The 72089-nt window shown below is 40.1% G+C and overlaps 3 protein-coding genes across 3 annotated transcripts; 1 reads left to right on the forward strand and 2 right to left on the reverse strand.

The window, feature by feature from the left end:
* Positions 1–2908: 2908 nt before the first annotated feature.
* Positions 2909–3853, reverse strand: LOC308491949 (olfactory receptor 2W3-like; the record flags this gene model as incomplete). The annotated part of the gene is made up of 1 exon (XM_081036183.1): positions 2909–3853. One exon carries the CDS (start codon positions 3851–3853, stop codon positions 2909–2911), a length of 945 nt encoding a protein of 314 aa, XP_080892309.1.
* Positions 3854–9195: 5342 nt separating this feature from the next.
* On the reverse strand, positions 9196–45143 carry TRIM58 (tripartite motif containing 58; the record flags this gene model as incomplete). The annotated part of the gene is made up of 6 exons (XM_081035845.1): positions 9196–14091; positions 30819–30919; positions 31010–31032; positions 33132–33362; positions 42360–42455; positions 44724–45143. 6 exons carry the CDS (start codon positions 45141–45143, stop codon positions 13502–13504), a joined length of 1461 nt encoding a protein of 486 aa, XP_080891971.1. The 3' UTR covers positions 9196–13501.
* Positions 45144–58001: 12858 nt separating this feature from the next.
* On the forward strand, positions 58002–58973 carry LOC308491801 (olfactory receptor 11L1-like; the record flags this gene model as incomplete). The annotated part of the gene is made up of 1 exon (XM_081035846.1): positions 58002–58973. The coding sequence occupies one exon, from the start codon at positions 58002–58004 to the stop codon at positions 58971–58973; it is 972 nt and encodes a 323-aa protein (XP_080891972.1).
* Positions 58974–72089: the final 13116 nt, after the last annotated feature.

The following is a 72089-nucleotide window of genomic DNA, read 5'->3' on the forward strand; positions in this document are numbered from 1 at the left end:
ATGGAATCTTAGACCAGCCTGTCAGGACGGCATGCCCAGCACTAGTGAGGTATCTGCAGGAGAAACCCCTACCATCCCCTGAAGGAAAGCAATCTTGCACTACCCACCCGCTTTGCCTAGTTTGACTTTGACTTCCTGTTTCTGCTCCGTCTGTCTAGAAAAGGCTTTTATTTTGTACAGCGTTAAACAAAAAGCTTAACTTTCTTTTTAGGAAGAAAGACTTTGTTGAGTCATATGCTGGCCAGAAATGGACTAAGTCCCAGGTCATGATGGCTAAAACCATTAGGAACAGGGTTAGATGGAGAAGACCACTTGTCTGCCATCCTGGATTTGATGGGCAGTTTTACAAGTTATATCTTGGGGAAGAAAGATGGAAGTTGTTTTGAAAGGATTGACATCAGCTACAGAGAAGGAGGTGGGATGAGGTGAGGTGGGGCATTTCTATAATAGGAGCAGGGTCTGTGAGGAGGAGACATTCACTACTTCTGATCACTTACAGGCAACAGTTCTGAAAGTTCACATGCAGGACATGGTGGCCTCTGCCGGTCATTACAGAAGGTCACTCAAAGCTCCAACACACACTCATGGATGCTAGTTGTCTTCTATCAGCTGACCCCCAGATGTTAACAGAATAACTTCTCTGTGCCCTTTCATTCTCTGCCCACTGTAATTTAATTTAGAGCATCTCAGAATTATTTTCCTGTCGTTTTGTTCTCTCCATGGCATTTTTCCAGAGGCAGGAACACAGGTAACTTCAGAGCTCCCAAGACTGCTACTTGGTTCCATTCAGGACATCCAATGCATTCTCTCCAAAGAGAATGGATCTCCCCACTTCATCAGCTGGGTACCAAGGCCTACTGAGGCCGCAGATATTGTGGAGTTTATAATTCAAGGGAGGAAACCCTAACTGCCACACCGGTGACTCTCATTCTCTATCTGCCATCAGCCCATCAACATCACTGCCTCTTTAACACAGCAGCTTTGAATATTCAGACCTGGGTCCCCGTGAAGCACAGAACTCCTCCTTCCCCCTTCCATGAGTCCTGGTTTGTCCACAGTTAAATGACGCCAGTGGGGCTGGTCCCCTTTGTGATGAAGTGAGGTGAGGGAGTGAGGAGGTGACACAGGGAGGGTGGAAATACAGGCCCATCTTGGGGGAGAGGCTGTGAAGCTGAGGGGACTGAGGCAGAAGTGATGGCAACCCCTCAGCCAGGATCTTCTCATCCCCTCAGCCTAGGAATCCTGTCTCAGCTTTCTCCAGGTGTGTGTGCCCTCCAGATGCCTCCGAGGGTGGTGACTGTCTTACCTGGCTCCTTACGGTGTGGTCTGAAGACCAGCTGGGGGAATGGGGTCCCCCAGGATGCATGCAGAAATGCAGACTCTAAGACCTACAGGATCAGAGTCTGCATTTTAACAGGATTCCAGGTAATGAATTTGCATGTTAGGTGGGAGAAGCTCTGGCCTGGGTTTAGGGCATACCACCTCAAAATATGGCACTTTGGTGGATAGAATAGTTCTGGGTAAAGGTATTTGTGAAGTGGAGGGGGCAGGCATAGACGCTCATGTGAGAGAGGCCCTCTCTGTTCCTGGAGGAAAAGAATATCCTTATTTCTAAGGCAGGGACACAGAGAGGAACCTGAACACACAGGCCTTGCAAAGCTTTCCTGTTTGTTACATTTAGTTCAGATCCCCTTTGTTCTATTATATTTCTCTACCACTATCCACTCTTCATTGGATCTGGCATGAAACCCATTTCTTCAGCACTTCATTTTCTCCATAAAACTCCATAAAGTCACGTGAAACTTTTATTAAATACATGTGTAGGCTTTTCTCCCAATCATCTTTCTCAGTTTACTTTTCAGACCCAGACAGGGACCCTACAAGGGTCCAGGAAAACTTTTTTCTCCCCTACGCTCTGGTCTGTATTTTGCAAAGAATGAAAGCAAATGATGCTTTTTAGTCCTAAAGGGTCTTTGACACTAGTTTTTAAATATTTAAGGATTTTTGCTCTTTGAAAATTCATGTAGCAATATAAACAACAGGATATGGGAGTGAGACATAACTTGGAGTAAAGCTCTGGGTAGATTTGGAGTAAAAATTTACCTCTGAAAATGATTTAACTTCAGAGTTTCAAGAATGACATGGATAGAAGAGAGATAATGAGAACCATGTTGACCTCCAACAAGTGTAGAAAATATTAGATGAGTTAAGAGCATTTAACACAGAGCAGGAACTTAATAAACATCAGGTCCTCATCACTAATAAAATGAAAACATACCTGAGGAAAACGACGTTCTAAGACTTCAATGACTGATGTATCATTGATGTAGGTTAACTTCTTGGTTAATCCAGAATCTTACAACAGACTTTGGGGAAAATGTCGAAGGCTGGGCACCAAAGGTAGAAAGGAAGCACATATTCCTATGAAGGGCTTTTGATAGGAATGTGGGAAACAAAAAACACCCCGCTTGCCCAATTCCCCTGTGTGATGGCTGTCAGCTAAGAAAAATGGTCAAATTGTGATCATTCTGACTAAAATTCACAGAAAGTTGTTAAAGAATTAAAAACAAAAAAGAACACAAACAAAACTCTGGTTTACAAAGGGAGTATCTTTTGTACTTGGCACTCTAGTATAAGCTACGAGACTCATGTTGGTAACTACTGATCTCACGCTGGTCTTGGGGCCTGCTTTCCCGACCCTCTAGTGGGGCTGTTTGGATGATATGTGTTGTGCAGTTCACTTACCAGAACATGTCGTGTTGGGACTGAAACGGTCTTACAGAGGTGCACGCAAAGACACAGTGGGAGGCACAGGCCAAGACCGGATCTGACAGAATAGTCCCGATGCCACCCACAGCCCCTGATGGAGACGACGCCAGGCTGCACATGCGCATTGCTGCCATGGCCCTCACTCCCGTCCTCCCTCCCCGTCACTGAGCAGCAGCCTTCTCAGTGCCCCCTTCACGTCCTTGTTTCTGAGTGTGTAGATCAGGGGGTTCAGGAGTGGGGTGACAATGTTGTAAAAGAGGGTGAGGAACTTGCCCTGGTCCTGGGCAGAGCTGTTCCCGGGCTGCATGTACATGTAGATGATGTTCCCATAGAACAGGGAGACCACGGTGAGGTGGGAGCTGCAGGTGCTGGCGGCCTTGTGCCGCCCTGCCGCTGACTGGATTTGTAACACCGCCCTCACGATGTAGCCATAGGAGACAAGGATAAAGCCCAGGGGGAACAGCACGATGCCCACGGCCAGGACAAAGACAGTGCCCTCAATGGCGGCTGTGTCCACACAAGCCATCCGAATCAGGGCGGGCATCTCACACAGGAAGTGGTCCACAGTGCGGCGCCCACAGCGGGGTAAGTGCAGGGTGACTGGGGACATGGCCATGGAGTTGACCACTCCGCAACCCCAGGCGACCGACAGCAAGCCCACGCAGAGGCGGGGATTCATGATCACCATGTAATGCAGGGGCTTGCAGACAGCGACAAACCGGTCATATGCCATGACGGCCAGGAGCAGACACTCTACGCCACCCAGAGCCAGGAACAGGAAGAGCTGGATGGCGCAGCCTGTGTAGCTGATGGTCTTGTCACGTCCACTAAGGTTATAGAGCAGCTGGGGGATGGAGCTGGTGGTGAAACAGAGGTCCAGGACAGAGAGGTGGGTGAGGAAGAAGTACATGGGGGAGTGGAGGTGGGTGTCTAGCCGGCACACCAGGATGATGGTGGTGTTGCCCACAAGGGTCAGGAGATATGCAATCAAGATGACCACAAAGAGGATCCTCTCCAGATGGGGGCGGTCAGAAAACCCCAAAAGGATGAAGTTTTCCTGGGTGCTCTCATTGGCTCCATCCATCTGGACTGCACCTGAGAAGGAATATTGATACTAATAATGGTAGTAGCCCACATAAGGCCGCACCTACTATGAGCCAGGCGTTCTTCTACGATTTTTACATTTATTTACTCATTTAACCCCACAGCAGTGACATGGAGTTGACAGTCTTATTGTCCTGGACTTACAGAAAGGGAAACTGAGGCAGGCATCTGTTAAGCAAATGATCATATTGTAGAAAAGGTAGAGCTGACTTTGAACTGAAGACTTAGGCTCAGAGTCCTCATCCCTCACTGCCTCTTATTCCAATGGCAAGAACATAAACCCTGCTATGGCCCAGTCACTGATTCTCCCCAGACATGAGTTCCTGAGCTCCTGCGAAAACCTCAAAGACCCCAAGTGCAATCTCAGAATAATCAATTAATAGTATTTAGGAACTATTCACTAGACACAGAAAACTTTATTTACCCTCTAACCCAAACACACATCTCATTCCTTTTTATCATTATTCTTGAGGTAATTTTAAAGTACCTGAATAAATAAAATAAATAATGTATGAGACAGTTGAATATTACTAAAGCAACATACACATAAAATCTCTCTCTCTCTCTCTCTGTCTCTCTCTCAATTGGGTCTGGTTTTGAAGAAAGAGTATTTTTTTCTTCCAAAGTACTATAGCTGCTTGGGAAAAAGAAAAATCACAAAATTTGAAACAGATTATTCAACTTTAATGCAATAATTTATATACACGTGCAGAAACCTCTGTCAAATTGCAGTCCCAATAGTTCATCAGATTCAAACAAAGCAGACTGAGGACACAGAACCACTCTTACAGACAGATAGAGGAGTCAGTTTCACACCCTCGGGCTGCCGCCCCAGTCTCCTTGCTGCCTTGTTACAATCCCTTAGCCAGCAAGATACCATTTCCAAGATCTTGGAAAGCTCTCTACCTTTTCATAGTTTACTCGTCTCAATGGTAATAATCAAACTATCTTACTTATTATAGCTATGTTTTGATATTTTAATATGAAAGAAAGTTGGTAAATATGAAAGGTGTATGTATGTTACATGAAGCTATGTGTCACACACAAAGGGAGTGGGAAATTAAGCCCATGCAACAAGGCAGAGAAATTCTGACCCCCAAAAAAAGTCTAATGAGGAGAAACCATCCTTAGCATATATCCAAACATACTTCGAAAGTAATAATTAAACCATAACAATTGGTGAGGCATTCGGGATTGGGGAGTGTGGCTCACTCATCCACTCCTTTCACCAAAATAAATTACAAGTCAAATATTGAAACATTCAATAAGTAAACTGTTATAAGAAAGCGTGGGAGTTGTTCTCTTTGTTTTTTTCCTGATCATGTTGGATTTACATAGCTCTCACTAGGCAAGTTGCAATTCTCAAACCTATAAAACAAAATACAAATAAGTTTGCATATTTTAATAAATCTCTGATATAAGAAACACTGCTAATAAAATATAAAGAATAATTAAAATACTAGAGAAATTCAACAGGACAATTGAAAGGCTACCTTGTCTAATAATTTTTTTCAAGAAATTGGCAAGAAAACCTGGAACAAAATAAAAATAGGTAGTGATTGAAGCAGTAGTTCACAAGAAAAGTAATGTAAAAAATGGCTTATAAACATTAGAATTCCTCTCACTGATAATTAAAGATATAAAATTAAAATATAGGTGTAAATATATGTGCTTTTTAGACAGGAAAATATTTTGAAATGTGGTATACATGAAGTGGGAAAAGTGCAAGGGAATAAGCCCATTCTCTTGAACTCGTGATAGGTATTGAAATTGGAATAGAATGTTTGGAGGGATCTTAGAAAAAGATCGTTGATTAAAGTGCCCAATACTCAGAAACGATGCATATGTTTAAAGTTGTAGAAATGATTTAATAAATAACAACAACTTTGTGAGCTAGAAACAAACAGCTACTAAATGGAAATAAGCATGTGTATGTGATTTCACCTGGATATTTTTTCCAAAACTCATGTTAATCTCACACAAATGGAAAGCAAAATCTGACACACAATGAGATTATACATAGCCTGATCCCACTTTCTGGTCACAAACTCTCTATATATTTACATTAAAATAGATAAAATATCTCAATGTATGCAGTGAATTATTAAAGTGATTTACTTCTAGAGTGTGAGATGCAGTTTAAGGGAAACTTTCATTTGTACATGACTACTTCATTAAATCATAATTTATAATCATGAATTATTATGAAATTAAAAATAATATGTATACATGTATGTTTATAGTACAAAAAAATTCAGAAAATTTTCCTATGAATTTTGTGTTTTTTCTAAATCTGTTAATATATTATTTTAACTTTATATTGCTCCTTTACAGACATCATTGCCCCATCCCCTTTAATAAATCATTTAAAACAAAAGAAACTGAAAAAGGAAATAAGTCAAAAGAAAGGCAGGATATTTAGGAAGGAAAAAAGACTGAACCAAATTTTGTCACCACAATAAAACCAGTGTTTTAAAACAAACTGCTGCACAATTTTGTTACCCAAAAATTGTGAATTCTGTGAAATAAGAGAAAAATAGACCAAGGAGGTGAAAATGAGTGGAACGCAGTGACAGGAGTGAACTTTCTTGTCAGGGCAGCATGTGAGTCCCCATCTCCTGAGTGTTTTCTGCACTTGGATGTGGGGTCCGAGGGACTCGCAAGGACATCTGAGGCAACTGAAAAGAACGTTCATCCTAATCCCTTGCTTCTGGCCAGCTCTGAACCAACAGCCACCTCCTCTCTCCTCTGGGAAACAGACAGGCTGGTGTTGGCCTGGGGTTCTGAGAGGGAGGGAGGGTCCCTAGCCCTGCTGGTAGCACACAGCCTGCTAGGGTAGACACAGGTCCCTCACACAGAGGACACCAGGCCTTCACTTCCTGAACGGTTCTGGGAAGGGGCAGGTATGGTCTTCCCTTACATTCTAACTTTGGAAGGCACATGATCATTGTTCTTTCTTGTGCTACAGGTCCTCTCAGCCACCCTCACCACCTCCCACCCGTAGCTTACACTTTACAGTTAACGCCTACAACCACTGTGAGCATCTTTACATTTAACCTGATTGTGCACCTGTGCTTGCTTTCACATAGCGAATTTTGTCCTGGTGAGAGGAGCGATGGAAAACATCCATCTTTTATACATGGACACAGAGCTGAAGCTCCGGGAATGAATAATCAATTGCTTCACGTGGCAGTTCAAGTCCTCCCTACGGTGGAAGCATTCACTGTTCATGGGTCAAAGCTAGAGAAACTTGAAGGCCGGATGGAGTGATAAACTGGAGATCAGTGAGCTCTCCCACCTATATGGGGTGACTCATGGAAATGTACAGGCAGCGAGTCCAGTGACTGAGGCCTGCTGCTTGTGTTGAACTTTGGTTGGGATTGCAGGCATGAGTGGCTCAGCTGCACGAAGGGACAATTGCTTTGCAAACGTTTGCTTACTTGGGATTGTAGGCGGCAGAGCACCAGAGGTAAAAGGCATTTTCCCTCTGGGTGCTGGCCAAGCAGTATGAATACTAGCCCCAAATGCAGTGTCCCACCTCAGAAATGCCCACACTCAAAATGCAAGGTCATAGAAATGTATTTTTCAGTTCCTGGAGAGCAAGCAGTCATATGATTAGAAATTTTAGTCTATTTCCAAAGCATTTTTAATCTTGAAAATTAAAGAATTTTAAATTCACCAAAATGTGGCTACAATGACAGATAGCAGAAAATGGGACCTGTGTTTTCAAAGCAGGGGCAGGGCTATACTTTCTCTGCCAAGAGTGACACTTGCGTCCCTCATTGGTCCCCATGAGGCTGATAATCCCTTTTTCCATACTATGTTTTTCAAAATGAAACTAACATATCAGATCTCATTTCTCATGTCCTCCTTACAAACCTCAGTCTTTCTTCACAAACTCCAGTCCCAACATAAGAAAACAGAACAAAACAACCAAAACTTATTTTGTGTTTCTTCATACTTTGTCTCTTCAGCAATTTTATATGTCATCCTTTAAAAATCATTTTGCACTGGTAAATTTATGATTTGTTATAATTAAATAACATGAGTTGTGATGTATGTATTTTTGTATAGATTTGTCTCAGTGTATCTGTCAATCCATAAAGTTTCCAAGAGCAAGGAGTTTGTTCTCTGTTTTCTATTCCTTTGAGGTATTCCATACAGGTCTTTAATTTAACAAACCAATAGAAAAGTGCAAACTTATGAATTGAGCTTCTAAATCCAGAAATCCACTCACCATTTTTAGTTGTGTGCTACCAGGTACCGTTAAAAGTTAGAAGTCAGGAGGCACAGACCTGGCTGGAGGACCTTCATGCACGCAGTGTCTTCTCCCCTCCTGGGCTCACGCAGGTGCTCCAGCCAGGAACAATTGCACGTGCAGAGAAAATGAAGGTGTCTCTCCCGACCGTGGCCCACTCCTCTATAAACGAGTGGGCCAGGGTTGCTGTTCAGAGGGCTGTGTGGCACCGACTCCCAGCGATGCTGCTCTCCCGAGGACAGGCCTGATGGTGGGCTGCATGCGTCCACAGCCCGGCACTCCCGAGAAACTGAACCCACAGGAGTCATCAGTGCACACACTGCGGTGTGTTGTGGCACGCATCACAGCAAGCTCTCCAATCCTCACAAGGTCCACACAGAAAGTGAGGACCGTGAGAATTTGTCCCTAGACATAGGAAGGACTTATCACCCACTTCAGGTAAGCAAAGTTGGAGACTCACTCCATTATTTTCCATAAACATAAATGTTACCAGGCCATTTGCTCCCTTCCCTTGTATCTAAAAAGCGATCGAGGCATAATTGGTCCCATCCTACCTGCTTTTGTTCTCCTTAGATCTACTGAAAATAGATGGAAAGGATTTTGACATTTTGTTTACTTAAGAATTTTATATACAAAAATGAAATAACCCATTATCCTAGATAGTGGAAAAAATTAATAGATGCATTGATTAATAGAAAGTGTATTATTAATTTAAGGAGCTAACAAGGTGAACTATTTTGTTTCATTTATTTACTCAGTTTTATTTTGGGATTTGAAAGGAAGATGTCAGCATATGTCAATTCATACTTTAGTTTCAAAATCTAACTACAGGGAGTTGAGCAAGTATCATGAACCCCTGATGTATTAGATTGTATAAACATGCCCGCGTTTTAATGCTCTTGTAGAGGCAACTATAATACAACAAGGCTGAAAATTTAAATAACAGTAAAGTAAATAAATGAATAGAAATTGAGTTCTTGCAGTCAGCCAGGCAATATCAGAGAATAATCAGACTTGTTTGAGTCAATGGACTTAGGAATTTGTCAAAATAATTATTTGGGTACTTTTGAGTAGATGTCACAGCATCAGGGAGGAAAGAGAATGTTCCATATGTGTGGATGTGTAGGGCCTGCATACCTGCAGAATGTGTATTCCTCCCACACGCAGGCCACCTCCCGCCTTCCCTCTCCCTTGGAGAATGGAAGAGCAGCTCCTCAGAAACTTGCATGGAGGGTCGGTGCTTGGAGAGCACATGGGCTTAATAAATCCCAGTGTTCCCAATTTCTCTGCCCTTGGGGACACAGAGTTGAAATCACCACTCAAAGTGTGCCTAGTTCCTTCTGCCAGCTAATGAAGCCATTTTACATCCTGCTCCCTCCCTTCCAGCTCTACATATCACCCTCCTTCCAGTTATCTCAACTCAGGGCTCTCCCAACATGCTAGAATAATGAACTTATTTAGTTAATTCACTTGACAAACCAGTCACCTGATTGTGGGCTGAAATGGTCAATTTAGTAACTTAAATAAGTCATTGAGTCTTCTGTTGTAGACATGAAACTAGCATCTAATGTTAGGGGTGACTTTTTAGCCATTCTACATGAATTTAGTTATTCTTTATAATAATGTGGATTACAAAAAAGTGCAATGTATAATTACAGGAAAGTGATGGAGAGGAAAGTAGACCCAAATCACCGTGTAAGGAGAGGAAGTGGCTCAACGACAGTTCATAGGAAGAGGAACACATAAAACATGAATCCAAATTTTTAAAAAAAGGTTTTAGCCTTTATAATTTTATAGAACATTCCCCATGTTTCTAGAGAGTCTAAGGGAGGTGGTGTATGTCGTGTGTATGAGGCAATGCATGATTCAAAGTGTCACTGTGTTGTCACAGGGAATCAAAGCAACAGAAGGTTCGGTGGGACCACACCTGGACATGGCAAGTCATCGTGTCACTAGAATCCATCACTTCTGCAAACTCAGCCTTCTATTCAAATTTTCTCTATACCTCAAAATCAATTTTATTCATTTAGCACTTGACATTACACTTTATTGGTCAGTGATTACCTAGTTATACATATACTATTATTATTTATGTTTGTATAATAATAATACCTCTGTAGCATATTCCATTTCACAAAATACTTTCAGACCCATCATTTAATTCTGCACTCCCAGAAAGATGATCACTTACGTATCCCACAAATATGCACCGAGTGATACTACAGACAAAGCAGTGTTGGAGGTGCTTGGGCGAAGGTGAATATATTATCAACAAAGACTGCTCCCTGCAGAGTGCTTACATTCTACCAAGTAAAGGCAAAAGCAACAAAATAAGATGAACTAATAAATAAGACAGCAATGTAACACATTAGGAGTGATGAATAATATATTTGAAAATAGAGCCTCCATTGGGTGGGTGAGGGCTGCACAGCCCTCACTGAGAAGCAGGTTTAAGCTTAAAGGACAAAAGGGAATGAGTAAAGGAGATATTTGGGGAAAGGGAAGCACAGGTAGAAGGCCTAGCTGGGAGAAAGGCCCAGTGTTGGGAGGTAGCCAGCCTGGAGCCAAGGATATGCCCGCAGGACTGGGCATTGGAAATAAAGGGAAGGAGACAGACTCAGAGGAGGGACTAGTTCAGGTCCCCCAGGGCCTGTAGCTTCACTGCAAAGATTCTGGCTTTACCTGTGAGTTCAATGCAAGGTCATTGCGATGGTACTATTATACTATGTTGGGCGCTGAAAGGCTTAGCCCAGCTGCATTGAGAATGGACGTGGGGATGTGAAGCACAGCCAGGGTTAAAGTTAGCAAAGTACTGTAGTAAGCCAGAGGGAAAGGATGGGAGCTCAGTTGTGAGGTTGGGCTGGTGGAACTCTGCTGATGTTGTGAGGGGACAGCCCACAGGCCGTGTTGATGGACTGAGTGTGGGCCAGTGAAATCAAGAACGGGGTCGACCAGAGCTTTGGCCTGAGCGATTGAGAGAACAGAACTGCCATCCACTGAGATGAAGTGACGTGTGTGTGTGTGTGTGCAAAGTTTTAGGCATGTTAAGTTTAAAATGTGTGTTTTGATGGCAAGTAGACAGTTGAATACAGAAGTCTGCTGTCCAGGAGAAAAGATGGAGAAGTAAAAGGAAGGTGAAGAAATCAATATGGATTTAGAGGATTTTACTGGTAATAAACCAGGGTTCCAGGCAGAACAGTAGAGACCTTCTAGGAACTGGGAAGGGAAGGAGAAGGGTCATAACAGGAGATACACGAAGCTTGGTGAATCTCTGAATACAAGGGATGGAGAAAGACTTAAGTTGGTTTACAACTAAAATGAATCATGAGAAAACACCAGGAGATGGCAAGATTCCAGAGAGACAGCAGAGACCAAGATGCTGGTTTCAGAGGTTGGGGTGGCATTTCTGGGACTCCATGTTGACCCCTTGAAGTGGGCAGAACGGCTCTGCTGGTGGTGCCCTCTCTGCCCATTAGGCCTCCCTGTTCCGATGAATGTGTGGAGCCCCTGGGAAATGGGATCTCAGACCAGTGACTCTGTGCCTCCCCCTCCCCATAAGGAATGGGCTCTGCTGCTCTGAGTGTGTGTTCTCCGTCACGACGCCCATCAATGAGCACTGGCCTTGCCATGACTCAGAATGCAGGTGTCAAGCCCTGGGGATGGAGCGGGTGGGCTAGACCCAGAGCACGTGCCTTTACCCCCAGATCAGGCCTGGGAGAGCCCTAGGACAAGCATGGTCTGAAAATATCAACAAGACAGATGGTATTATTACCTCTATTTGCAAATGAGAGATGGAGGGGGGAATGTTTGCTTAGGATCAAGTGTAAGTGTATCAAACATGAATGAAGAAATTTTAGCTTAATACAGGATTCATTAGTAAGGTATGTAGACCCATCTGGTAATAGAGTGTGATGAGACTGTTCCATTTCTAAAGTTATTATATTCCATATTGCTCCTGTAAGTGCAAAAGTCTAGAAAATAATGTTTAAAAACCTAGAAAGAAAAGTGTGTCAAAAATGTTACTGGAAAGTTAAGTGAAAGATTTTAGTTAAAAAAAAAAAAAATCTCCCTGGAAGAGAAAAACACCGTAAAATTCCAGGTGGAGTTAAAGAAGAGAATTAAAATTTTGGCAAATTATTATTAGCACGATGTTAACTAAATTTGCCATTAATAATAATTGTTTAGCATTTAAACATTTAGCATTTAAGCATTTTAGCACATGGTTAACAATTATTTGTTAGATAGAGATACACAGAAAAAGGGTGGCAAAGTTAGCTGTCAAAGACAAGAATTTTGTTGGGAAGGTATAGAATATACTTTAAAAATAAGTCAAACATTATTATTGTTTCCTCCTCATCATCATTTTTATATTGAATTTAAGTAGCAAAGTTGAGTTTGAATCAATCATTATCAATTATGACCTTAAATATTTACCATAACATTGTGTGGTCAATATCATTATTCTGCGTATAGAACTATGTTAAGTAGCTGAGACTGGGGGTGGGTAGGTGTTATGTTTGAGCTCTTATAACTAGTAAAGGATGAGGTGAAAGAACTAGCTGTGTTAGAATTCTGAGAAATTTCTACTCTAAAACATACATCCAAAGAGAAAGGAAAAAGTTGCAGTCCCAGAGGGGTTTGATGTGGGTTTCAGCATTATTAGATTCAGAGGAATGAATTTCATAATCCTCAAAAATAATTCCAAGAATAGAGAATTTAAATAGTAATTGAATACAGCCACAGCCATTGTGAATGTACATAGGAATGAGTCTGAATCTAGAAAGAAATGGAAGGTGAAACAACAAAAAGTGTAATGCAAACAAAAGGTAAGGAGCAAGAAAGAAAAAGAGAGGGAGGCAAATAGAAGAAATGAAGGAAAAGAGACGAGAGAGAAAGAGGAAAGGGAATGAGAGAGGAGAAGAAAAGTGAAGAGAAACATAATTATGGATCTGATGCTAGAATGATATTGGACAGTTCTCAATCAATTTATTAATTGCCATTTCTAATTGTTAATATGTGGATAACTTGGGATGAAAGGATATTAAAAGGAATGAGAAATTATAATGACTGTGTAGGTATCTTTTATATAAGATCCATTCATTTGAAGACACTCATCAAGAAAGTGTGTGGAGCCATCTGGATTAAGGAGTGATGACATGTTTCATTTCTAGTATCATTATACTGCACAATGCACCTCCAGGTGCAAATGCTTCATATTTTGTCTTTTGTCCCCATGGGAAATTTCCATAGCAACATTGACTAAAGTGCTGACCTCCACGGGGACATATGTGGAGGCTTCGCATTGGTATATCCTCCACTCCACTCCAGGAAATGCCGCCTACACTTGGAGCGTTTCTCGGGAACAGAATCTTAGGAATGGTCATCTCTAAGGTTACACACAGGGTCAGGATGATCTCTGGATGCCCAGTCTCCTGACTCTGCTTCTGTCAGAGGTGGCAAGACAAGAGGAGTCGTGTCACATATGAAAAAGTAAGGCCGGAGAAGACCAGTGAACAGTTGGGTGAATGTGTAGATGTAAGATCCATTTGTAATGTCGTAAAAGGAGATTTCACCTGCTTCGTAGTCCAAGAAAATCCCAACGCGACGAGGCCGTTCCAGGTGGAGCAGAGGCACTGAGGGAGAGGTGAGGACCATGTACTCACTCCCCTTCAGTAGCCACAAGGCCCAGACTCCGTTCTCGGGGGATGGTGTGGTCTCCCCCTTTCTGGGCACTGTGTCTTGACAAACTCCTAGTCCCCACTCTGCTCTTTCCCCGACTATGACCTCCCAGTAATGCCTCCCTGATGAGAAGTTCTGCAAACCCAGGATACAGGGCCATGTGTCAAATCGCTCGGGGTTGCTGGGGACATCCCTCCACAGTTCTCCGTCCTGCACACTGCGCAGGTCAGTGGTCAAGAGGAGGCTGGGATGCGCTGTTGCAGGGTCCAGCTTCACGTCAACTGGGGAAAGAATTTTGTGGGACATGTGAAAGGATGGAAGAGGCGGATGAGCACTTAGGAAGTGTGACAATGAGGACAGTCACACCACTCATCACTCTCTCTCTATTCCTAGAGAGAACAGAGTAAGTATTTGACTTTACAAGCCACTGAGAATAGTTTTCAGTACTTTAGGGCATTCCACTGCTACCTCTGCACAAGCCAGGGCTACTCACTGCCCCACTGAAAACACGCACACTGAGGCCATGACAAAGCAAGTGCATAATCAGTTAGTGTCCTCTGTCCACATCCAAAGTACCAAGTACCTTTTGCACTTAAGATAAAATTTAAAAACCCCACGGGATGTAGTTTTTTGTCTCAAAAACTATTTTAAAAAATTAATTAAAAGTAAATCCACCATTTTCAAAGCTACGTTACTGCGGTAGGCAGAATTCTGAGACAGACCCCATGACCTTCAGACCCTGGTGGTACTCTCAGGATTGTGCTATACTACATGACAAGAGGGAGCTTATTTGTGTGGGTCCAATATAATCACATCAACCTTTTTAAAAGCAGAGTAGTTTCTGTGGCTATTCCACTAGCAGCAGAAGAGAAAGTCAGAGAGATTTAGATTTGATTTGTTACTGCTGACTTTAAAAATGCAGCTAGCGCACCAAGAGGAGAAAGGCAAGTGACCTCTAACTGATAGTCAGCAAGGAAATAGGGACCTCAGTCCTACCGAGTGGAAATGCATTATGCTAACAGCCTAAATAAGCTTGGAAAGTGATTCTTCTCCAGACCTTTCATTGAAGCCTAGCCTGGCCAACTACTTGATGTTGATCTTGCGAACCCCTAAGTAGAGAGCCAGCTGATTCCACCTGGAAGTCTGATAGGCAGAACCTTCAGCTAATGGACGGGTGTGGTTTGAAACAGCTAATTCTGTGGCAATTTGTTACACAGCAACAGAAAACTAATGCTGATACTGTGAAGTCCCTGTTAGACTGACATAAAATTTTACTTGTCCGCAAAATTAATAAGTACCTCTACATAATAAGTACCTTTACTTCTCTTCAGAGAAGAAAGATGTAAGATATTCAGTGTCTTCTCTTTATAAACAATCAAAACTAGTAAATTTCATTAATATAGTTTCATTTTTAATATCATAGTAACAAGTGTCACCACTATGATTGTCATTCTTATTTGTCTCTAATTCACTTCTAGTGATGTTTTATACGTGAGTGGGTCACATATGTGGTCCAAGTCCATACTAACCCATATAGCCACCCTCAAGGTGGCCATTATCACCGCCACATTATAGATGAGGAGACTTAGAGTTAATGTGATTTCCCCAAACTCTAGAAATTGTAAGCAACAGGGATTGAAATGTGGGTCTCCGTGGGAGTGTTGGCCTATCTAAAATGTCATGGATTCACACATCAGTCCTGCTCCAGCATACTTCTTTGTTCCATTTATAAGAAATCTGTGAAGTGGCTTTTAATAGTCCATCTCCAACAATTGTCTTTACATCTGTTTTCTTAAACTCAGTCGCCATAATAGAACAATACCCTAATGAAACTACTCGTGCCCAACTTTCCAGGGACCTCCACAATGACGAGTGGACAGATATCTTAAGTGGCTTTCCTATAGCACTCAACACTGTTGTGAAACCCTTTGTCTTGGAAAACCTCCCTTCTCTTTTCCAAAGACATGAGTCATCGTGATTTCCACCCTCTGCATTCGCTACCCCACCCCTTGTTGGTCTCCTTTGCTGCTTTATTCTCTTCTCCTCAATCACCACCATTGGACAAGTCAATGGTCTCAGGACTGGGATCTCTTCTACGTTTCTCAGCTCACTCCTAATGTGTCCTTCGGCTGGCTGGCTCAGTGCTTTAATAAATTTCAATCAGATGCTTACTGATCCCGACTCCTACCTGTAGCCTAAACCTTTCTCCTGAAACTCTGTATCTATAAATCCATCTGAAGACCTGACATCAACATTCGGATATTTAATACTCTTCACATTGTCCAAATATCAGCTTCCGTCCTTCTGCCTATCCGCAGCCATCAATATAAACGGCATCCTCATTACATCAATTGCTCTATCTTCAAAATGCACAAAAATTCTGTCCATCCTCAGTACCTCTACTATGAGCACCATGGTCCAACTCATAACTGTCTCCGGTTGAATTATTGTTTTTTCCACTCCAAACCTTACCCTCTGTAACTGATTCCCGATACAGCACACAGAGAAATCCTGCATGATATTAATCCAATCATGCTATTTCTCCATTTATAACTATTCACTGATTTCCTATTTCACTCAAAGGTAAAGTGTCCTGCTCAGTGGCCTGCCCAGAGGGTCCTGTACTCCTGACTCTACCAGCGCAGCAGGGCCTGCCTCCTCAGAGCTCCTAGAAGACATCTCCCATACAACCTTATCTGGAAGCTCTCAGCCACATCCGGTATTTGCTGAGTTTACACCCTATTGGGTGAGGTTTTCCTTGATCACACAATCTAAAAGCAGATGCCCTACCCCCAGAACTTCTGGTCACCCTTACCTTACTATTTTTTCTTTTTCTTATTTTAAAGTGTTTATATATATATATATATATATATATATATATATTTGTGTGTGTGCATATATATATATATTAAATTAAATTTATTGGTGTGACAATGGTTAGTAAAATTATATAGGCTTCAAGTATACATTTCTATAACACATTATATATCCCATTGTATGTTCACCACCCAGAGTCAGTTCTTCCATCACCATATATTTGATTCCCTTTACCCTCTCCTACCACATCTCCTCCTTCACCCTCTGGTAACCACTAAATTGTGCCTGTGTCTATGAGTTTTTGTTTGTCTTGTTTCTTTGTTGCTTTCAATTTTATATCCCACATATGAGTAAAGTCATATGGTTCTCAACTATTTCTGTCTGACTCATTTCACTTAGCATGAAAATCTCAATATCCATCCATGTTGTTCCAAATAGCACTATTTCATCTTTTCTTATGGTCTAGTAGTATTCCATTGTGTATATATACCACAACTTTATCCAATCATTTATCCAAAGACATTTTGGTTGTTTCCATGTCTTGGCCACCATAAATAATGCTGCAATGAACATTGGAGCACACGTGTCTTTATGTATAAATGTTTTCAGATTTTTTTGGATAGATACTCAGGAGAGGGATTGCTAGGTCATATGGTAATTCCATTCTTAATTTTTTGAAGAAGCTCCATACTCTTTTCCATAGTGGCTGCACCAGTCTGCATTCCCACCAACAGTGTATGAAGGCTCCTTTTTCCCCACAGCCTCTCCAACATTTGTTATTATTTGTCTTGTTGATGACAGCCATTCTGACTGGGGTGAGGTGATATCTCATTGTGGTTTTGATTTGCATTTCCCTAGTAGCTACTGAGGTTGAGAATTTTTTCATATATCTATTCTTAATTTGTATGTCTTCTTGGGAGAAGTTTCTGTTGAGGTCCTCTGCCCCTTTTTTTAATTGGATTTTTTTTGTTGTTTTGTTTTTATTGAACATATGAGTTCCTTATATTTTTTGGATATTAGCCCCTTGTTGGAGGCACTGTTTGCAAACATCTTCTCCCATTTGGTTGGTTGCCTCTTTGTTTATTGATGCTTTCTTTTGCTGTGCAGAAGCTTTTTAGTTTGATATAGTCCCATTCACTTACTTCACCTTTTACTACCTTGCCTTGGAAGTCAAATTCATAAAATCCTCTTTGAACCTAAGTTCCATAAGTTTAGTACAACATTATGCTTTCTTCTATGCAGTTTGTTGTTTCACATCTTTAGGTCTTTGATCCATTTTGAGTTAATTTTGGTATATGGTGACAGCAGTCTAGTTTCATTCTTTTGTACGTGACTTTTCAATTTTCCTAAAACCATTTACTGAAGAGGATTTCTTTTCTCCATTATATGTTTTTGGCTCTTTTGTCGAAAATTAACTGTCCATATATATGTGGGTTTATTTCTGGGTTTTCAATTTTATTACATTTGTCTGTGTGTCTGTTTTTCTGTCAATACCATGCTGTTTTGATTATTGTCACTTTGTAGTACCAGCTTAAGTCTATGAGTTTTTAAGTCAAGCTTAACGGTCTATAGTTTTCTTTGTTTGTGTTGTCCTTATCAGATTTTGGTATCAGGGTAATGTTGGCCTCATAAAATAAATGAAGAGGTATTGTCTCTTTTTCAATTTTTTGGAAGAGTTTGAGGAGGACAGGTGTTAAATCCTCTTTGAAGGTTTGGTAGAATTCACTGGTGAAGCCATCTGGTCCTGGACTTTTGCTTTGGGGAAGGTTTTGAATGATTGATTTGATTTCCTTACTGTTGATCAGTCTATTTGGATTTTCCAGTTCTTCATGATTCAGCCTTGGAAGGCTATATGTTTCTAAGAACTTGTCCATTTCTTCTAGGTTATTGAATTTGATGGCATATAGTGCTTCATAGTATTCTTGGATGATCCTTTGTATTTCTGTGGTGTCCGTGGTAACTTCCCCTCTTTCATTTCTGATTTTGTTTATTTGGTCTTTTCTCTTTTTATCTTAGTGAGTCTAGCCAAGGATTCGTCAATTTTATTAATCTTTTCAAAGACATTGTTGCATTAATTTTTTTCTATTGTCTTCTTGTTTTCTATCTTATTTAGTTCTGCTCTAAGTTTTATTATTTCTTTCCTTCTGCTGACTTTGGGTTTCATTTGTTCTTCTTTTTCTAGTTCTTTAAGATGTAATGCTAGGTTTTTTATTTGGGATTTTTTCTTGTTTCTTGAGATAGGCCTGTAATAATATAAATTTCCCTCTTATTACTGCTTTTGTTGGATCCCAATAATTTTAATAGGGTGTGTTTTCAGTCTCATTTGTTTCTATGTAGATTTTGATCTTTCCTTTTATTTTGTTCTTTAATAACATGTTGTTTTATCTCCACGTATTTGTGTTTTTTCCTACTTTCTTTTACACAGTTGATCTCCAGCCTTGTGATCAGAGAATTTGCTTGGTATGTTTTCAGTCTTCTTAAATCTGCTGAGGTTAGTTTTATGTCCCAACATATGGTCTATCCTTGAGAATGTTCCATGTGCACTAGAAAAGAATGTATATTCTGGTATTCTAGGATGAAGTGCTGTATAAATGTCAATTATGTCCATTTGCTTTAATGTGTCATTTAGGGCTGATATTTCCTTACTTATTTTCTGTTTGGATGATCTATCCATAGCTGCCAATGATGTATTTAGGTCCCCCATTATAATTGCATTTTGGTCAATTTCTCCCTTTAGTTCTAGTCGTAGTTGCTTTGTATATTTTGGTGCTTCCTGATTGGGGGCATATATATTGATAAGTGTTACGTCTTCATGTTGTTTTGTTCCCTTTATCATTATGAAAAGTGCACCTTTGTCACTTATTACCTTTTTTTTTCTTTATCCTGAAGTCTGTTTCACCTGCGATAAGTATGGCTACATCCAATTTTCTCTGCGTACCATTTGTTTGGAGTATTGTTTTCCATTCTTTCACTTTGAGTCTATATTTGTCCTTGTAGCTGAGATGTGTCTCTTGGAGGCAGCATGTGGTTGGGTTTTGTATTTTGATCCAATCTGCTACTCTGTGCCGTTTTATTGCTGAGTTCAGTCCATTTACATTTAGGGTGATTATTGATATATGAGGATTTCCTATAACCATTCTATCTTTTGTTTTCTGGCAGCTTAGTGTCTCCATTGTTTCTTTGTCTTTTGGTTCCTGTCTGTTATCTTAGTGTTGTGGTATTTTATGCTTTTCCCCTCTGTTTCTTTTTTTATGTTATATTTCTCAGCTCTGGATTATTTTTCTTTTTTTTTATTTTGAGTGGTTACAGTTAAGTGTATGTAAAAGAAAGTTTCATATATACACCTTGCTGTTTTTTTCAGTAATCTGTATCACCTTCTAACATTTTCTGTACATTGCATAATTTAAGTAAATACATGTAACATGAAGGTGGGGATTTGGAGGATTTTTGTTGTTGTTCAGTGATATATTCCAACACTTAGAAAACTGGCTGGTGATGAAAAAAAACAACAAAAAATTACTGAATTGATTAACTGGGTAATTAATTCAGTAAATGGAATTGGGAATATCAGGACATGGATTCCAAGCATGTAATGACTTGCAATGATTTATCCAGTTAGTATCTATCCATCTGCCCATCAGAACATGAATTAAATCATTAAACAAGAGTGGTAAAGATGGGTTTTCTCATTATAAGACAAAGGTGTTTCCTGTTAGGTACTGAAAGCACTATATAGTCATAGTGTATTTTCATTACTTTGGATATGTTGGAATAAAAAAGGAAATAGAGAGACGTCATGAAAATGGCGGTGTAGGGTGAGCCTCTGTAAGGCTCCCCTGGAATTTACAACTAATCGAACAACAATAACTCCACAAAGGACTCCCTGCACAGCAGACAGGCAAGACGAACAGGCCCACTACTGAATTCACCTAAAGGTGGGAGAATCGCGCGAGCGGGTGAGGAGGGAAGGGAGAAGTGTGGAGATGGAGCCGCATGGGCACAAGACGCAGAACTAGCTCAGTGCTCCGAGCTCGCTGCATCCTGGAACTACTGCAGCTGCGGGAGAGGGAAGAAATCGGCCTGCTAAGGCTCCACTTATGGCCAACAGGGCTGAGGAGACAGAATATAACACGGCTGAACCCAATGCACACGGAAGAGACCTAGGAGAAAAGACTGAGGGAAGAAGGCTGAAAACGGTGGTTTAAGCCCTCACTGATGAGCAGAGAATGGAAGCCTTAGGCACTGAGACTAGCCGCCCCCTCCCTACCATCCCAGAGCTCACCCCACCCACACCTGCCCGGTGCTAGAAGCAGAACAGTAGCAGTGTCAGATCAAAAGAACAGAATATTTGCTGTTCTGAGAACTGGGGACCGCAGACACAGATTCGCAGCCCAACTAGTTCCAGCAAAAGGGAGGGAGCTGTGGAAGCAGGACCGGCTGTGATGGTGGTCGCCACCATTGCTCTGGGCCACCTCTCATAACTCACCCTGCTCCTGGCCCCACCTGTCTGGGCAGATCCCTGCAGGAGTAAACAAACTGCTGAAACATATGGGCTCTGAATCTGGTGCAGAAAGAGCTTTGGAACTTCAAAAGCTCTCCGCATCCCCACAGGGACGTGGCGCCCTATGACCCAGGCGAACTATTAACAGAGGAGAAGCCCGTCACCCAGGGAATCCACCCATTATGTGAGAAGTAGGATAGTGCAGAGAAAACATAGCACTACTGTGTGAGAGAAGGGAAAAAAAGCTGCAGTCGGAGAGAATATAAAGCATTCTACCAACAAGTACAAAAAAACATAAGAAAGCCCTCATCCTATCAACCTGTCGCAGAAGCCACTCCTGTATATGTCTAGGAAGAGAAATAATAAATCAGTAATTGCCATGAATAACTAAGGCAACAAGATAGCTCAGAAAGAAAGTGAAAAGTCTCCAGAAAAGGAACTTAAAGATATGTAAATATGTGACTTAAATGACAGATATTTCAAGATTGCAGTTCTGAAAAAACTCAATGAGATGCAAGAAAACACAGAAAGGCAATTTAATGAACCCAGAAATGCAATCAAAGAACAACATGAGCATTTTATGAAAGAGATTGAAATTTCGAATAAGAACCAAATGGAATTTCTGAAGATTAAGAACTCAATAGAAGAAATTAAGAATGAAATAACCAGCTTAGGTAGTAGAATTGACCAGATGGCGGAATAAATCAGTGACATCGAAGACAGAAACCTGGAAATTACACAGATGGAAGCAGAAAGAGACTTGAAACTTAAAAGAAATGAAAGAACTCTACAAGAACTTTCTGACTCTATCAGAAAGAACAATATAAGAATAATCGGCAGACCAGAAGGAGAAGAAAGAGAGAATGGAACAGAGAATATGTTCAAAGAAATTGTTGATGAGAACTTCCCAAACTTGTGGACAGAACTGGATCCTCGAATCCAAGAAGCAAACAAAACACCTAATTACCTCAATCCCAACAGGCCTTCTCCAAGGCACATTGTAATGAAGCTGTCTAAAATCAACGACAAAGAAAGAATTCTCAAGGCAGCCAGGGAACAGAAGACGGTAACCTACAAAGGAAAGCCCATTAGATTATCATCAGATTTTTCAGCAGAAACTCTACAAGCCAGGAGGAAGTGGAACCAAATATTCAAACTATTGAAAGAGAGAAATCATGAGCCAAAAATAATATATCCAGCAAAAATATACTTTAGATATGAAGAAGAAATAAAGACCTTTGCAGATATACAGAAGCTGAGGGAATTTTCTAATACACAACCTGCACTACAAGAAATACTAAAGGAGGCTATTCGACTACCATCAACAGGGACAATTTGTGGCAACCAAAACATAAAAAAGGGGAGAGTAAAGACCTAATCGGATTATGGGAATGGAGAAAATAACCGTGCTGAAGAAAACGGAATACTCTAAATATCACACTTTCTTTTACATAAACTTAAGGGTAACCACTCCAAAAAAAAAAAATCCAGAACTAAAATATATACTGTAATAAAAGAAGAAACAGAAGGAAACATCATAGAATACCACCACACAGAAATAATAGAGAACAACAAAAAGGCAAAGAAAGAATGGAGACACAGCCTTACGAGAAAACTAAAGACAGAATGACAGGAAATCCTCACGTATCAATAATCACCCTAAATGTAAATGGACTGAACTCACCAATAAAAAGGCACAGAGTAGCACATTGGATCAGAAAACTAAACCCAACCATATGCTGTCTCCAAGAGACACACCTCAGCTACAATGACAAGCATAGACTCAAAGTGAAAGGGTGGAAATTGACACTCCAAGCAAATGGTACCCAGAGAAAATCAGGGGTAGCCATAATGATATCAGATGACACAGACTTCAGGGTGAAAAAGGTAACAAGAGACAAAGATGGACATTTCATAATGGTAAAGGGGACTATACAACAAGAAGACATAACAGTCATCAATATTTATGCCCCCAATCAGGGAGCACCCAAATATACCAAGCAACTACTTACAGAACTAAAGGAAGAAATTGACCAAAACACAATTATACAAGAGTACTTAAATACATCATTGACAGCTATGGATAGATCATCGAAACAGAAAAGACATAATAAAATAGCAGCCTTAAATGACACATTAGATGAAATGGACATAATTGACATATATAGAGCACTTCATCCTAAAACGTCAAGACTATACATTCTTTTTGAGTGTTCATGGAACATTCTCAAGGACAGACCATATATTGGGACACAAAATCAGCCTCAGCAAATTTAAGAAGATTGAAATCATACCAAGCATATTCTCTGATCACAAAGCTTTGAAATTGGATATCAACTGCAAAAAGAAAGCAGGAAAAAACACAAATACATGGAGATTAAACAACATACTTTTAAAGAACGACTGGGTCAAAGAAGAAATTAGAGGAGAGATCAAAAGATACATAGAAACAAATGACAATGAAAATACATCCTACCAAAATTTTTTGGATGCAGCGAAAGCAGTTTTAAGAGGGAAATTTATATCATTACAGGCCTATCTCAAGAAACAAGAAAAATCCCAAATAAATAACCTCATGTTACACCTTAAAAAACTAGAAAAAGAAGAACAAGCGAAACCCAAGGTCAGCAGAAGAAAGGAAATAACAAAAATCAGAGCAGAACTAAATGAAATAGAGAACAAAAAGACAATAGAAAAAATTAATGTGACAAAAAGCTGGTTCTTTGAAAAGATTAACAAAATCGACAAACCCTTGGCTAGACTCACTAAGATAAAAAGGGAGAAGACACTAATTAACAAAATCAGAAATGAAAAAGGGGAAGTTATCACGGACACCACAGAAATACAAAGGATTATCCAAGAATATTATGAAGGACTATATGCCACCAAATTCAATAACTTAGAAGAAATGGACAAGTTCTTAGAAACATATAGCCTTCCAAGGCTGAATCATGAAGAACTGGAAAATCTTAACAGGCCGATCACCAGTAACGAAATTGAATCAGTCATCAAAAACCTTCCCAAAAGCAAAAGTCCTGGACCAGATGGCTTCACCAGTGAATTCTACCAAACCTTCAAACAGGATCTAATACCAATCCTGCTCAAACTCTTCCAAAAAATTGAAGAAGAGTCAGTACTCCCTAACTCATTTTATGAGGCAAACATTACCCTGATACCAAAACCTGGTAAGGACAACACAAAAAAAGAAAACTACAGACCTATATCTCTGATGAATACAGACGCTAAAATCCTAAACAAAATTCTAGCAAATCGAATACAACAATGCATTAAAAAGATTATTCATCACGACCAAGTGGAGTTCATCCCCGGGGCACAAGGATGGTTCAACATTCGCAAATCCATCAATGTGATACATCACATAAACAAAATAAAGGACAAAAATCATATGATTCTATCAATTGATGCAGAAAAAGCATTTGATAAGATACAACATCCATTTATGATTAAAACACTTACTAAAATTGGTATAGAAGGAAAATACCTCAACATAATAAAGGCCATATACGACAAGCCCTCAGCTAATCTCATAATTAATGGTGAAAAGCTGAAGCCCTTTGCTCTATGTTCAGGAACACGACAAGGTTGTCCCCTATCACCTCTGCTTTTCAACATAGTGTTGGAAGTCCTCGCCAGAGCTATCAGGCAAGAGAAAGAAATAAAAGGCATCCAAATTGGGAATGAAGAAGTGAAATTGTCACTCTTTGCAGATGACATGATGCTATATATAGAAAACCCTAAAGACTCCACCAAAAAGCTATTAGAAACAATCAATGAATACAGTAAAGTTGCTGGCTACAAAATCAACGTACAAAAGTCCATTGCTTTCCTATATACCAACAATGAAATCTCAGAAAAAGAGATAGAAAAAACAATTCCTTTTGCAATTTCAGCAAAAAGAATAAAATACCTAGGAATAAACTTAACCAAGGATGTGAAGGACCTATATGCTGAAAACTATAAGACATTTTTGAAAGAAATTGAAGAAGACACAAAGAAATGGAAAGACATTCCGTGCTCATGGATTGGAAGAATCAACATAGTTAAAATGGCCATATTACCCAAAGCCATATACAGATTTAATGCAATCCCCATTAAAATCCCAATGGCATTTTTTAAAGAAATAGAACAAAATATCATCAGATTTGTTTGGAACCACAAAAGACCCCGAATAGCCAAAGCAATATTAAAAAAAAAGAACAATACTGGAGGTATCACACTCCCTGATTTTTCATTGTACTACAGGGCTACAATGATCAAAACAGCTTGGTATTGGCAGAAAAACAGACACATAGACCAATGGAATAGAATTGAGAACCCAGAAATAAAACCACATATATATGGACAGATAATTTTTGACAAAGAAGTTAAAAACATACAATGGAGGAAAGACAGCCTCTTCAATAAATGGTGCTGGCAGAATTGGATAGCTACGTGCAAAAGAATGAAACTGGACTGCTATCTGTCACCATGTACCAAAATTAATTCAAAATGGATCAAAGATTTAAGCATAAGACCTGACACAATAAACTGCATTGAAGAAAACATAGGTACTAAACTTATGGACCTTGGGTTCAAAGAGCATTTTATGAATTTGACTCCAAAGGCAATGGAAGTAAAAACTAAAATAAACAAATGGGATTATATGAAACTGAAAAGCTTCTGCACAGCAAAAGAAACTATTGACAAAATAATGAGGCAACCAACTGAATGGGAGAAGATTTTCGCAAACAGTTCCTCTGATAAGGGGCTAATATCCAAAATATACAAGGAACACATGAAACTCAACAACAAAAAAACAAACAACCCAATTGAAAAATGGACAGAGGACCTGAAGAGACATTTCTCCAAAGAGGATATACAAATGGCAAATAGACATATGAAAAAATGCTCAACATCGCTAATCATCAGAGAAATGCAAATGAAAACCACAATGAGATATCACCTCACCCCAGTCAGAATGGCTTTCATCAACAAAACAAATAGTAACAAGTGTTGGAGAGGCTGTGGAGAAAAAGGAACTCTCATACACTGTTGGTGGGAATGCAGACTGGTGCAGCCGCTATGGAAGGCAGTGTGGAGGTTCCTCAAGAAATTACGAATAGAATTACCATATGACCCAGCAATCGCTCTCCTGGGTATCTACCCCAAAAATATAAAAGCATTTCTCTATAGAGACACGTGTACTCCAATGTTCATTGCAGCTTTGTTTACGGTGGCCAAGACATGGAAACAACCAAAATGTCCTTCGATAGATGAATGGATAAAGAAGTTGTGGTACATATACACAATGGAATACTATTCGGCGTTAAGGAAAGATGATATAGGAGCATTTGTGACAACATGGATGGATCTCGAGAGAATAATGCTAAGTGAAATAAGTCAGACAGAAAAAGCAGAGAACCCTATGATTTCACTGATATGTGGTATATAAACCAAAAAAAACAAGACAAACAAATGAGAAACAAAAACTCATAGACACAGACAATAATTTAGTGGTTACCAGAGGGTAAAGGGGGTGGGGGGTGGGTGATGAGGGTAAAGGGGATCAAATATATGGTGATGGAAGGAGAACTGACTCTGGGTGGTGAACACGCAATGGGATTTATAGACGATGTAATACAGAATTGTACACCTGAAATCTATGTAAATTTACTAACAATTGTCACCCCAATAAAATTAATTAAAAAAAAAAAAGAAAAAAAAAAGAAACATAGAAAAAAAAAAACTGGAAAAAGAAGAACAAGCGAAACCCAAGGTCAGCAGAAGAAAGAAAATAACAAAAATCAGAGCAGAACTAAATGAAATAGAGAACAAAAAGACAATAAAAAAAATTAATGTGACAAAGAGCTCTTTGAAAAGATTAATAAAATCGACAAACCCTTGGCTAGACTCACTAAGATAAAAAGAGAGAAGACACTAATTAACGAAATGAGAAATGAAAAAGGGGAAGTTATCACGAACACTACAGACATACAAAGGATCATGCAAGAATACTATGAAGGACTATATGTCACCAAATTCAATAAAGTAGAAGAAATGGACAAGTTCTTAGAAACATATAGCCTTCCAAGGCTGAATCATGAAGATCTGGCAAATCTAAAGAGACCGATCACCAGTAAAGAAATTGAATCAGTCATCAAAAACGTTCCCAAAATCAAAAGTCCGGGACCAGATGGCTTCACCAGTGAATTCTACCAAACCTTCAAACAGGATCTAATACCAATCCTGCTCAAACTCTTCCAAAATATTGAAGAAGAGTCAGTACTCCCTAACTCATTTTATGAGGCCAACATTACCCTGATATCAAAACCTGGTAAGGACAACGCAAAAAAAGAAAACTACAGACCAATATCTCTGATGAATACTGATGCAAAAATCCTAAACAAAATTCTTGGAAATCGAAAACAACAATGCATTAAAAAGATTATTCATCACAATCAACTGGGGTTCATCCCCGGGGCACAAAGATGGTTCAATATCTGCAAATCCATCAATGTGACACATCACATAAATAAAATAAAGAACAAAAATCATATGACTATATCAATTGATGCAGAAAAAGCATTTGACAAGATACAACATCCATTTATGATTAAAACACTTAATAAAATAGGTATAGAAGAAAAATATCTTAACATAGTACAGGCCATATATGACAAGCCCTCAGCTAATCTCATAATTAATGGTGACGAACTGAAGCCCTTTGCTCTACATTCAGGACCACGACAGGGCTGTCCCTTATCACCTCTGCTTTTCAACATAGTGTTGGAAGTCCTTGCCAGAGCAATCAGGCAAGAGAGAGAAATACAAGGCATCCAAATTGGGAATGACGAGGTTAAATTATCACTCTTTGCAGATGACATGATGCTATATATAGAAAATCCTAAAGACTTCACCAAAAAGCTATTAAAAACAATCAACGAATACAGTAAAGTTGCCAGCTACAAATTCAACGTACAAAAGTCCATTGCATTCCTATATACTAATGATGAAATCTCAGAAAAAGAAATACAAAAACCAATTCCTTTTGCAATTGCAGCAAAAAGAATAAAATACCTAGGAATAAATTTAATCAAGGATGTGAAGTACCTATATGCTGAAAACTATAAGACGTTTTTGAAAGAAATTGAAGAAGACACAAAGAAATGGAAAGACACTCTGTGCTCATGGATTATAAGAATCAACATAGTTAAAATGGCCATATTACCTAAAGCAATATACAGATTTAATGCAATCCCAATCCCCATCAAAATCCCAATGGCATTTTTTAAAGAAATAGAACAAAAAATCATCAGATTTGTTTGGAACCACAAAAGACCCTGAATAGCCAAAGCAATCTTAAGAAAAAAGAACAATACTGGAGGTATCACACTCTCTGACTTTAGCTTGTACTACAGGACTACAATAATCAAAACAGCATGGTATTGGCAGAAAAACAGACACATAGACCAATGGAATACAATTGAGAACTCAGAAATAAAAGCACATAAATATGGACAGATAATTTTTGACAAAGAAACTAAAAGCATACAATGGAAGAAAGACAGTCTCTTCAATAAGTGGTGCTGGGAGAATTGGATAGCCACGTGCAAAAGAATGAAACTGGACTGCTATCTATCACCATGTACCAAAATTAATTCAAAATGGATCAAAGACTTAAGCATAAGACCTGGCACAATAAACTGCATAGAAGAAAACATAGGTACTAAACTTATGGACCTTGGGTTCAAAGAGCATTTTATGGATTTGACTCTGAAGGCAAGGGAAGTAAAAGCTAAAAGAAATGAATGGGACTGTATCAAACTAAAAAGCTTCTGCACAACAAAAGAAACCATCCACAAAATAAAGGGGCAACCAATTGAACGGGAGAAGATTTTTGCAAACAGTGCCTCCGATAAGGGTCTAATATCCAAAATACACAATTTACACATGAAGCTCAACAACAAAAAAACAAACAACCCAATTGAAAAATGGGCAGAGGTCCCATTTGGAAGAGAGATTTTCCAAAGAGGATATACAAATGGCAAATAGACATAAGAAAAAATACTCAACATCATCAGAGAAATGGAAATAAAAACGACAATGAGATATCACCTCACCCCAGTCAGAATGGCAATCATCAACAATACAAATAGTACAAGTCTTGGAGAGGCTGTGGAGAAAAAGGAACTCTCATACACTGTTGGTGGGAATGCAGACTGGTGCAGTCGTTATGGAAGGCAGTGTGGAGGTTTCTCAAAAAATTATGAATAGAATTACCATATGACCCAGCAACCCCTCTGCTGGGTATCTACCCCAAAAATCTGAAAACATTTATCCATAAAGACATGTGTGCTACAATGAACATGTTTTTGGTGAACTTTGTTTATGGTGGCCAAGACATGGAAACAACCAAAATGTCCTTCAATAGATGAACGGATGAAGTAGTTGTGGTATATATACACAATGGAATACTATTTGGTGGTAAGAAAAGATGATATAGGAACATTTGTGACAAGATGGATGGATCTTGAGAGTATAATGCTAAGCGAAATAAGTCAGACAGAAAAAGCAGGGAACCATATGATTTCTCTGTCATGTGGTATATAAACCAAAAACAACAAAAGAACAAGACAAACAAATGAGAAACAAAAATTCATAGACACAGACAATAGTTTAGTGGTTACCAGAGGGTAAGGGGGTGGGGGGAAGGAGATGAGGGTAAGGGGGATCAAATATATGATGATGGAAGGACTCTGGGTGGTGAACACACAATGGGATTTATAGATGATGTAATACAGAATTGTAATACAGAATTGTACACCTGAAATCTATGTAAGTTTGCTAACAATTGTCCCCCCAATAAATTTTTTAAAAAGTGTTAACATGGACTGGAAAAAAAAAGAAATAAAAAAAATTAAATCTGTGCTGTTTTAAAGAATCAGACCAAAACTCATTTATGACACCACAGTTATTCTGACATAAAAATAATTGACTGAATATTTTTGGCTTTCTTAACTATCTAATTTAAGCAACTCATCAATCTGACAGATAGTAAAATACACCAAACTTTTAATATTTTGATACTCTGCAATGCTTTCACATGACGCTTTTTTCTTGTTTTAAAATATATTTCATTTAGTCCTTCAAGCAATACTAATTTTAGCATTTTATAGACAAGGAAATGCAGATCTTTTTGGAACTAATTGTTCCTCATGTCACAGCTAATGAGCCCACTGTTCTAAGCAGATGCAGTTTGTATGGGTGTCTCTGACTTTCCTCAGGACTGCTCCATATACCTCAGTCCTCTTCCTTCTGGGCATGGTGCTCTCTCCCATTCCCCTCATTGTTTGCCGTTACCATGGGCCCCTCTTCCATCAGTACCGTCTCCAGGAAGCCTGTGAGGCACATCCGCGTGGGTGTTGTCAGGAATGGCGCACAGTTGGCTGTAACTCTGCCTTGTCCTATGGTTACCAGCAATGGGAAAGAGGGCTCTGTCTTCAGGGTACCGTAGTGATGGGACACGAAAGCCTCCACAATCCACTAGTAGGCACACACCATGATCTCAAAGTAAAACCTTGCTCAATTGACTTCCTACACTTTGGCTTCTGCTTGTTACTGCACCTGACTGGTACAGGGACAGCTAGAGCCCAGGCGCCATCGTTCCCTGAGCTCTAAGATGCAACCTACCTTGGAACTTCCTCAACATTTCTCTCATCCCAGGGATGCGACACATTGTCTTCAGCTCCATGGGGATGGTTTCCGGTTCCAGCCGCGTGACACTCTTACTTCTGTGACGAGCACAGAACCCACACGTCTCAGTTATCCATCAACGACCTCGGCCTCTCCCAACCCATCTCTGATTCAGAGAGTAAACATACCGGCTCAAGACTCCTCTCACACCCTGGAAGGGAGAGAGAAATACAAGTAGGTGTGAGACCTGGAGACTGCTTTTGACACACTGGGGACAAGCCAGGAACATCTCTTTAGGAATTACTAGATATCATTAACTATTAAGGTAAAACATAGGAGACATGAATCTCCCCTCATTGAAGCCAAATATAGGCTGTTGTTGAATTTTCTCATGACTTGAACATAATAGAATCAGTTTGCCTGTATTAGAATAGAATTAGAGTACACAAAGTTTCAGTTAATACCTATGATATCTACTAGTTTAACAATTTTCCAAATTGATGTGACATTTGGATGTTTTAAGAGTTACATTCTGCAACAAATGTGGATGGAATTAGAGTAAGAATAGATCTTAAATAGCTGCAGAATGTATTTGGGAAATAGTGAAAGATACAGACATAAAATATTACTCTCAATATCTCTGTATTGAAAACCCCAAATTCCTCATTCTTTGAACCAACACACTCCATCTATGGACTCATATGTGAGTGGGTTACCTAAGTGGGTAAAAATGGAAGCCGTTAATAGCTAGCGACATTTTTTCTCAAAGTAGATTATTAAACAAATAAACTGTGTTACATTTCTCCTCTCCCTCTAAAAATAATCACCTATCAGATTATTTTTTATAAAGCACGCAGACTATTAATTTTACTGTTTATGGGAATGGAAGGCTTTGGTTTAAGCCACTGGGTATAAAATGTAGCTTATTGGTACAAGGGAATAAAGGGAAAAAATATTTGAGTATATGCTCCCTAAGATTTGTATTCTAAATCTTTTTTAGCATTGATTTGGTGCTAGTGACTCCTTATTCTAAGTAAGCTGTGTTTTGAGATATGATATATGACAATGAATGTTATTGAAAATGCTGAAGTTCTCCTATGATTTCACTGATATGTGGTATATAAACCAAAAACAACAAAAGAAGAAGACAAACAAATGAGAAAGAAAAACTCATAGACACAGACAATAATTTAGTGGTTACCAGAGGGTAAAGGGGTGGGGGGTGGGTGATGAGGGTAAGGGGGATCAAATATATGGTGATGGAAGGAGAACTGACTCTGGGTGGTGAACACACAATGGGATTTATAGATGATGTAATACAGAATTGTACACCTGAAATCTATGTAAATTTACTAACAATTGTCACCCCAATAAATTTAATTAAAAAAAAAGAAAATGCTGAAGTTCTTCTGTTTACTTTGTCTGAAATTTAACAAGAAATTCCTTTCTGCCCCTTAGTTTTCTCACAAGGAAATAAGTATAGCCATAGTAACAACAACAATATTTTTTACTTATATATAGATATTTTGAAGACAAAATGGGATAAATTAAATGCATATGTAATTTGTAATTTCCTAAATTTAATGCCCCCCACTGTGTGGTCAGTGCTTAGTGACTGCACTTGTATGAAGATATGAACTACTCAGTTCAGTAACCCCAGAATAAGTCATCGGGAATGAGCTAGAGCCCAGTGTGCCCCAAAACTTTCTCTGAGTGAGTTCTATTTCAGTGCCACGTAGCCATCAGTGACAGTTTTCCTGATTCACTGGGATTAATGTCTTCATCGAGGGCTCAAAAGGAACATTTCCTTGTCCCCACTGTTCTGCAATCCCACCAGACTGCGGGGCAGGAATTTCCTTCCCTCTGTGCCTGGAATAAGCCTACAATACGAATAGAAAATTAGCATTTGCCTTAAATTTTAACATGAAAATTCCTAGCTGGACAATTTATAGTAAAATTTATGTATTTGCTTGGCTATTGCCTGAGATGGTTACCGAAGACTTTGCCTTCGCCATCCCTGAATACGGCAATAGCATCAGCGACAGACTGACTGTGAGGTTTTAAGAAGTATTTTTTAGCCAGCATAGTGTAGGTTGTTCTTTTTCTGTTTATTCTTATGTAAATCATCAGATTAATTTAATTTTAAAAAATATTTATGTTTTTCTCTTTAACAGGCACTGTTCTCTGTGCTTCTCTAGCATCCCTCTGATCAAGAAGCTTTCCTAGCGAGTTCAGGTGTGCTCTCCCTCAAGAGTGCACACGCCCAAGTGGTTTGTCTGTGGGTGCTGCCCTGTGTCCCAGTGGCCTCACCTCCAGCAGACCCAGGGCCGGGCGCTGGCACCTGTCCTCCAGCTCGTCGGCGAGCTCCCGCAGGGCTCTGCTGTGCTGGGCCAGCCGGCTCTTCCTGTCCCGCAGGATCTGCAGAGTGGCCCGCTCCTCCTGCTCCAGCCGCCTCAGCTGCAGCTGCTCTTCCTGGGCCAGGAAGCCTCGATGCTTCTCAAACTCCAGCCGGAAGCGCTGCCTTTGCATTTCCACTTTCTCCTGGAGTGACACAGTGACCGCCAAAGTCAGGATGGGGACACAGCACCACTTGGCGGCCACCTTCACTAACACAGCCAGGCTGGACGGCCCTGTGTGGCATGCGCCCAGCTCCGCCACTATGAACTGATTGGCTGCATTTATTTCACTTACTGTTTTTTTGTTTTTTTTTTTTAGTGTCAACCTTCACTTATTTAATAGCACCTTTAAAATAAGCATTACTACGTTTAAAATGGTTACAAAATGGTAATACACATTTTAAAAATACAAACTTTAAATAAGTTTAACATAAGTTTGGCTGCATTTTAAAAGCACCCAGAAACCAGAGGCGACTCACGTGAGAGGTGACTTGACCGAGTTTTCCAGCTGAGTGTTGGATTTGGACTTGGGGTCAATGCCCTTTTACATTTCGGTTTCAGCATTATATATATAACATGTGGGAACAGGGCAGTAAGGGCATTAGAATGTAACAGCTACTAAATCCTTGAGTAGAGCCACCAACAGAGCTCTTTCACAAGAGAAATTGCAATTTACTAGTAGAGGAGTCACTAGAATGAGCACTTGTAGAAACAACTGAATTATGAAGAGAGATTAGAGCGACCTGGATTTGTAAATGTGAATGAGAGCAGGCTGAGAAGTTAGAGAAGGTGAACACTCCTAGCACTGAGATCTGGCTCCCTAAGGCCAATGCTCCCTGCAGATCCAAGAAAGAGCTGAGCAGTTCTCAGGCCACTGACTGCCAGTGATCTTCAGGGAATTAATTCTGATTTCGATCCACATTTGATTTCTAAGATTTTTAAATAGACCTAAGGAACACACTGTGACACAGTATTATTATACCTAAATTTTATTTTATTGAGACTTGTATATGGAAAACTATGTCTATCCTGAATGTAAGAGGCGAATTATCCTCCCACAGTCTCTCCACATTTGAACTCCCTAGCCTATTTTTAAACATAACGTCTTGGTTTGATTAAAGAACATAAGCTATCACCTTTTAAAAAATTAACAATAGTTTCCAAATCCCACAAGACTCAACTCCCTCCAGTTTGCCATCTCTCCTTCTTTCTACCACTTTCTAAGCCACTAGATTCATATAATCCTCACCTCTTTAACATGAACCAACTATAAATTCCATAATCTGATCTGAAAGTACAACTCATGTAATTTCTCCCCTATATTTGAGGTTACTGAGGAATGGGGCTGACAACCTTGCCACTGAAAAGGACAGCAGTCATATGTGGGGGTGTGACAGATTGTGTGGAGAGAAGGGGTTTGGTTGCAATTCATCTTTCTCTCACATCATCCTTTTCAGTGCTACAATTATATCTACAGATACAGGAAGCAGAGGGCTTTTATAGAATTTAGAGTTCATTTATTAAACTAAATGCTTGTTGCATTTGGCTCCCATGGATACATTCTCAGTACTAAAGATCATGCAAATTTGCTTGGCTGAGAACAGGAATCTTAGTATCATTTCTACTTTAGAATAACCAGTGGAGGTTTTCAAAAATGGACAACCCAGATCGTAATATGGAGTTTCTGAATTTGTAAATCTGTGGTCAGGTCAGGATCAAATTTAACTAACTTGGATTATTAGTCTGAAAAGAACAAAGCTTATCGATAAATGTTTACCTTTGCATATCAATAGGTAACTACGGAAAATAAGACATCACAAAGACAAATGTAGCAAAAATGGTCCTTATGGAAATATCTGTCTGAAGTAGGATACAGTATAAGACCACATTTCAAAAAAAAGAAGTAAAGAATTAGAAAAACATCAAAAATGATCTGATGTCATCAAAATGGCGGTGTGAGGTGAGCCTCTGTAAAGTTCCCCTGGAATTTACAACTAATCAGACAGCAATAACTCCACAAAAGACTCCCTGCACAGCAGACAGGCAAGACGAACAGGCCCACTACTGAATTCATCTAAAGGTAGAAGAATCGCGGGAGCGGGGGGAAAAGGGAAGGGAGAAGTGCTGAGACGGAGCCACATGGGCGCAGGACGCAGACCTAGCTCAGTGCTCTGAGCTCGCTGCATCCGGGAACTACCCCAGCTGCGGGACAGGGAACAACTTGGACTGCTGGGGCTCCGCTTATGGCCCACAGGGCTTAGGGGGCAGCATATAACATGGCTGAACCCAAAACTCATGGCAGAGACCTCAGAGAAAACACTGAGGGAAGAAGGCTGAAAACGGTGGTTTAAGCCCTCACTGATGAGCAGAGAACTGAAGCCGTAGGCACTGAGACTAGCTGCCCCCTCCCTACCCTCACAGAGATCACCCTGCCCTGACCTGCACGGTGCTAGAAGCGGAACAGAGGCAGAGTCAGATCAAAGGAACAGAATATTTGCTGTTCTGAGAAATGTGGACCGCAGACACAGATTTGCAGCCCAACTAGTTCCAGCAAAGGGAAAGGAGCTGTGGAAGCAGGACTGGCTGTGTTGGTGGTCGCCACCATTGCTCTGGGCCACCTCTCAAAACTCACCCCGCCCCTGGCCCCACCTATCTGGGCGGATCCTTGCAGGAGTAAACAAACTGCTGAACCATATGGGCTCTGAATCTGGTGCAGAAAGAGCTTTGGAACTACAAAAGCTCTCCGCATCCCCACAGGGACGTGGCAACCTATGACCCAGGCGAACTGTTAACAGAGGAGAAGCCCGTCACCCAGGGAATCCCCCAATATGTGAGAAGCTGGAATAGTGCAGAGAAAACATAGCACTACTGTGTGATAGAGGAAAAACAGGCTGCAGTCAGAGAGAAAATAAAACATTCTACCAACAAGTACTGGAAAAAAAAAGAAAGCCCTCTTCCTATCAACCTGTCGCAGAAGCCACTCCTGTAGATGTCTAGGAAGAGAAATAATAAATCAGTAATTGCCATGAATAACCAAGGCAACAAGACAGTTCAAAAAGAAAGTGAAAAGTCTCCAGAAAAGGAACTTAAAGATATGTAAATATGTGACTTAAATGACAGAGAATTCAAGATTGCAGTTCTGAAAAAACTCAACGAGATGCAAGAAAACACAGAAAGGCCATTTAATGAACTCAGAAACGCAATCAAAGAACAACATGAGCATTTTATGAGAGAGATTGAAATTTTAAAAAAGAACCAAATGGAATTTCTGAAGATTAAGAACTCAATAGAAGAAATTAAGAATGAAATAACCAGCTTAGGTAGTAGAGTTGACCAGATGGTGGAAAAGAATCAGTGACATCGAATACAGAAACCTGGAAATTATACAGATGGAAGAAGAAAGAGACGTGAGACTTAAAAGAAATGAAAGAACTCTACAAGAACTTTCTGACTCCACCAAAGAGCAGTATAAGAATAATGGGCATACCAGAAGGAGAAGAAAGAGAGAAGGGAACAGAGAATATATTCAACCATAATTGTTGATGAGAACTTCCCAAACTTGTGGACAGAACTGGATCCTCGAATCCAAGAAGCAAACAGAACACCTAATTACCTCAATGTCAACAGACCTTCTCCAAGGCACATTGTACTAAAGCTGTCTAAAATCAACAACAAAGAAAGAATCCTCAAGGCAGCCAGGGAAAAGAAGACGGTAACCTACAAGGGAAAGCCCATTAGATTATCTCAGATTTTTCAGCAGAAACTCTATAAGCCAGGAGGGAGTGGAACCAAATATTCAAACTATTGAAAGAGAAAAATTATGAGCCAAGAATAATATATCCAGCAAAGATATCCTTTAGATATGAAGGAGGAGTAAGGACCTTTGCAGACATACAGAAGCTGAGGGAATTTTCTAATATATGGCCTGCACTACAAGAAATACTAAAGGAGGCTATTCGACCACCATCAACAGGGACAATTTGTGGCAACACAAAAAGGGGGAGAGTAAAGGCCTGAACCGGAATATAAAAATGGAGAAAGTGCTGAAGAAAACGGAATACTCTAAATATCACACTTTCTTTTACATAAACTTAAGGGTAACCACTCAAAAAAAAATTCAGAACTGAAATATATACTGTAATAAAAGAAGAAACAGAGGGAAACATCATAGAATACCACCACACAGAAATAATAGACAACAAAAAGGCAAAGAAACAATGTAGAAACACCCTTACTAGAAAACTAAGGACAGAATGACAGGAAATCCTCACATATCAATAATCACCCTAAATGTAAATGTACTGAACTCACCAATAAAAAGGCACAGAGTAGCAGATTGGATCAAAAAACTAAACCCAACCATATGCTGTCTCCAAGAGACACATCTCAGCTACAAGGACAAGCATAGACTCAAAGTGAAAGGGTGGAAATTGACACTCCAAGCAAATGGTACCCAGAGAAAATAAGGTGTAGCCATAATGATATCAGATGAAACAGACTTCAGGGTGAAAAAGATAACAAGAGACAAAAGTGGACATTTCATAATGGTAAAGGGGACTATACAACAAGAAGATATAACAGTCATCAATATTTATGCCCCCAATCAGGGAGCACCAAAATATACCAAGCAACTACTAACAGAACTAAAGGGCGAAATTGACCAAAACACAATTATACTAGGGGACTTAAATACATCATTGACAGCTATGGATAGATCATCGAAACAGAAAATAAATTACGAAATAGCAGCCTTAAATGACACATTAGATGAAATGGACATAATTGACATATATAGAACACTTCATCGTAAAACATCAGACTATACATTCTTTCGCGTGTACATGGAACATTCTCAAGGTTAGACCATACATTGGGACATAAAATCAGCCTCAGCAAATTTAAGAAGATTGAAATCATACCGAGCATATTCTCTGATCACAAAGCTTTGAATATGATATCAACTACAAAAAGAAAGCAGGAAAAAACACAAATACATGGAGATTAAACAACATACTTTTAAAGAACGACTGGGTCAAAAAAGAAATTAGAGGAGAGATCAAAAAATACATAGAAACAAATGACAATGAAAATACATCCTACCAAAATTTTTGGGATGCAGCAAAAGCAGTTTGAAGAGGGAAATTTATATCATTACAGGCCTATCTCAAGAAACAAGAAAAATCCCAAATAAATAACCTCAGGTTACACCTTAAAAAACTAGAAAAAGAAGAACAAGCGAAACCCAAGGTCAGCAGAAGAAAGGAAATAACAAAAATCAGAGCAGAACTAAATGAAATAGAGAACAAAAAGACAATAGAAAAAATTAATGTGACAAAAAGCTGGTTCTTTGAAAAGATTAACAAAATCGACAAACCCTTGGCTAGACTCACTAAGATAAAAAGAGAGAAGACACTAATTAACAAAATCAGAAATGAAAAAGGGGAAGTTATCACGGACACCACAGAAATACAAAGGATCATCCAAGAATACTATGAAGGACTATATGCCACCAAATTTAATAACTTAGAAGAAATGGACAAGTTCTTAGAAACATATAGCCTTCGAAGGCTGAATCATGAAGAACTGGACAATCTTAACAGGCCGATCACCAGTAACGAAATTGAATCAGTCATCAAAAACCTTCCCCAAATCAAAAGTCCTGGACCAGATGGCTTCACCAGTGAATTCTACCAAACCTTCAAAGAGGATCTAATACCAATCCTGCTCAAACTCTTCCAAAAAATTGAAGAAGAGTCAGTACTCCCTAACTCATTTTATGAGGCCAACATTACCCTGATACCAAAACCTGGTAAGGACAACACAAAAAAAGAAAACCACAGACCTATATCTCTCATGAATACAGATGCTAAAATCCTAAACAAAATTCTAGCAAATCGAATACAACAATGCATTAAAAAGATTATTCATCACGACCAAGTGGGGTTCATCCCCGGGGCACAAGGATGGTTCAACATTCGCAAATCCATCAATGTGATACATCACATAAACAAAATAAAGGACAAAAATCACATGATTCTATCAATTGATGCAGAAAAAGCATTTGATAAGATACAACATCCATTTATGATTAAAACACTTACTAAAATTGGTATAGAAGGAAAATACCTCAACATAATAAAGGCCATATACGACAAGCCCTCAGCTAATCTCATAATTAATGGTGAAAAGCTGAAGCCCTTTGCTCTATGTTCAGGAACACAACAAGGTTGTCCCCTATCACCTCTGCTTTTCAACATAGTGTTGGAAGTCCTCGCCAGAGCTATCAGGCAAGAGAAAGAAATAAAAGGCATCCAAATTGGGAATGAAGAAGTGAAATTGTCACTCTTTGCAGATGACATGATGCTATATATAGAAAACCCTAAAGACTCCACCAAAAAGCTATTAGAAACAATCAATGAATACAGTAAAGTTGCTGGCTACAAAATCAACGTACAAAAGTCCATTGCTTTCCTATATACCAACAATGAAATCTCAGAAAAAGAGATAGAAGAAACAATTCCTTTTGCAATTGCAGCAAAAAGAATAAAATACCTAGGAATAAACTTAACCAAGGATGTGAAGGATTTATATGCTGAAAACTATAAGACATTTTTGAAAGAAATTGAAGAAGACACAAAGAAATGGAAAGACATTCCGTGCTCATGGATTGGAAGAATCAACATAGTTAAAATGGCCATATTACCCAAAGCCATATACAGATTTAATGCAATCCCCATTAAAATCCCAATGGCATTTTTTAAAGAAATAGAACAAAAAATCATCAGATTTGTTTGGAACCACAAAAGACCCCAAATAACCAAAGCAATATTTAAAAAAAAAGAACAATACTGGAGGTATCACACTCCCTGATTTTTGCTTGTACTACAGGGCTACAATGATCAAAACAGCTTGGTATTGGCGGAAAAACAGACACATAGACCAATGGAATAGAATTGAGAACCCAGAAATAAAACCACATATATATGGACAGATAATTTTTGACAAAGAAGTTAAAAACATACAATGGAGGAAAGACAGCCTCTTCAATAAATGGTGCTGGCAGAATTGGATAGCCATGTGCAAAAGAATGAAACTGGACTGCTATCTGTCACCATGTACCAAAATTAATTCAAAATGGAACAAAGACGTAAGCATAAGACCTGACACAATAAACTGTATTGAAGAAAACATAGGTACTAAACTTATGGACCTTGGGTTCAAAGAGCATTTTATGAATCTGACTCCAAAGGCAATGGAAGTAAAAACTGAAATAAACGCATGGGATTACATGAAACTGAAAAGCTTCTGCACAGCAAAAGAAACTATTGACAAAATAATGAGGCGACCAACTGAATGGGAGATTTTCGCAAACAGTTCCTCTGATAAGGGGCTAATATCCAAAATATACAAGGAACTCATGAAACTCAACAACAATAAAACAAACAACCCAATTGAAAAATGGACAGAGGACCTGAGGAGACATTTCTCCAAAGAGGATATACAAATGGCAAATAGACATATGAAAAAATGCTCAACATCGCTAATCATCAGAGAAATGCAAATGAAAACCACAATGAGATATCACCTCACCCCAGTCAGAATGGCTTTCATCATCAAAACAAATAGTAACAAGTGTTGGAGAGGCTGTGGAGAAAAAGGAACTCTCATACACTGTTGGTGGGAATGCAGACTGGGGCAGCCGCTATGGAAGGCAGTGTGGAGGTTCCTCAAGAAATTACGAATAGAATTACCATATGACCCAGCAATCGCTCTCCTGGGTATCTACCCCAAAAATATAAAAGCATTTCTCTATAGAGACACGTGTACGCCAATGTTCATTGCAGCTTTGTTTATGGTGGCCAAGACATGGAAACAACCAAAATGTCCTTCGATAGATGAATGGATAAAGAAGTTGTGGTACATATACACAATGGAATACTATTCGGCATTAAGGAAAGATGATATAGGAGCATTTGTGACAACATGGATGGATCTTGAGAGTATAATGCTAAGTGAAATAAGTCAGACAGAAAAAGCAGAGAACCCTATGATTTCACTGATATGTGGTATATAAACCAAAAAGAACAAGACAAACAAATGAGAAAGAAAATCTCATAGACACATACAATAATTTAGTGGTTACCAGAGGGTAAGGAGGTGGGGGGTGGGTGATGAGGGTAAAGGGGATCAAATATATGGTGATGGAAGGAGAACTGACTCTGGGTGGTGAACACACAATGCGATTTATAGACGATGTATGCAGAATTGTACACCTGAAATCTATGTAAATTTACTAACAATTGTCACCCCAATAAATTTAATTAAAAAAAAAGTACATAAAAAAAAGAATGGTAAAATTCTATAAAATAAATTCTCTACATGGTATAATATCTTATATAAATATATTTCACAGATATTTTCTATACATAGTTTCTCAATCTAGATAGATCCTATTTGATTTTTGACCAGATTATTCTTTGTTGTGAATGGGGGGGCGGAAATTGTACAGTTTTAGCAGTATTCATGGCCTCTACGCTTTAGATGCCAGTAGCACCCTTACACTTCCCCAATTGTGACAAGAAAAAATACCTATAACTATTGCATAATCTCTCTTGGATGGCAAAATCACCCCGGCTGAGAACCATTCTGTGTGTGTGTGTGTGTGTGTGTGTGTGTGTACCCGCGAGCACAAATGGGTTGGAGAAACAAAGCGCCGATGAAGTACAAAAGAGTGAACGTGTATGTGGCTGAAAGGAGGCTGAAAGTTCACATATCCTCTCTTGGTAAGATAAATGCCTTCTAGCTAAATTTCATCTGCATCAGTGCTATGAAATGTTTATTATTCATTCATCCAACAAATACATTTTTAAACTCGTAGTGGCAGTCTGAGACTCTGCTCTAGATACCAGGGAAGGTCAAGCTCAGCAAAGTTGTTTATGGTTCGGGTTTCTGTAGTGTTAGAAATACGAAGAACACTGATGTCTAATATAACTGGAGGGGGTGGGATTACCTAGGACGGCACTGAGATGTTTTTCTTGAGCACCTGTGTAGACGGAACAAATGTGCTGGCACAGGGAAAATAGCTGAAGAATGATTTAATGACCCAAGTTTGGAACCTTCCAAAGCCCCAATATTCTCGTACCTTCCAAATGACAGTTTTCTTCACCACACTAGCCTCCTGTGTGAAAACCTCCTGCATCTCTTTCCTCACCAGTTCCAGGGCCATCTGGAGCTTTGCCTGTTTGAGAAGAGATGCTCAGACCATTACAGACATGCTCATTCAGTACCAACACCGACCAGGTGAAATCAGGGGCTTCTAAGGTCGCCTAAAACAGGCCCTGGTGAGCTAGCAAACATGCCCAACCTCATTAGAAACTAAGTCAAGCATAAATACACTTTTAAATGTTAATCCAGACATAATCAAAGGTTTATTTCAAAGTATGCTCATTATGGTATCATATAAAATAGTAACTAACTATCATGTTAAAAGTAGAGGATGAGAAAACTTTATTTCATATTAAAGAATGAAATTAAAATAAAGTGCTGTTGAACATTTAATAACAAGAAATGCTCACAATTATAAAGTCAATTAAAATAAGTATATTTTATGCAATGTGACACCGATTTTGAAAAAAATGTGCTTGTGATGAATATATAAAAACTAGTCAGAGGTCAATGAAAATGTTCAGTAGATGAAATCTCATTTACTAGTGCTTGGTTGAAAAGCGATGCTATTTCTTACATCTATATATTTCAACTCCTTAAAATTATGTATTATTTTATAGTCATAAGTGTTTATTTTTATTAGGACAGAAGAAACCATGCAAGTTAGTATTTATTCAATGAAAAAGAAATACAGAATGTTGTAAATCTTACAAGAAATAAAAAAATAATTTAATGGAAACTAAAGCTGTTTTGAAATCTAGGACTCCTGCTAGAGCTAAACACATATCTTATTTGCAGAAAGCACACACAAAGATACACATACACACATTTTTAAACCCTACCCAAAGTCATTTATAAGTCTTAGGAAAAAAAAATTCTTTCTAGTCATTCACAAGTCCTACATACCAATTATTTTTAAAAAGAGACTTTTATAACGTAATGCTCATAAAAAGAGCAGTAGGATTCATGGAGGATTTAACATGATCATGGAAGTGGCATTTGCTTTAGTGTTTGCAAGGAACAGAACACACTAACATGTAGAGAGACAGAAACTCCCTCAGGTGGGAGAAATTGTGAGTAAAAGCAAGGATCTGACTAGGGCGTGGCATGCTTGGGGACAAGTGATTAGGTTAGTTTTGCTGGATCTCATGGCCAGTTAAGGCAGCAGCTTTAGAAACAGGATATAGAACCCTAGGAAGTCTAGACTGACAGGCTAAGAAGTTTGGCAGGTATTTATTCGGTATTTAATTGAAAGACTACTAAAATGTGTACAGAACTTCTCTAGAAATAGTCCACTTAGTTATCCTCTGTGCAGTGCCTTCTGGATAAAAAGAAGGCAGAAACATTTTGCAAAAGTCTAGGCAGAAAGAGCTAGCACCTGAAGTTTGTAGATGACAAGCAAAACTAAAAAGAAAAACTAAGACTGCTATGTCCAGGTCGGTCTGGAGGGAAGTTCAGGGGGTAAATATTCCCAACTGATTCAAAACAATAAAACTAAGTTTAGAAAATAATGAACATTTTAAGAAAGTTAATATTTACAATTTATTTCATTGTGATATATAAATATGTCAGCAGGTTAAACAGGACTTTGACCTTCGTTGTGCTGGTAGCTGTCCCAGATGTTGGAAACTTCAATGGGTTCAGAATATGTCCAAGACTATTCTTCTAAAGGCTTCACACATGTCCCTTTTGGGGGCCTGATCCTCACACCAGGCATCTCTTCATGGAAGATGCTCAAAGCTAAGTCCCAGGATGTGAACTGAATAAAGACCTGGCCGTGCGCTTAGCACCTGGATGCTGACTTCAGAGCCGTGTGCCCACTCAGACGGCTGTTCTTCACTGATGCTCAAGCCCCAAGGTTGTTTTGGTAACAGTGTTACTCAACGTAGAGATACGCACTATGCAGAAGCAAGGTACTATGCCAGTGACAGCTGTTAGGAAGCATTCACTAAAGATGCTCTCCTGGAACCAAGAATCAAGTACGACGCAGCCCTGTACACAGAGCTCTAGCTATGGGGCCCAGACCATCAGGCTCGGGAAAACCAGACCAGCCGGAGAGGACAGGACCAGGAAGGCTACGTGGGCCAGAGGGGCCAGTACAGGCATGTGCCTCAGAGCTCCCTCACAGGGGTTCCGAGGGGGCTACCGCGAACCCAAGGCGTGGAGCCCAGACCCCAGTGCGCGCTGTGCCGGCGGGCGCGGGGGGCGCGTGGGCAGTGCAGACCAGCTGCTGGCACTGGCCTTGCGTCCTGGCAGCTGACCCAGCACCTCCGCTCAGCCACTCGCGTCAGAGGGCACTTCCAGGGCACTTCCTCCCGCCCGCCCGCGGAGCGCGGCTCACCTGGTTGTGCCGGGCGGCCTCCTGCAGCGGCGCCGTGCGGTGGCCCCTGTGCTCCGGCTCGGTGTCGCACATCCAGCACAGGGGCGCCTGGTCGTCCTCACAGAAGCGGCTCAGCTCCTGGCCGTGGCGCGCGCACTGCGCCCCCGCCAGCCCCGCGCCCAGCCCCAGCTGCCGCACGCGGTCCACCAGGCTGGCCAGCTGCCGGTTGGGCCGGAAGCCCTCCCGCGCGAAGGGCCCGCGGCACTGCGGACACGCGTAGAGGCCGCCCTGCGCGCTGTCGGACTTGTCGCAGAATTCGGAGATGCAGCGCAGGCAGAAGCTGTGGCCGCAGTCCACGCTGACCGGCTCCTGGAGGAAGTCCAGGCACACGGGGCACCGTGCCTCTTCGCGCAGCAGCTGGCCGGGCGCCCCCGAGGCCATGCCCGCGCTGCGCCGTCTCCCTGCCGTCTGCACTCGGGAGGGGCCCTGCCTGAGGACCAGCGGGCAGGGGCCCCTCTTATCAGCAAGCTGGGGTCCAGGCCAAGGGAGCCACTCCCGGTGAAAAGTGACAAAGCAGATGCCCTTGGCCCCCAGGGCCAATGAGCGCTCCAGTTCTCCAGCGTCTAGTATCTGGAGCCCCTCACTGCGCGCCCTAATGCAGGCTCTGCTCCTGTTTTCACCGCCTGCTAATGTGGAGAAGTGCTCAGCTTCTCCCTTTCGCTGTGTCCGCACTGCCCCATGGTCTCTCCATCCTTGTCTGCAGAAAGCGTTCTTAAATTCTTTTTCCAAACCTCTGTTTTCCTGCCTCTTGTTAATTAGCTCATGATAAAGAAATGAGTAGATGAGTTGAAGGAGACATGCCCAAATGTGTGTGTGTGTGTGTGTGTGTGTGTGTGTGAGAGAGAGAGAGAGAGAGAGAGAGAGAGAGAGAGAGAGAGAGAGAGAGAGAGAGAGAGAGAGAGAGAGAGAGAGAGATCTGGCCATTGGGGTTCTGAGCTATGGCCTGATGGGAGAGTGACTGCAAGCTGCAGGCCAGAGGGGGCTATGTGAGCAGAAATGTGAGAGGGCACAGAGCTTGTGGCTAGCTACAGTGGAGAGGTGGGATGTGCCCAGCCCCCAGCCCCGCGCAAGCTGGTGAGTATCCACATGAGGATGACTGACAGCAGAGAAAGCCCCAGTGACAGGCGGGGCCAGATGACTCAGGTCCTTATAGCTCCACTCCTGAGGTTTGTGGGTCCTTATTCTGAGGATGAGGGCTTCGAGCTTTGGCAGAGGACAGAGTCTATAGGGTTTGAGGCCTTCCGTCTAAAGGTTAAGTGGATAATGAAGACAGATAGATTCTTTGAGAACATAGACAGGTATGAGCAAAACACAAGGTTAGAAGAGAAAGCAAAAGCACAGAGTGCTCCATGACAGGAAAGTGTGCCCTGGCTGAAGACCATGCCACTTGCCAGCTGAGGCACTTCAGAGGAGCTCTGTTAACTCTCTGTGCCCCATTTCCTGTGACCTCTGAGGACAGTGCTGGGCCATTCAGGACTAAGTAGGCCAACAGGCATCACACATTTGCTACAGGGGCCGGCATGTATTAAGTAGGTGTATATTTAATTAAAGACAAAGAGAAGGTGTAGCCAAATGAATGGCAGAAGGGTAGTGGGACAAAATGTAAGGGACATGAGGACCGGGGGATGCTTTTCCTGCTTTTTTCAGTTGTGTATCCCCAGGACCTTGAAGAGTCCCTGGCACATACAGGCACCCAATAAATACTGGTGGAACAAATAAGTGAACAAACAAATGAACAGAAGCAGCACAGTTTATCCTAGAAGCTAATGGAGGAGAGAATTTCAAAGGTGACCATATAATGTCAAATGTGAGATCCATATTTTTCTACATCTTACTCGTATGTATATGATTATGCTTTTTATTGCTGTGACTCTGGGAGATGCTAGAACATGTTTCTATTTTATTCAGAGACATAAAGCAGTGCATTTGCTCAAGTGTATGGATGGAGTAATAGCACGGCTCCCTTGAATGAAGATTCCCTAGTGTCTAGGAGGCTAAGAGGGAGTAAGGCTTCTGCTGTGGGGATCACAGTGGTTTTTTAGGAGGGTGAGGTGAGTGGTGAGCTGATGTCAGATGGCAGGTCTTCCCTGGCTGGTTCTGGGACCACTGAGCTCTGTTCTGTCCCTGGCATTGGAAGGCCGGGATGGAGGTCAAAGTCATTGTTCTTAGAAATCCCATTTCCCTTACAGGCCCTCCCCTCCCACGCAGGAGGCAGTGGACTGTGGTATAACTAGATGCTATTTATTTACAGACAGTATGTGAAGGGCCTCCCCAGGCACTTTCTTATTTAGTAGGTTTGGTCTGACTTAAAGTTATGCTTTCTCATGACCTTTCTTCAGGGGTGAATAAAACACCTCTGTGTATGTGCTGATAAAACCACATTTGGGCCCCCCACCCTCACCATGACTTTGAACTCTGACTCATGTGCAGGTTGATTAGTTCCAAACCTTTTAGCTACCCCCAATGGGCCATGCCATCCCCTTCTCCATCAGTGGCCTGCGTTCTTGACAATATGTGGTCCTTCATCCTGACCTTCTCCCTCTCACCCTTCCTAACATCTCTGTCATCGTGGTTTTGGGCTCCTGAAGGTGTCTCCTGGAGGCATCCGTGTTCTCTGATAGCCTGAATCCTTTCCACCAAGGCTCTCAGGGCTCCCTGGCCATACCCTTTGCCTCAGTTTTAGGGATTCCTGCTCTATTAGCCCCAAGCTCAGCTCAGTCCAAAGTGAAAGAAAAGAAAAAGAAAACACCCATCCCAAACCTCAAAAGCAACAGCCACTGACACAGCGTTTTCCTTCCTGCTTGTGGTTTTCCAAAAGATGTCTGTTGGTTTTCATTTCAGCAGTTGTGCTTGCCTTTTTACTGTTTCTTTTTCAATGAGTCCCTGAGCCAAGGTCACCTAAGTCCTCTGTGCATACAGCCTCAGCTTTCCCTGAGGGCCCACGCCCAGGCACTTCTGTGCCTTGGTGGGAGGCATTCGGAGGCAGAGAGTGAAGCACAGAATGTTTCCCAGGACAAGGGAGAGCCCAGGGTCTCTGAGACTCTGCAGGCTTTGGGAGAAGCGCTTCCCAGGCACAGGAGGGCATCAGCACATGTGCCTTAACAAAGGCAGACTTTGTAGTGAGGTTATGTTAAAGAGTGTTTACATTACAATTTTCTGTGAAGTCATTTAACGGATTCAAGGACAAGAATATATCTTGTTCATATTTTTATTGCAAAATCCTTTTATTCTGGGCCTGCACAGCATAAAGGGCACTATAGGTTCTGGAATAAATTAACAAATGCAATGTCCCATGTGACATTTGCAGGCACTCTCTGAAGGAGGTGTCGTACACGCCATCCGTGTCTTAGTCATGAGAAACTTGAGGTGTGAACAAATGCAGGGGCCCAGTCTTCACTCCAATTCGAGTCTGTGTTCCATGCTGCTGCTGCTGTGCACACCAGCACAGGAACGGTCCTCCTCCTGCAGGACCGTAGATGCTTTTGGGAGCCGGGCACCAAGTGTCAGGCTCAAATGCCCAGCTATTGAAACCTGACATCACCCATACGAACATTTACTCATTTCTCTTGGTGCCCATTTGAGTCTGATTCCACTAAGATAGCACCAGCAATGCCCGGTGCTTTGAAAACAGTGCACTGTGGTGAAAGACACACGGATTTGAAGCTGAAACAGACCTGTATGCAAACGCCGGTGCTCTGATATGCCCCTGTGTGCCCCTGGTGGGTGAAACAGGTCCTTTTACAAGGCTTATGTGGGATGTGATGCACCGTGAGTCTGGCATCTAATATGCAGTCAACAAATGCTTGTCTCGTCCCTCACGACCCAGCTGCGTAATGCAGCTGAAAGAAAGGGAGGAAAGTGAAAATCTTTGGGGATGTATCTGTTCAATGTGTGCAGGACTAGTTGTTCTGATGTCCCCATATCTTCATTGTGTGTGCCCTATGGGGATGTTTTCTTCCTAATTAGGTGCCAGCAGGTTTATGAAGACAACAATAAATGATCTGCGAATTTCAAGATGCAGCTGTCAAGAAAAGAGTAATCATTTATCCCTAGATAGGTCATTTATCTTCCGTGGCTAGTTTCAATTATTTTACCAGGTTTATTCAGTTACTTGATTGTAGGTAGTGGTTTTAAATTATAAACAACCATTTTGCCCAGGTTTGTACTTGGGCATAAAGGAATTCTAAGAAATGCAGTATCATCCATCACTGGATTGCAAAGGTAACACAAAGCATACCTTATACTCATTACAGCCCCAGCACATCATATAAATACAGAGAACTCACTAAGCAATGAGATACAATGTTTGGATAATTGTCATTCTTACTGTATAGGAAAATTAAAATAAAGATAAAATTATGAAAACAATTACAGAAATCATTTCGATTGCTAGACTTAGAATTCTGTCTCTATCACACATCAAGTTCCCAGCAGCAGTGAACAATTAGAATGGTGTTTGAAACAGGTGGTGACTCTTCTTTGAAAATAAAGTCTATAATTAATGCATCCTGGAAAAATCCCTGCTCTCTGTCCCTCTGCGGAGGCAATATCTATACTGGCAAAGGTGAATTTAAATTTTGTCAAAAAACTGTGTCCCAAAGTTAACTCAAAAGAACTTTTGTGTATGAGATCATAAAATCACATTTTTGAAACAATTTGGATGTCCTCCCTATCTACCAAATAATTTCCCTATATAGTAACTAACCAAGTGATAATTCCCTGTGCTTGAACATCAAACAGAAGTTTTAGAATGTCTTATTTTTCATTGAAGCAAAATATATTTTCCTAAAGGCTCCATTTATTAATGACATTTCTACTTTTATGGTTAAATAGAGCAATTTTAATTCCTCTCGTAAAACTATGTAATTCCTCCTTTAAAATCATCCATGTTTAACTTCTCCAAATCGGATGGAATGTCTCTACTTCTTTCCCATTCCTTTCCTCTTGGCATGATTCTAAAAGCCCACAGCATTCTCCACCGAGCACACCCCACCTTATCTCGGAGCTTCTCAAGCACACTGCTCAAAAGCTAAAGCAGTGTGCTCCAGGAAGCCTGCAGATAAGCGCTCTGTCCCCATGCTCACCCAGTGACTTCTATGGACTTAAATACACTTCCTTCTCCTTCATTATTTGTAAACAAGTATATCTGGTATGGCAGGGTTCTACCACTCCCTGTGCCCAGAGAAGCAAGAGATTATATACATATATGTGTATATATATATATATATATATATATGATGGAAAAGGGGCCACATGTTAAACCTGACAAGCTCAGGAGACTGAAAATAACCACATAGGATGGTGTGAACATAAAAATTCCTAACTAAGGTGTGCCATGGAGGGGAACTCACATCCTTCCTTAACAAAGGTCAATCTTTACCTTAAGTGAGCCCATCTGTCCTCTTTTTGCATCTAAGATAACATACGCTTGGAATGTCAGAGTAATTCATCTTTCTCCAGACCCCCAAGGGGGCATAACCCACCACATAGAGCAGGAAACTACAAAATCCTTTATTGTTATCTTGTTCCCTAAATACTATTTCTGTGTGCTGTAAAATGCTATTAACTACCCTGTACCCACCAATGTAAAAGAAATGTGTGTCTCTCCATTTTGCTTTTTATCGAATCCCAGAGATTTCCCTGCTTTGCTTTCTCCCACCCCCTTAATCTACAACCAATGGATTTCATGTAACTCTCCTCCTTTGATTCTAATGTATAAAATGAGTTGCAAAATGGCCATTTTCTGGAGCATTTTCTCAATTTGTTGAGACCTTGCTTCCCAGAAATTGTCGTCAGTTTGGCTCAAATAAACTCTTATAACCTTTCTCTTAGGCCGGATGGCTTTTCGTGGAATATATATTACATATATACGTGTACATATAATTATATATATATATATATATATATATAGTGTGTGTATATATATATACACACACACACACACAAATATGGCCTTTCAATCCACACTTTCTAGGTGGAACTCAAGGTGCCATAGTGACCTTGAACAAATCACGTCCTTCCTAGGCCTCAGATTCCATATGTGCAGATGGATGTAGAGCTGTTGTGAAGCTGAGATCAAGGCACTGTGATTCCAACTAAATACATACTCAAGACTTGTTGGCTATATTATTGCAATAAAATTATCATTATTTTGCATTTACAATGAATTTAGGTTGTTATTATAATGAAATATCTCTTCTCTTAAATTGAAATGACTTAACAACAGTAGATTAGTTTTAAAATTGTCCTTAAATATATTATTTTTCAAACAACACATGTATAGTGATAAATAATTACATAATTTAAAATTTTTCTGTGTTGCGATAAATGAATTAATCATATGCTTATGAAGAAAACTTAAAAACCAGCTGTACTGGGAAACACAAAAAGGAATTTTAAAACACCATTTCTAGATGAAAATTTGAATATTTAAGAATATCTGTAGCGGCGGCCAGATGACTCAGTTAGTTAGAGTACATGCTCTTAAGAAAAAAGTCTCCAGTTAGACTCCCACACGGGTTGGTGGGCTGTGGCCCCCGCAACTAGATTGAAAACGGCGACTGGACTTGGAGCTGAGCTGCGCCCTCCACAACACAGAAGGACAACAGCTTGACTGGGATCTGATGGGTCTTGGGAAAAACACACTGTTCCCCAATAAGGTCTTGGAAATACACACTGTTCCCCTTCTGCAATAAAAAAATATTTTGAAAAAGGAATATCTATAAACTGTTTTTGTGTGATACATATAAATTGATTCTTATTTTTCACACAAAATTACAATTCTTAATTAATATGTAACAAACTTTACTGAAATACATTTATGATGTTCTAAATGAGGAGTTAATAACAGGATTTTTGCTGCACTAGGAAAGAAAATGCACAACAAATGCCCATAATTGAACATTCCTTAGGCTATATTGCATATCAGAAGCCATGGTGCTCATGAGAAATAAAAGGGTATTGGAAAAAATTTCCAAGCTATGGTACACATTTGTAGGTTTATCTAAGAGTTTACATCATTAACCCCATTTGAAACTTAGATAAGTAATCCATGCTTTGTAATTTACATATTTCATGATACGTGTTTTTCATCATCATTAACCACTTCACTCTTAGAGGGGCTGTTTATCCACCTTTCCTCTCACCTCTTCTTGCCACGTAGAAGAGACAATTTCCCCTGTCACCAACCGCCACGACTTGCTCTTGCTGGCCACCTGACTCGTGAAGCTGACACCTTCTGGTCATGTCTGTGTGCTGTTCATGCCGCCTGTGCTGGCTGGCGGGCTCTCCCCAGCTATAGGCAGTTATGGTTTTGGTAGGCCTAGCACCCTCCCATCTTCTACATGCAGCTGTGGCTGATGTGTACAGAGGTTCTGTCTTCATCACTGCCGCTGTCAGAAAGTGGAGACATGATCTGTTTTGCAGACATCGTCATGTCTATTGTTTTCTTTCTGCAAACATGCAGGAGGTACAAAATATTGGTATCAGAACAGGTGTGAAGGGCCTACCCGAAACAATGGGCTATTATGCAGTCCATAAATGGTGTTCAATTTTTTTTAATTTAACAAGAAAAGGTCTATGATGGAAACTAGCTGTAAAAATAGCTGCATAGAAAGCCATGACAAGACTATATAAAATTAGCTGCAAAAAAGCTAACTAATAGACTATACAGTAGTAACCCAATTGCACTAACCCATATGTGGGACACAAGAAAAGTTTGGAAGGTAGCTGTCAACGGCCTCACTCTGGGAGACAGCACTATGGATCCCACCCCAAGTAACTTGGCCGTTCTTTGCAGCAGCCTCTTATTTTCCATGGCTTCTGATAACCCAATGTGCGTCATATCCTAAGGGTACTCAGTTACGGCCACTTGCTGTGCATTTCATCTCACAGTGGTTTCTCACTTCAAACATTCCATACTTACTTTTTATTATCATTGATTTTACATTAAGAATGATGTTGAGTTAAAAAATAAACATCCATTTATGTGCAGCACTAAAACAAATGTACTAATATTTTTGTCTATTTCTTTCCCTCTCCAGGTTTTTTGAAAAATGTACACGTGAATCATTATTTTGAAATACATATATGTATATATATAGCCAAAAAATGTATACACATTTTAAGAAAGGAAAACAACTGTATTAAAATTACGCTGATGGTAACCACTTTGAGCACCTCTTGTAATTGCAGAAGTCAAACATGACTTGTATTCATATTCTGTTATCGGCATATATTCATCTTTTGTTATCAGTATATATTGAGTATTACAATTTTAATACAGTGTTTTTCTTTCTTAAAATGTGTATACCGTTTTGTCTTTCTCTCTCTCTCTCTCTCTCTCTCTCTCTCTCTCTCTCTCTCTCTCCCGCCATATATATCTATATATATATGATCACACATCAATGAATCAGAGTATAATGACCATCTACACACTTGGTTCCATATGCTTGTATTTTTAAAAAAAACTCCTGCTATCATGTTTCCCCAAAAATAAGACATAGTCGGACAATCAGCTCTAATACGTCTTTTGAAGCAAAAGTTAGTATAAAACCCGGTCTTATTTTACCATAATATAAGACCAGGTCTTTATAATATAATATAATCATATAATATAATATGATATGATATAATATAATATAATAATATAATACCAGGTCATATTAATTTTTGCTCCAAAAGATGCATTAGAGCTGATTGTCTGGCTAGGTCTTATTTTCGGGGAAACACGGTATATTGTGGATGAATTGAGAACCTTTCCAACTCATCTCTAAAACTCAAGCTAAGACAGACTTGCAGACCAGTTCAGCTATTTTCTTTGTTAAATTGACGGATTCACACTTAAAATGAGCTTAGGTACAAATTGATTTCATTGCATGAATGAATTTGCAGTCATAAATTATGGTGGTTTTTTTTAGACACACCTGTAATTAAAGTATGATGGCAGATAGCCATCAACATGAAGCAGCTGTAATACATTGAGTCCTCAGGATGTGTCACTCGCTACTTGCCTGCTTGCCAGATTTTAGAGAAACATTCTTTTGTTTGATTCAATTTTTAGTTCCACATTATTGAGATTGATCCTAAGTTAAATAAAAAAATACAAGAGGATGTAACAATTGTATCTATCCCCAGTGTCTCATGGCAGGTAAGCCTCAGTGGACACAGTAGAATCTCCGAAGGTTGGTTCCATTACTTATTCACTTCATTGGCAAATTACAGAAGATTATTTGGGGACTGCGACTCTGGAAGAGCCAGGTCCCCAAGAAACCAAGAGTTATTGAAAGGAGAAGTCAGCTTCACCCAGCATCAAACCCCAGTAGAAGATGGCACAGTCCTGCTCACATGAAGAAAGCACAGGCCACACTTGGATTACAGGAAGACAAGGCACATCCTGGAGCAGAGAAGACTTAGGGTTCCCCATGCTGGGGACAGGCAAAGGTAGGGAGGTCCCTACAGATCGCCCGAGGGTTTTCAGAAGGAAATCAAAATAGAGCGTCTTTCGGTGTCAAATGCATTAATTATGTTGTGTTGTTTGTTGTGGTTCTAGATGTTGAATTCTAAAGTTACACAGAATTCAATAAATTATTCTTCATTATTAAAACAACTTTAGTCTTTTGTACTACATTATTTATATGAAACAAAGTAAATTATCTTGCCTAAATTGTTCTAAAACTAACAATGAAAAAGAAACCAAGAAGAAATGAGCTTACAATAGTAGCCGGTACTGAAGCAGCTCACCATTTTGGAAGGTGGATCTTTTTCTTCCCTAAGCTCAATGCAATTAAGGTAATTCTAGCACTTTGAAATAATCAGTACTTAATTAACCAGTATTCTAATAGGTGGTGAGTTCCTCATTACTGAAAGTATTTGAGCAAAGAATAGTGATTAACAAAGTTCACTTTCCTTGTTCACGTGAATGTACGTTGTGAGCAGGACTTCAGATGACTAGCAGGTTGAACCAAATGTCTATAAGCTTAGTCTATTGTAAAACAACACTATTTTGTTTTCATTTTGGTCTTCCAAACCAGGGCCTCATTATTCTCCATGTTTAAATTATTTTTTTTATCTGTTCACTGTTCGTTTCTTTATTGAATTCCCTAGTAATATACTTGCAAAAAATTAGAAAAAGAAGACAAAAAATTTTCATTTTCCAAAACGTCATTGCTATTTTACTAAGAGAATCTATGAGGCTTGCTGTTTCAGGAACATTCATCATATCTCCCTCTTTCTGAACAAATCAAAATCAGTCAATCAATCAATCAATCTGAGTCCCTCACCCAATGTAAATTCAAGTGTACAGGGAAACTGAACTTTGTTAATCACTATTTGCTCAAATACTGTCAGTAATGAGGAACTCCCTACCTATTAAAAAATACTGATTACTAAATACTGATTATTTCCAGGCGCTAGAATTATCTTAATTACATTGAACTTTAAAAAATCAATCTATTATCATTAAATAATAATATCCTTACTTGTCAATTCAATGGCTTCAAGTCAGAACTGTAGGAATATCATGCCTTTAAACCAGGACACACACAGCATACATAAGCTCCTGAAATGGCTATAGAGTGGTCATGGAGAAAGTGATATCTGAACAGACTGCAAGGACATGAGAAATGACCAAGTGGAAATATTCAGGGACAATACCAGGAAACTGTTTTGAGTAAAAAATGAGGTGAGTCCCAAGCAGCCTGAAGAATACTCAGGAAACCAGAGTGCTGGGAGCAGAATGGGCTGGGGGACAGTTGGTTGAAGAGGCAGTGAGATGAGAGCAGCAGGGATGAGGGTTTTGCTTTTTTCATTCCTTTCTTAAACTTTAAGAAAGCACAAACCGTATCATACAATATATGCATGACACATCCAGTGTTATGTTTCCTGATAGCAAGTTCATAGGCTTTGTTAAGACATTTGTACTTGAGGTGAATATATTTCATGGTCAAATGAAGATAATATTCCCAGTGATTCTGCCCAAGTACAAAAGGAGGAAAGAGAACAAAGCAAAAACAACGAACTCCAATGGAGATGAAAAACAAAGCAAATCAGCAGAACAGTCCATTCCTGGTGTGTGAATAAGCTGATTGTTTAGCCACATTGTTTTGCTCACTTGTCAGGAGCGGTCACAGTGAGGACAGTTATGTCCCCAGTGTGAGCTGATGCTGTTGAGAGCTTTGAGCAGGGGAGTGACACGCTCTGCCTTCTGTTTTAAAAGTTTCACTCTGGCAGTGGCACTTTTTCCAGAAGGGGTGTGATGGTGGTGGTAAATAGTGACCAAATTCTGGAGATATTTCCAGGTGGAGGCAATTGATTTTTCTGGGAGAAAAGAGTCAAATTAAGGGTTTCTGACCTGAGCAAGAGTGAGGATGGAGTGACCATTCATGAGCTGAGGAGGCTCACAGAAGGCTGTGGGGGAGGCAGGAATGCAGATTAATTGCCTTTAAGTTTCAGATGCTGACTAGGCATGTGAGTGTTGCCTTTACAATGGAGCGTTTGCTTATATGCGGCTTACATTCAAGCCTGATGCACACATTTGGGTGTTAAGAACCCCGCAATGGCACTGAAAGGCCAGAGACTGAATCAAACCATGAAGGGAGTGATGGCACACTGAGAGCTCAACCCAGAGGTCACCATTAGTATATCAGAGGAAGTGGAGATGCTAAAAAAAGCAATAAATAACATGTGAAAAGACAGAGTGATAATTGAACTCAGAGAGCTCGTAGCCGTGAGTTACGGGACAAGTGTAGATCCAGGATGGAGGGATCAACTGTGCAAAGGTGACGACAGATCAAGACCATTAGGAACAAGGCTGGATGATTGGAGGGTGACGATATCCTTGAGTGATTTAGGTGGGGTGGGCAGGGGTAAACCGGACTGCAGCGGATCCCAGTGGGAATAGGGGCAGCTAAGAGAGTCAAAAATGTTTAGATAGGAAGAAGTGAAAGTAAGCAGACAAATGCAGACAGCATTTGGAGAACTGAGTAGTAGCGAAAGCTTTTCTTCTGTTTGTCTTTGTAGAAGGGAGAGAAAACCAGCCTACCGGCATGCCGAGTTCAACCTAGCAGACGGGGCTATTGGTTCAGGAGAGTAAGACAGTGTAATACCTGCAGTAATACCTGCCCTCCACTGAGTGGGCTGCAGCCCTCAAACAGGCAAGATGGAATGAACCTGGGCACAGACCATTTATTCAGAGGGACACAGGCACAGGAGCAAAAGGTGGTGAATTTAGTGGCCTGAGCGTCTGGATATTCCCATTGGAGGATTTACTGGGTTTGTTTGTTTCTTTGTTTGTTTGTTTTCAGTATAATAGGTCTTCCGCCAAGGGTACAGACAGACAAGAAAGTGTTGAAAAGAGAAGAGCATTTATGAAATAATTGCTGAAGAGAATGGAATAGTGAATAGATGAAGGAGATGTAAAATGCTTGCTCCACAGTGCTAAGGACACACCGAAGTTCATCGGTTGAGAATTTTAAAGTGCCAACATTATATGTTGCCTTTCACCTCCTTTATTTCATGGAAACTCATGTATGGTAGGTAGATATTGGCTTTAACCAGAACTGGGTTTGACAATGAATTAAATGAAGCAAAGGAAAGGTGACCTGTTGTATGTATGTGGGACGAAGTGACTGCAGTAGCTGACATCGTATCCAACTGGGCATGAAAGGACATGGATGGAGGCATAGGTTAGCTCAGCACAGGGCTGCACACACACACACACACACACACACACACACACACACACACACACACACCAGGGTATCCATAAGCATTGTTTGAGGGAAGAATAAATAAACTCCCCAACAAGTCATAGGAGAAACTGTGTCTGACTTCTTTTTCAGACAAAGCTCCCCTATGAGTAAAGAAAGGCATTTTCTTCCACATGTGTCTGGGTTTTTTTTTTCCAATTTGTTGTTATTGTTAGTTACTAAGTTTGGTTTCAGTCAAAGACCTTTTTTTGCCTATGTCTTTGCTCCTGAGACTTCTTGATTTCAGAGAACATAATGAATGGAATTTGCTGAGGTTCTGTCCAAGATCTAATATCCACATTCAGTTTCTGACACCAAAACGTATTCTTACAACAGCAAGATGAAATTGTGCATTTGTTCCTACAAAATGCTGTACATAAAAATCTAAAATATTTAAAAAATTAGTGTATGAAGTTCCAAACATCTATAGTTATAAAGAATTGTGTGCCCTATGTACAGTGCTTTTCCAAAATATTTCCTCCCTCCACAGGCAATGGAGTACCAAAATGTGTCCACTGTTGCTGAGTTTCAACTGCTAGGATTCCAGAACCTTCTTGAGTGGCAGACTCTGCTCTTTGCCATTTTCCTGCTTATCTACTCCCTCACACTCACAGGGAATGTTGTCATTATCACAGTGGTGATCCAGGACCAGCGGCTGCACTCACCTATGTACACGTTCCTCAAACACCTCTCCTTCCTGGAGATCTCGTATACCTCCACCATTGTGCCCCTTCTCCTAGCCAACCTGCTGTCTCGAGGCCAAGCCATTTCCTTCCCCGCCTGCATGGCACAGCTCTACTTCTTTGTGTTCTTCGGGGCTACCGAGTGCTTTCTTCTAGCGACAATGGCCTATGACCGCTATCTAGCTATCTGCAGCCCACTCCACTACTCTTTCCTGATGAGTCCAGAGATCTGCACCAAGTTGGTGGCAGTCTCCTGGGTTGCAGGCGTTGGCACAGGATTTCTGCCCTCTCTGATGATTTCCAGGTTGGATTTCTGTGGGTCCAACCAGATCAATCATTTCTTCTGTGACCTCCCTCCCCTCATGCAGCTCTCATGTTCCAGTGTTTATATGACTGAGATGGTCATCTTTATCCTGTCAATCGTTGTGCTGTGCATTTGCTTTTTTCTTACACTCGTGTCCTATGTTTTCATTGTGTCCTCCATATTGAGAATTCCTTCCGCCTCTGGCCGGATGAAGACCTTTTCCACGTGCAGCTCCCATTTGACTGTTGTCACTATCTACTATGGGACCATGATTTCAATGTATGTTCGCCCCCATGCCCACCTGTCACCTGACATCAACAAGGTAATTTCTGTCTTCTACACTGTGGTCACACCGCTGCTGAACCCGGTTATCTACAGCCTGAGGAACAAAGATTTCAAAGAGGCCATTTTAAAAGGCATTAGGAGAAAGTGCGGCATCTATGGAGTAAGAGTGAAGGGAAGTTTTTTAATTAGGTAAGGAAAATCACAGAACACATCGTGAATTAAGTTGAGGGACAGGTGACTGGTAGATTCAGAGCTTCCAAACTTGAATGCCGCGTTGACATGACATTGAATTCTACAAACCATAATGAAACAGCTTCTTCATGGTCCTTTGCCAACAACTGCTCAGAAGATACATTGTTTCTATCAAACAATTTTGGGGGCAATTTTGTTCTTAGAAACGTTCACCTTCTAATGCGAATCTGATTGTACACTTCCAGGGCATGATGATCACACACGTTACTTTCAGATCTGCAATAGGATTGACCTTCTCTTGAGTTCATAAAGCCTATATATGGAAAGTTACACATTTTAAAAGTACTGTTAGGAGACTGACCTTGTAGACTCAATCCTGGTGCTACTTGTGCTTGTTAAATATCTGTGGAATGAATGAATTAAAAGAAAATACATATGAAATGTGTGTTGAACTAAATTATCTCCTAATGACATGAAAGAACAAAGAAGGATTTTTGAAGTGCCAAAGATTTGTCTATAGTAACTTAGACTTTTTAATGCTTTTTGTGTAATGAAATTCTAGGGAACGAAAGAAGGAAGGAAGGAGGGAAGGAAGGAAGGAAGGAAGGAAGCAAGGAAACAAGGAAGGAAGGAGGGAAGGAAGAAAAGAAGGAAGGAAAAGGGAGGGAGTATAAGTGAGGAAGAAGGAGAAAGACATTTAGAAAAGAATGAAAGATGAGAGAGACAGAGAGAGAGAGACAGAGAGAGAGAGACAGAGAGAGACAGAGAGAGAGAGGAAGGAAGGGAAAAAAAGGAAGTCAAAGGGAGATAAGAGACGGGAAGGAAAGAGACAGGAAAGGAGGAAGAGAGTGAGGAAGGGGTGAGAAGAGAAGCGAGAGAAATATCCAAAGTGTTATGTGCTTTTGTGAGTCCTGGGAGTCAAGGGTTATACATTAAAAGGCTTAAATCATTTTCGTATATTCTTATAATACAATTTAATACAATATTTAGTATAACTCTTCTAATCCTGCTCACTATTCCATTCATTAAATCCACAAATATTTCAATCCCCTCGTGTATGCCAGCCCCCTTGCTGAAATCTGGGTTGCCCGTGGGCACAGTGATATGGAAACGTCCAAGGGGGACGTTGCTGTAGTAGAGCCTCTAGCCTTGAAGTGGAGAGCTGTAGTGAATCATCAGAGGAATGATTGCACTCTTTATTTGTGATGACTGTTATAAAACAGTCAAGTGTAAGCTGGTGCCTGAACATAGAACAATAAGATCTGAATCAACATAGAGGGATAGGAAAGGTTTCTATATTTATGTAGTGCTTAACCCACACTTCAAGGATGAGGACAATAAAAATGAAAATAATGTCCAGGCAGAAAGCATGGCATGAATGGCAGGAGAAGAAGCTGGGGGAAACCTGGGGATGGAGGGAGACGAGGCTAGAGAGAAACACATGAGCTAGTCCTTGTGGGTCATTAAACGCCCTGCCTTCTTTTTGTTGTTGTTTGTTTTTTCACTAAGAGAAATAATTGATTATCAAAGGGTATCAATTAAGAAGTGACTTGACATGTTCTTCATTTGCAAATCTCACTGCTTTTAGAGAAAACACTGAAAAAAGCAAGAGGTGCTAGAGTCCAAGCAGTAGCCTTATGGGAGAGGACAGTGGCTTATTGTAGGTTTGATGATGTAATTCACCCATCATTGCAAAGGCCTCACAGATGGCTAGGTCAGAGCGAAAACCCTGGACTCACTCACTCATTCTCATGCAGGAGGGCAGTTGTTAGCCTCCTCTAACATCTGCAATGTCCTGCGTTAGGCCCTTTAGCTCCTGTAATTTCCTCTCACCGCATGTCCTAGGCTCTCCTTCCTCCGGCCTCGTGCTCCCTCTTCCTCCCAGGACTTGATCTGCGAGGGCTGTTCTTAGTCCTTATCAGATCCCTCTGGTTCAAGTGCCACTGGGTAGAAGGAAAGTGATGCATTGGAATCTGAGATAGAACAAGAAATGGGTAATGTAGAGAGGAAAGCATCATGGGTCTGAACTTTTGGGTGGAACATCAAAAAGTAATCAAATATCTTATCTTGCAAATGTTCATCTCGGATCAGAATATTGATTGTGCCTTATATTTAGCCAGACTTAAGTGATTTACCAAAAGCTTCTTTCTAATTTTAAACGTGTTAGGATCCTATCTCCACATATGAGGAGAAGAATATTATTGACCCACACATGCGGCTTCACAGAATGATGCCAAATGGACGTTTGGATGTGCAGATCTGGGATTCAGTGGAGCAACCTGGTTGAGAGTTAAAAATTTGGAAATTTTCAACATACAGATATTTTAAAATATGGGACTGAATAAGATTATAAGTTTTCTGAGAAAGAATGCGTGAGAGAGAGAGAGAGAGAGAGAGAGAGAGAGAGAGAGAGAGAGAGAGAGGCCAGATCATACAGGTATTTCAAACATAAATTTTAAGTAGAGAAGAAAACCCTGAAAAGGGACTAAGAAGGAAAAACCCCATAGGTGGTAAGACTGATTAGTGAGGTGCATGTACAGACCCTTCTAAAGAAGATAGTGTTCTGGAAGGAAGAGGAAGTGAGCATGGGTAGTGAAGATTATCATGTAGATTCTGAGGCAGAGGTGTCTGTTGTTCCTGGACAAGGTACATCTTTGGAATGGGAAGGCTGCTCAGCAGACTGGTGAAGCGGGGGAGGGAATGGCTTGTAAGTCAATAGTAGCAATTCTGTTTATGCAAACAATTATCCTGAGAAATACAATTGTGAAGGGTGAGATATAAAGTCCTCTATTGGAGGGGTCACTGTGTTATTGTAAGACATAAGATTTTAGCATCTGAGTAAGTTTACATACTTGAAGTCAGAGTAGATTAGTGACAAAAAATTTGAGGAATGAATATAAAGAGTGTTAACTGACAGCCTGATGTTGAAAAAGAAGGAATCTGGGGGCAAATGTGAAGATACCATTTTATTTACTGTGAGAGGATCGTTGCAGTCTGATGAGGTTCAAATAAATAGATTAGGACCTGCACAAATTCTCCTCTGAGGACTTATGTGACTTCTGTTTCTGAGAAAAGGTCAATAGCTTCTAGTTACCATGGAGAATGTAGGTTGACTTTTGAAGAAAGTGGCAAAGGCATTCCAGACTCATTTTGTAAAATGAGATTGATGGCTGACTGAAGACAGACATGTAGATTTGGGAGGAAAAATGAGCGCCTAGTTGAAGTAGGAAATCATTGATTTATTGTGATATTGAGTTGCCTGGCTGTGCACTCACCTGTTTGGGTTCAGTCTCATGCTGAAAGACAGCATTCATTTTGGGTTGAGGTGTAGCTCTGTGGATACAGTTAAAGATAAAGGCAAAGATCTTGAGAGTATAATGCTAAGCGAAATAAGTCAGACAGAAAAAGCAGAGAACCATATGATTTCATTGATATGTGGTATATAAACCAAAAACAACAAAAGAACAAGACAAACAAATGAGAAACAAAAACTCATAGACACAGACAATAGTTTAGTGGTTACCAGAGGATAAAGGGGGTGGGGGATGGGAGATAAGGGTAAAGGGGATCAAATATATGGTGATGGAAGGAGAACTGACTCTGGGTGGTGAACACACAATGGGATTTATAGATGATGTAACACAGAATTGTACACCTGAAATCTATGTAATTTTACTAACAAATGTCACCCCAATAAAGTTAAAAAAAAGATAAAGGCAAAGAAACAATGGACTTCAGAGTCTCAGATTCTCAAGAAGGGAACTCAATACTCAGGAGGGGCATGGAGCAAACAATGACTAATAGTCCAGAGTTTTAAAAAATTCCACTGATAGGATGATTTGTGCTATGTGGATGGGTGGGAAATGGTATGTACAAGTTTAGTGACTTGAAATAGTAATTTAAGTGAGATAAAACAGGTCATGAGAAGAAAGATGGATTAGCCAGTGGCTGAGGGCAGGAATTCCAGGAAGGACAATTGTGATTGTTTTTTTTCTTTGTTTGTTTGTTTTTTTAATGAATGAGAAGGAGTGGTCAGTGTCTTAGTGAACCATCTCAACGAGGGGAGAATGGGCTGTGTACTTCCCTAGCATGAGCTATAAAATATGTTTTCAAAAAGGGGGTGGAAAAAAATATTCAGGGCCCAGCATTAAAGAGCAAGGAGTTTTTCATGTCCACAGAATGACGATGAAATATAAGGGGAGGGTGATGTGAAGCAATTCCACTTGAAAGAGTTTCTATTCACACAGAAATGAACAGTAAACCAGGAAAATGAGCTCCAAAGGCAGGACTCACTGTGATTGGCCAGTGTGTGAGCTTCCCAAGACCTTCACTGGAGTCAGGCCATCCTATTCTGTACATCAGTCACTCCAGTCTCCAGTGGGAGGTGCACGGTGAGTATCTCAAAGGCCCTGCCTTCTACTGAGGTGGATGCAATGTGCTTTAAATTAAACAGAATTTGATTCTCGATTCCTTTGAGGGTCTCTAGACCACTGTGCTGGTGTTAAAAAAGATGGTATTATACATGCGGTTCATTATCCATTTTTAGCCTCAAGTGTATCATGTTTTAAAATAAGTATTTCAGAAATGTGAAATGTTTCTTTTTTTAATTTATTGGGGTGACATTTGTTAGTAAAATTACATAGATTTCAGGTGTACAATTCTGTATTAAATCATCTATAAATCCCATTGTGTGTCCACCACCCAGAGTCAGTTCTCCTTCCATCACCATATATTTGATCCCCCTTATCCTCATCTCCCAACCCCCACCCCACTTACTCTCTGGTAACCACTAAACTATTGTGTCTATGAGTTTTTGTTTCTCCTTTGTTTGTCTTGTTCCTTTGTTGTTTTTGGTTTATATATCACATATCAATCAAATCATATGGTTCTCTGCTTTTTCTGTCTGACTTATTTCACTTAGCATTATATTTTCAAGATCCATCCATGTTGTCACAAATGTTCCTATATCATCTTTTCTTACCACCAAATAATTTTCCATTGTGTATATATACCACAACTTCTTTATCCATTTATCTATCGAAGGACATTTTGGTTGTTTCCATGTCTTGGCCACCGTAAACAAAGCTGCAATGAACACTGGAGCACACGTGTCTTTATGGATAAGTGTTTTCAGAATTTTGGGGTAGATACCCAGGAGAGGGATTGCTGGGTCATATGGTAATTCTATTCGAAATTTTTGAGGAAACTCCACAGTGCCTAACATAACGGCTGCACCAGTCTGCATTCCCACCAACACTAGATGAGGGTTCCTTTTTCTCCACAGCCTCTCCAACACTTGTTACTATTTGTCCTATTTGTCTTGTTGATGATAGTCATTCTGACTAGGGTGAGGTGATATCTCATTGTGGTTTTTATATGCTTTTCTCTTATGATAAGTGATGTTGAGCATTTTTTTCACATGTTTATTTGCCATTTGTATGTCCTCTTTGGAGAAATGTCTCTTCAGGTACTCTGCCCATTTTTCAATTGGGTTGTTTATTTTTTTGTTGTTGAGTTTCATGAGTTCCTTGTATATTTTGGATATTAGCTCCTTATCGGAGGTACTGTTTACAAAAATCTTCTCCCATTCAGTTGGTTGCCTCTTTATTTTGTCGATGGTTTCTTTTGCCGTGCAGACGCTTTTAAGTTTCATAGAGTCCCATTTGTTTATTTTAGCTTTTACTTCCATTGCCTTTGGAGTCAAACTCAAAAAATGCTCTTTGAACCCAAGAACCATAAGTTTAGTACCTATGTTTTCTCCTATGCAGTTTAGTGTGGCAGGTCTTATGCTTAAGTCTTTGATCCATTTTGAATTAATTTTGGAACATGGTGACAGATAGCAGTCCAGTTTCATTCTTTTGCACGTGGCTATCCAATTCTCCCAGCACCATTTATTGAAGAAGCTGTCTTCCCTCCATTGTATGTTTTTAGCTCTTTGTCAAAAAATTATCTGTCAATATTTATGTGGTTTTATTTCTGGGTTCTCAATTCTATTCCTTTCCCTATGTGTCTGTTTTTCTGACAGTACCATGCTGTTTTGATTATTGTAGCCCTGTAGTACAAGCTAAAGTCAGGCAGTGTGATACCTCCAGCATTGTTTTTTTTTTCCTTAAGATTGCTTTGGCTATTCAGGGTCTTTTGCGGTTCCAAAATAATCTGATGATTTTTTTGTTCTATTTCTTTAAAAAATGCCCTTGGGATTTTGATGGGGATTGCATTAAATCTGTATATTGCTTTGGGTAATATGGCCATTTTAACTATGTTCATTCTTCCAATCCATGAGCATGGAATGTCTTTCCATTTCTTTGTGTCTTCTTCAATTTCTTTCAAAAATGTCTTATACTTTTCAGCATATAGGTCCTTCACATCCTTGGTTAAGTTTATTCCTAGGTATTTTATTCTTTTTGCTGCAATTGCAAAGGGAATTGTTTTTTGTATTTCTTTTTCTGAGATTTCATTGTTAGTATATAGGAATGCAATGGACTTTTGTACGTTGATTTTGTAGCTGGCAACTTTACTGTATTCGTTGATTGTTTCTAATAGCTTTTTGGTGGAGTCTTTGGGGTTTTCTATATATAGCATCATGTCATCTGCAAAGAGTGACAATTTAACTTCGTCATTCCCAATTTGGATGCCTTTTATTTCTTTCTCTTGCCTGATTGCTCTGGCGAGGACTTCCAACACTATGTTGAAAAGCAGAGGTGATAGGGGACAGCCCTGTCGTGTTCCTGAATGGAGAGCAAAGGGCTTCAGTTGTTCACCAGAATTATGACATTAGCTGAGAGCTTTTCATATATGGCCTTTATTATGTTAAGGTATTTTTCTTCTATACCTATATTATTAAGTGTTTTAATCATAAATGGATGCTGTATCTTGTCAAATGCTTTTTCTGCATTAATTGATATAATCATATGATTTTTGCAATTTATTTTGTTTATGTGATGTATCACATTGATGGATTTGCAGATGTTGAACCATCCTTGTGTCCCGGGGATGAACCCCACTTGGTCATGGTAAATAATCTTTTTATGCATTGTTGTATTTGATTTGCTAGAATTTTGTTATAGGATTTTTGCATCTGTATTCATCAGAGATATTTGTCTGTAGCTTTCTTTTTTTGTGTTGTCCTTACCAGGTTTTGATATCAGGGTAATGTTGGCCTCATAAAATGAGTTAGGGAGTACTATCTCTTCTTCAATTTTTTGGAAGAGTTTGAGAAGGATTGGTATTAGGTCCTCTTTGAAGGTTTGGTAGAATTCACTAGTGAAGCCATCTGGTCCAGGAATTTTGCTTTTGGGAAGGCTTTGGATGACTGATTCAATTTCGTTACTGGAGACCGGTCTGCTTAGATTTTCCAGTTCTTCATGATTCAGCATTGGAAGACTATATGTTTCTAAGAACTTGTCCATTTCTTCTAGGTTATTGAATTTGGTGCCATATAGTCCTTCATAGTATTCTTGCATGATCCTTTGTATTTCTGTGATGTCCGTGATAACTTCCCCTTTTTCATTTCTAATTTTGTTAACTAGTGTCTTCTCTTTTTATCTTAGTGAGTCTAGCCAAGGGTTTGTTTTGTTAAGTTTTTCAAAGAACCAGCTCTTTGTCACATTAATTTTTTCTATTGTTTTTTCTCTATATTTCATTTAGTTCTGCTCTGATTTTTGTTATTTCCTTTCTTCTGCTGACCTTGGGTTTCGCTTGTTCTTCTTTTTCTAGTTCTTTAAGGTGTAACATGAGGTTATTTATTTGGGATTTTTCTTGTTTCTTGAGATAGGCCTGTAATAATATAAATTTTCCTCTTCAAACTGCTTTCGCTGCATCCAAAAAATTTTGGTAGGATGTATTTTCATTGTCATTTGTTTCTATGTATCTTTTGATCTCTCCTCTAATTTCTTCTTTGACCCAGTCGTTCTTTAAAAGTATGTTGTTTAATCTCCATGTATTTGTGTTTTTTCTGCTTTCTTTTTGCCGTTGATATCCAATTTCAAAGCCTTGTGATTAGAGAATATGCTTGGTATGATTTCAATCTTCTAAAATTTGCTGAGGCTGATTTTATGTCCCAATATATGGTCTATCCTTGAGAATGTTCCATGTACACTCGAAAAGAATGTATAGTCTGATGTTTTAGGATGAAGTGTTCTATATATATCAATTATGTCCATTTCATCTAATGTGTTATTTAGGGCTGCTATTTTGTTATTTATTTTCTGTTTGGATGACCTATCCATAGCTGTCAATGATGTATTTAAGTCCCCTAGTATAATTGTGTTTTGGTCAATTCTTCCCTTTAGTTCTGTTAGTAGTTGCTTGTTATATTTTGGTGCTCCCTGATTGGGGGCATAAATATTGATGACTGTTATGTCTTCTTGTTGTATAGTCCCCTTTACCATTATGAAATGTCCATCTTTGTCTCTTGTTATCTTTTTCACCCTGAAGTCTGTTTCATCTGATATCATTATGGCTACACCTTATTTTCTCTGGGTACCAGTTGCTTGGAGTATCAATTTCCACCCTTTCACTTTGAGTCTGTGCTTGTCCTTGTAGCTGAGATGTGTCTCTTGTAGGCAGCATATGGTTGGGTTTAGTTTTTTGATCCAATCTGCTACTCTGTGCCTTTTTATTGGTGACTTCAGTCTATTTACATTTAGGGTGATTATTGATACATGAGGATTTCCTTTGATTCTATCTTTAGTTTTCTGGTAAGTCTGTGTCTCCATTGTTTCTTGGTCTTTTTGTTGTTGTCTTTTATTTCTGTGTGGTCGTATTCTATGATGTTTCCCTCTGTTTCTTCTTTTATTACAGTACATATTTCAGTTCTGGATTTTTTTGAGTGGTTACCCTTAAGTTTATGTAAAAGAAAGTATGATTTTTGTAGTATTCCAGTTTTTTCAGCACGCTTACTTTCTCCATTCCCATATTCTGGTTCAGGCCGTTACTCTCCCCCTTTTTGTGTTGCCACAAATTGTCCCTTTTGATGGTGGTCAAATAGCCTCCTTTAGTATTTCTTGTAGTGCAGGTCGTGTATTAGAAAATTCCCTCAGCTTCTGTATGTCTGCAAAGGTCTTTATTCCTCCTTCATATCTAAAGGATATCTTTGCTGGATATATTATTCTTGGTTCATAATTTCTCTCTTTCAATAGTTTGAATATTTGGTTCCACTCCCTCTTGGCTTGTAGAGTTTCTGCTGAAAAATCTGACGATAATCTAGTGGGCTTTCCTTTGTAGGTTACCGTCTTCTTTACCCTGGCTGCCTTGAGGATTCTTTCTTTGTCGTTGATTTTAGACAGCTTCAATACAATGTGCCTTGGAGAAGGCCTGTTGGGATTGAGGTAATTAGGTGTTCAATTTGCTTCTTGGATTCGAGGATCTAGGTCTGTCCACAAGTTTGGGAATTTCTCATCAACAATTTGTTTGAATATATTCTCTGTTCCCTTCTCTCTTTCTTCTCCTTCTGGTATGCCTATTATTGTTATAATGCTCTTTCTGGTACAGTCAGAAAGTTCTTGTAGAGTTCTTTCATTTCTTTTAAGTCTCAAGTTTCTTTCTTCTTCCATCTGTGTAATTTCCAGGTTTCTGTCTTTGATGACACTGATTCTTTCCTCCATCTGGTAAACTCTTCTACCTAAGCTGGTTATTTCATTCTTAATTTCTTCTATTGAGTTCTTAATCTTCAGAAATTCCATTTGGTTCTTTTTAAAATTTCAATCTTTTTCGTAAAATGCTCATGTTGTTCTTTGATTGCGTTTTTGAGTTCATTAAATTGCCCTTCTGTGTTTTCATGCATCTCGTTGAGTTTTTTCAGAACCGTAATCTCGAATTCTCTGTCATTTAAGTCACATATTTACATATCTTTAAGTTCCTTTTCTGGAGACTTTTCACTTTCTTTCTGAGCTGTCTTGTTGCCTTGGTTATTCATGGCAATTACTGATTTATTATTTCTCTTCCTAGATACATACAGGAGTGGCTTCTGCAACAGGTTGATAGGAAGAGGTCTTTCTTTTGTTTTTCAGTACTTGTTGGTAGAATGTTTTATTTTCTCTCTGACTGCAGCCTTTTTTTTCCTCTGTAACATAGCACTGTAGTGCTATGTTTTCTCTGTACCATTCCAGCTTCTCACACAATGGGGGGATTCCCTGGGAGACGGGCTTCTCCTCTGTTAATAGTTTACCTGGGTCATAGGTTGCCACGTCCCTGTGGGGATGCGGAGAGCTTTTGTAGTTCCAAAGCTCTTTCTGCACCAGATACAGAGCCCCTATGTTTCAGCAGTTCTGTTTACATCTGCAGGGATCCACCCAGATAGGTGGGGTCAGGGGTGAGGTGATTTGTGAGAGGTGGTCAAGAGCAATGGTCGTGACCACCACCACAGCCAGTCCTGCTTCCACAGCTCCCTCCCCTTTGCCGGAACCTGCTGGGCCGTGAATCTGTGTTTGTGGTCCACAGTTCTCAGCACAGCAAATATTCTGTTCTTTTGATCTGACCCTGCCATTGTTCCGCTTCTAGCACCGTGCAGTTGGCGGCAGAGAGAGCTCTGGGAGGGTAGGGAGGGGTGGCTAGTTTCAGTGCCTAAGGCTTCCGTTCTGTGCTCAGCAGTGAGGGCTTAAACCACCATTTTCTGCCTTCTTCCCTCAGTCTTTTCTCCTAGGTCTCTGCCGTGAGCGTAGGTTTCAGCCGTGTTATATGCTGCCCCCCAGCCCTGTGGGCCATAAGCGGAGCCCTAGCAGTCCGAGTTCTTCTCTCTCCCACAGCTACGGTTGTTCCGGGATGAATCGAGCTCGGAGCACTGAGCTAGGTCTGCGGCCTGCGCCCATGCAGCTCTGTTGCCACACTTCTCCCTTCCCTCCTCCCCCGCTCGTGGGATTCTCTCACCTTTAGGTGAATTCAGTAGTGGGCCTCCTAGTTTTGCCTGTCTGCTGTGCAGGGAGTCCCTTGCCGAGTTATTGTTGTCCGCATAGTTGTAAATTCCTGGGGAGCTTTACAGAGGCTCACCTCATGCTGCCATTTTGATGATGTCTCCCCAAATGAGGTTTTGTTTTGCATTTCCATGTTGATTACTGATGTTGAACAAAACAAACAAAAACAGATTCATAGTAATAGAGACCAAAGAGATGGCAGAAGGGATATGGTGGAAAGCCAAAAAAAATATATTCAATAATATTGTGATAAGTTTACGTGATGTAGATGATTACTAGAATTAGTGAGGTGATCACATTGTAAAATATTAAAATGTCAAGTTACTAAATTGTATACCTGAAACTAATACAATCAATGTAAGGTTGCATACCAACTATACGTTAAAAAAAATAAAAGCAAAGTAAAGTTAAAGTCGTGTGTGCACGTGTGTTCACACACACCTTTGGAATCCAAAGGATATTAGTGACTGACTTGAAGTAGGTTTGCAGAAATAATTAGTCTCTGATACAAACAGCGAACAAAGCATGCATTGAAGGCTGACTTCTGGGAGATCCTGTAGTGTTTGAGAAAGAGCAGTAGATCATTTGCCTGAGACACAGAATTGAGGGTTTGACTTGGTAGTACAAGTTCAGAAAAGAATATCAGAACCAGATGCTTAGAATAATTTTCTCATATCCCCTGGAGTGTGTAATAGATGGCAGGGAGTTTATAGAGTATTAAAGCTTTTGTATGGCTGCAGATGAGAGCAATGTACAATGAGACAATGGACAATTAGCCAATAATACAGTAACACAAGTAATGCTCTAGATATTGTGCCCTGCATAGTTAAAGGGAGGCTGCTTTGGGGATGCAGATAGGGTTGATCTTTGCAGGAGAGTGGCTGGTTTCATCAAGGAATCTGATCTCAAACTCGGTCAGGTCTCCCTATTCCTGCATCAAGCTGCTAGTACTGTGGGTTGCCTGTGGGCCTGGAAGCAATTACAACCATCTGACACAAACAGGGCACAAGAGATCCAGTTCTAAGAACCTTTTTCAATCATGTTTACTAAGAAAAGAAACAAAACCAACATTGGTAGCTACATTTCAATGACTGATTTGGAGGGAATATGGTATTTGAAGATAATTTGTAAGATAATACAATTTTAGAACATGATTAGGCCTTTTAGTAAAGATGGATGGAACAGCTTAGAGTTGATATTTATTCCTGGAGTAGATTTATTAAGAAGTGATTATTGATTCAAAGTAGAAGTTAAGATTTAACTAAAGAGAAGAAAGTATGATGAAAGATGACTATTAGAACTTGGGGTTATGATGGCACATGCAATAAGAAAGAGAGGTAGATCAAAAGGGGGCAGGCTAGATAAAACACGTTGTGTTCATTTAAATGTTGCAGTAAACCAAGCTATTGAAGAAGAGACCTATTGTACCATTGGTCTAGACCTCCTGAGATTAAAGTAGGAGGAAAGTTTGGTGGAGATATTTCACTAGAGCTTGAAACCTTTACAGCTTACTGGACTTCAATGACAAACACGAAAACAAAATGTGTGATTTGCCGTTTTGAAAGGTGGTGGAGCTCAGGTGTGTGGTTTATATAAAACACAATCGGCAATTTTCTAATGTGTGGTAACTGTGTGTCAGCAATTATTGTGAAAAGGAGTCTTATTTATTCACCACAGAAGGATGTTATCTGGAAAGAGCTTGTTCCCCATGACTTGTAGCCTCCAAGGTCACTACGTCCTTGGTCACAATTGTCCAGGAACCAGTGACCTGCAGCCCCTCAGCGCACTCTGCTTCAGCCCCATGGCCACCATGCTGGTCTCCTCCACACTGCACCTCACCCACCGCGGGCTTCATTTCTCCTTAGTAAAGTGCTTGTCACACTAGATCTTTCCCTTTCAAAACTGTTGTGTGTGCAGTAGAGAAAGGGCTTTGAGTCGGAAGAAAGAGCCAAGTTTTCTAATTTGAAGACCATGGAAAAGAATCCCCTTGATAAAAAATGAAGGTACGACAGGGACACTGGTTGGAATAAAGATGCTTATTTTGACCCCCACTGAATTCCCTCGTGGGTTCTGATTCAGAGGCCTACTGCTCACCATCCCGCCTCAGCTTAAAAAGCAAACACAAAACCACAATCAAGGGCAAACTTCTAGCCCCAGCATTCCAGGCCAGTGCCATCTAGGCGTGCCCACTTCACTGTCTCCTCTCC

This window comes from Rhinolophus hipposideros (genome assembly GCF_964194185.1).
Source record: "Rhinolophus hipposideros genome assembly, chromosome: 23".
Classification (NCBI taxonomy): Eukaryota; Metazoa; Chordata; class Mammalia; order Chiroptera; family Rhinolophidae; genus Rhinolophus; species Rhinolophus hipposideros.